The 53120-nt window shown below is 46.3% G+C and overlaps 2 protein-coding genes and 1 non-coding gene across 4 annotated transcripts; 2 read left to right on the top strand and 1 right to left on the bottom strand.

Moving 5' to 3' along the window:
- Positions 1–7133: 7133 nt before the first annotated feature.
- Positions 7134–31075, top strand: PHF24 (PHD finger protein 24). Its single transcript, XM_035723814.1, has 8 exons — positions 7134–7278; positions 19483–19864; positions 20513–20698; positions 24747–24825; positions 25151–25356; positions 25700–25860; positions 26165–26260; positions 26582–31075. Exons 2-8 carry the CDS (start codon positions 19487–19489, stop codon positions 26676–26678), a joined length of 1203 nt encoding a protein of 400 aa, XP_035579707.1. The 5' UTR covers positions 7134–7278; positions 19483–19486; the 3' UTR covers positions 26679–31075.
- Positions 31076–32880: 1805 nt separating this feature from the next.
- Positions 32881–32987, bottom strand: LOC113935234. The gene has a single exon (XR_003523974.1). It is a non-coding gene; the product is annotated as a U6 spliceosomal RNA (small nuclear RNA).
- Positions 32988–37801: 4814 nt separating this feature from the next.
- DNAJB5 (DnaJ heat shock protein family (Hsp40) member B5) lies at positions 37802–46914 on the top strand. 2 transcript variants are annotated; one of them, XM_027616936.1, is made up of 5 exons: positions 37802–37927; positions 38600–38712; positions 41266–41510; positions 44659–45260; positions 45393–46914. In XM_027616936.1, the coding sequence occupies exons 3-5, from the start codon at positions 41300–41302 to the stop codon at positions 45624–45626; spliced, it is 1047 nt and encodes a 348-aa protein (XP_027472737.1). In that variant the 5' UTR covers positions 37802–37927; positions 38600–38712; positions 41266–41299; the 3' UTR covers positions 45627–46914. The 2 variants fall into 2 exon arrangements, with proteins under 2 accessions (XP_027472737.1, XP_035579723.1); XM_035723830.1 differs by lacking the exons at positions 37802–37927; positions 38600–38712 and adding an exon at positions 38732–38913.
- Positions 46915–53120: the final 6206 nt, after the last annotated feature.

Genomic DNA, 53120 nt, shown 5'->3' with positions numbered 1-53120 from the left:
CCTGGGTGGCTCAGTCTGTGAAAAGAAACAGTTTTCTTTTTTTTAAAGATTTTATTTATTTATTTTATTTTTTCACATGATTGTCTACATGAAAAATCTCAAGGAATCTATCAAAAAAAAAAAAGCTCCTAGAACTAACATATGAGTTTATCAAGGTCACAGGATACAAACATAATAAAAACCAACTGTATGCCCCTATACTAGCAATGAATAATCAGAAGTTGAAATTATGAAAACTGCACAAAAAACATGAAATACTTAAGCATAACAAAATATGTGCAGGATCTAAAACACCAATAAAAGAAATCAGAGGAAACCTAAATAAATTAAGAGATATACCATGCTCGTGGGTTTGTAAGAGTTAATGTTGAGGATGACAATTTTCCCCAAACTAAAGATTTAACACAATTCCAATTAAAATTCCAACAGGATTTTTTGTACAAATCAACAAGCTCACTCTAAAATGTATGTGGAAAGGCAAAGGAACTAGAATATCCAAAACCATTTTGAAAAAGAATAAAGTTGGGGCACCAAGGTGGCATAGTCAGTTAAGCTGCTGCCTTCAGCTCAAGTCATGATCCCAGGGTCCTGGGACCGAGCCCTGTATCGGGCTCCTTGCTCAGTGGGGAGCCTGCTCCACCAGCTTGTGCTCTCTTTCGCTGTCTGTGTCAAATAAATAAATAAAATCTTTAAAAAAAGAATAAAGTTGAAGGACTCATACCACCCAGTTTTAAGATTTACTATAAAGTTATACTAATAAAGATGACAATGTGGTAAGGACAAAAGAATGAAGACATAGATCAATAAAACAGAATACAGTCCAGAAATAGACCCACACAAAAATGGCCTATTGAGTTTTGACATAGGTGCAAAGGTAATTCAAAGAATTACGAGCTCTCTGCTCAGCGGGCAGCCTGCTTCTCCCTCTCCCTCTGCTGCCCCACCTGCTTGTGTTCTCTCTCTCTCTCTCTCTCTCAAATAAATAAATAAATAAAATCTTTAAAGAAAATCCAGTGAAATCAATGAGATACCAAAACATACTTATAATGGCTAAAAACAAAACAAAAACCTGACAATACCAAGTACTGGAGAGGATGTAGAACAACTGGAGCATGTGTACATTGCTGATGGGAATGCAAAAAGATACACTCATTTTGGAAAACACTTTGTAGGTTCCTTATAAAGTCAAACATACAATTACCATACCACCAAGCAATCATACACCTAGGTACTTACAAAAGTGAAATGAAAACTTATCACACAAAAATCTGTACATAAATATTTCTAGTTACTTCATTCATAACCACCAAAAACTAGAAACAGCCCTAATGTCCCTCAATTGACTGGCTGAAGCCCTAAGTAAAAGAAATGGAAAGAAAAGAACAACCAAGACGCAGGAAGAGCAAGGACTGACCAACACAGGCCTGGGGTCACAGCAGCAACAGTGGGCGGGTCTTCTCTTCAGGACACCTAACTCAAGTCTAGCAATCCCCAAGCTCTTGCTGTTTGGTTCTTTTGTTTTGATTTTTGGTTTTGGTTTTGTTTTGTTTAATTATGGGGGAATTCATATAACAAATTTAACCATTTTAAGAGAACAATTCAGTGGTATACAGTCCATTCACAATATATAGAATGAGAAAAATATTTACAAATCAAATATATAACAATCTAGTATCCAAAATAGAGTTCTTACAACTCAACAACAATAACAAAAAGCAAACAAAAACTGGGCAAATAACTTGAATAGGCATTTCTCTGAAGATGACACAGAATGGCCAACAAGCACATGAAAAACATGTTCAACACCATTAGCCACTAGGGAGATCAAAACCACCCTGAGGTACCACTTATATCCACTACAATGTCTAAAACAAGAAAAGAAAAAGAACAGATGTTGGTGAGGGCATAGAAAAAGAGGAATTCTCATACAATTTGGTGGGAATGTAAAATGGTTCAGCCACTGTGGAAAGCAGTTTGCCAGTTCCTCAAAAAGTTAAACATAGAATTACCATGTACTGCTTTGTTCTGAGTTTCAAATTTGGGAGTCTATGACAGCACCAATTTACATTGGGTGTCTACTTCTGGATCAAATGGCAGCAGCCAGGGGTTGAGTTGCCTAAGTCTGAGAAGGCCACTAGGATCTTATCCTTATGCTCTAGAGCCATTCACAGCAAAGGGGAATTGTGTGCTAGGTAGTTGCCCCAAGAGATGTGTACTGTAAGCAAAAAGGGTGCACTGATTACCTTCCACTGGAGGTCACCATCAGAATATGAAAAGTACAAAAGAGGATTCAGTGGCATTCTGATTACTTTTTCCCCTCACAGTCTTCTCAATATCCCAACAGATTTTTGTCTAAGGCCTAAGAGAAAATACACTCATTCTCACGTTTATATTTTAAAATTTTGTTTGAACTGGGGTGCCTGCGTGGTGCAGTAAGTTAAGCATCCAACTCCTGGTTTCAATTCAGGTAGTGATCTCAGGGTTGCGAGATTGAGGCCCCCCATCAGGCTCCACCATCCTCAAGGAGTCTACTTGAGATTCTCTCTCCCTCTCCCTGCCCCTCCCACTTGTGCTCTCTATCTTGGATAAATAAATCTTTAAAAAAAGAGTAACATTTTGTTTGAACTACTGACAGAAGATATATCCACTTTCATTCAGTCCTTTATCTAAAAGATAACACTTCTAAATGCTTAGGTTGGTCTTTAACATGCAACTACCTGCTCAAAAACTTGTATGGGCTCCCTATTACCTACCATATTAAAACATCTTTTTAGAGGTCTTTATCAAATACCCTCTCTCTGCCTTGCTAAACTCCTTATTTATTAAACATTTGTTGAGGGGCACCTAGGTGGCTCAGTTGGTTAAGCATCTGACTTTGACTCAGGTCATGATCTCAGGATCCTGGGATCGAGCCCTGTGTCAAGTTCTGCACTCAGCGGGGAGTCTGCTTGTCCCTCTGCCCTTCTCCCTCCTCGTACTCACTCTCTCTCAAATAAATAAAATCTTAAAAAAAAATTTTTGTTGAATATAAAATGATCTCTACTTTCCAGACACTAACATGGATATACTGACCAATATTTGTCAATCTTAATGACAAGAACTTATGGGCATAATGGCATCAAATTTCTGAACTCAGACCATCCCAGAATATTTGTGGCATATGTTTGTCATAATTAAAAGACAAGGGGAAAAAAACAGTTGAAAACACAATTTCTGTCTTGCAAGAGCAGTTCTGTGTGGTACAGGCTACTCTCCAGCAACCCTTGACCCGGTCTTGTCACAGTCCTGGCTGCCCCCAGACATACATTGTTCCCTCCCACCTTGCTTTTTGTTTTTTTTTAAATATATATTTATTATTGAAGTACTGTTAATGTCTAATATTAGTTTCAGGTGTACCACATAGTGATTTGACAATTCTATACATTACTCAGTGCTTGCCACAATAAGTGTAGTCACCATCTGTCACCATACAATGTTACTACAATGTTAGTGACTATATTCCCCATGCTATACTTTTAATCTCCACCATTTATTTATTACTGGAAGTGTGTACTTCTTAATCCCTTTCACCTATTTTACTCATCCCACCTCCCCTCTGGCAACCACCAATTTTTTCTCTGTATTTACAAGTCTGTTTTTGTTTGTCTGTTTTTTGTTTTGTCTCTCATTTTGTTTTTGAGATTCCTCGTATGAGTGAAATCATAAGGTATCTGTCTTTCTCTGTCTGACTTATTTCACTTAACAATACCCTCTAGGTACATCCATGTTGTCACAAATGACAAGATTTCATTCTTTTTTATGGCTGAATAATATTCTAGTGTGTGTGTGTGTGTGTGTGTGTGTGTGTGTGTGTGTGTGTGTGTACATGCTATATCTTCTTTATCCATTCATCTACCAATGGGCACTTGGATTGCTTCCATTTCTTGGCTATTGTAAATAATGTTGCAATAAATATAGGGGTGCATATATACCTTTTTAAATTAGTGTTTTTATTTTCTTTGGGTAAATACCCAGCAATGGAATTACTGGATCATATGGTATTTCTATTTTTAGTTTTTTGAGGCACCTCCATACTGTTTTCCACAGTGGTTGCACCAATACACATTCCCACCAACAGTTTATGAGGGTTCCCTTTTCTCTACATCCTTGCCAACATTTGTTATTTCTTGTCTTTTGGACACTAGTCAGTTTGACTGGTATTAGGTGATCTCTGAAAGCATGAAACTGGACCACTTTCTTACACTATACACAAAAACAAACTCAAAATGTATTAAAGATCTAAATGTGAGACTTGAAACCATCAAAGTCCTAAAAGAAAACATAGGCAGTAATCTCTTGGACATTAGTCTTAGCAACATATTTATGGGTATGTCTTCTCAGGCAAGAGAAACAAAAGCAAAAATAAACTATTGGGACTGCACCAAAATAAAAGCTTTTGCATAGCAAAGGAAGCCATCAACAACATAAAAAGGCAACCTACTGAATGGGAGAAGATACTTGCAAATGATATATCTGAAAGGCTTAATATCCAAAACATATAAAGAACTTCTAATACACCCCCAAAATAATAATTATCTGATTTACAATGGGCAGAGGACGTGAATAGACATTTTTCCAAAGAAGACATACAGAAGGCCAACAGACTGATGAAAAGATGTTTAACATCACTAATCATCAGGGAAAGGCAAACCACCTTACTTCTTTTGCTATTCCTTTGACCTTGAAATCTTATCTTGTGCACCATCATTCTATTCTGTGCCCCTTACTAGGAGAGATAAGGTAAACCATCTTCAAAAAGTGTGCACTTGGGGCGCCTGGGTGGCTCAGTCGGTTAAGCGACTGCCTTCAGCTCAGATCATGATCCTGGAGTCCCGGGATCGAGTCCTGCATTGGGCTCCCCGCTCGGCGAGGAGCCTGCTTCTCCCTCTAACCCTCCCCCCTCTCATGTACTCTCTCTCTCATTCTCACTCTCTCAAAATAAATAAATCAATCTTTTAAAAAAAAAAAGTGTGCACTTACTAACTCTCCAAACCCGAAACAATCCTTACAGTAATAAGCTGTCTTTTCTGAATATAAGAACTTTGCATGTAATTTTTAAGACATAAGGGAATTTGAAAAATTCTCATACTGTTTATAGTACTTAAGTATCAACAATAAGTTAAATGACTATTATGTGTTTTCCTTAAACCAAGCTCCTCCCTTCATGAAGTATTCTGTCTCTCTCCTCCTTGGAATTACCATTGCATTTCATTCCTCTATTGAGCAAAACTCATTTTCTGTTTTACATTATGGTTCTCTGCAAAGCTTGCTTCCTCTGTGAGATTGCAACTCCTTGAGGGAAAGTACTGTGTCTTAATCTTATTTGCACCCCTTCTAGTTCTCAGCACAATGCCTGATATACTATAGGTGGACAATACACATTTTTTTTTTTTTGAATGAAGGAAGGAATTAACCACCACAGATTTCTACGGTGATATTATTACAGCCTTTTCTTCCATATATCCTGTCAAACAGGATGGAAATAAAACTTACTGAAAACAGTTCAGAGAACTGTATCTGTGAAACTGCTGATACAATGTAATTCTTAAGAAGGTTAGGGGCTTCCTGCTAACAGAAAGCTATCTGCTCTTTTGTGTTACTTTCACAAGCGGGGTGGGGGGGGGTGGGGGGGTGGGGGGGTGGGGGGGATAGTGGTTCCTGAGAAATAAGTACTAATTTTAAAATTCCATAGATTAGTGTTAGCATCCTTCTCTTTCTCAATGGCAGTACAGTAAAATAGGAACTTGGGGTCTGAAGTCAGAATTTAAGGATTTCAATCTCACCTCCACCACATATTAGCTACATGACCTGCGCTTCATTTTCATCACCAGCAAAATGTAGTCCCTCAAAGGAACGGTATAAAAATTCATAACTTAATATATTTAAAGTTTTTAGTACCTGGTACTTTGTTTAGAAGTAATAGCATACAACACCCAGTGCTCATCACTTCAACTGATGAATCAGTAAATTCTACCTCAGAAATGAATACACTATATGTTAATTAAACTGAATTTTTAAAAAAGTGATAGCAACATGTAGTACTATATTGATCTTATATTCCCTATTGGCAAGTTTCATGATGTTAAGGATAAAATGAGTTTCCTTTTTTTTAATCCCCTATTACCCGCCTAGTACAGTGTGTAACAAATACTAGATGCTCAAAAAATGATGTTTATTTGAGATATGTATTTGAAGGTATGTTAAAAATGTAAACGAAATTACAAACGGTTCTTGGCATTTCATTTGCGTATCTTCAGTTATTTCTTTATAATTAGTTGTTAGGTACTTTATGACTTGATCTTTTTCTTGCCCTCTTCAGAGGATGCAGTTTGGTGTAATGCATGTTATAGCCCTCAGGGCTGCTGGCCTCCTCACATGCTGGCTACTCAGAGTCTGAGGGATGAGGCTGCAGCAGCAAAGAGTGGGTCATATCAAGGTACAGCTTTGCTGCTGGAGGTGGAGGACCAATAACCTCAGAAAACAGCGCACAGGAACAGTTGGGCCAGCAGAGCACTTTGTGACGGCTCATTTGGACACTCCGCAGTGGGGTACGGCCAAGGTAAGAGCCCTAACGCGCGGGTCGTCCGCCCGGAGGCCTTGACGGGGCACTTGGGTCTGACGCGAGAGGGAAGGGCTCGGGCCGAGGCCGCTTGGATGAGTCATTCTCACCTCCCCAGGCAGGTGCGGGTGGCAGGACGCTTCGCCTCGGCGGGCGGGAGCCGAGAGCCGCCGCGGAGTCCCCTCTCGGGACGCCTCCTCCGGGCGGGCACTGACCTTGTCGCTGGCGGCCCGACTGCCGAGAGGACCCGGCAGACCCCGCAGAGCCGGGCGCTGGTCCGGGGCGCCCACTGCCTCCCGGACCCACAGGTCGTCGGAGCCGGCCGCCGCCCTCCTGCGCTCCCTCGGCGGCTCAGTCCCACGCGAGGTCGCCCGCTGAGCCCAGAGGGCCGCGCCGCGAGGCGCAGAAGGGCGGGGCGGGGCGCGCGCCCACCGGCCCGCGGAGGTCGTCTCGCGCGGGCGCACGCGCCGCAGCCGCGCGGGGCGGGGGGTGGGGAGGGTGGGTGTGCTTGGGGCGCGCGCGCCGCCGCCGCTGCCGCCTCAGCCTGCTGCTCCGCCCGCGCCGCCTGCTCCCGGCGCTCGGCCCCAGCACGCCGGCTCCCGAGCGGCCATGGGCGGCGCGGGGTTCGCGGTGTAGAGTCCGCCAGTCCCGGACCCGCGTCCCGCACCCTGACGGTCCCGGTAAGCGGGGGCGGGGGCGGCGGGGACCCGGCAGGCACCCTAAGGGACGGGTCTGCGGGCCTCGGACAACCCTTTGGGGACTCTGAGGTGTTGTGTGGGAGCCGCCCCTAAGGGAGTCCTTGAGTACGGGGATAAACCCCCAAGTGTCCCTGCCTCTGCCCCTTGGGAGAGTCCCGGAGGCGGTGCGGGGAGCCGCCCCCAAGGAGGACCCCTGTGTGAATGCAGACTCCCAGGGCTCTCTCTGCATTTGCTGCCATGGGGAGGCGCAGTGTGGAGGCACCGTCCCCGCAGAGAGACCGTCTGTATAAGTACCGGAGGGCAAGGGTGGTCTCTGGTGGTGTCTCAATGGAAGACCATTTGAGAGCATAGCGGAGCCTCGGGAGCCTGCGCGGTGGAGATGGAGCCCACAGAGGACCCCTGTATAAAGGAATACTTTAGACTGTGCCCTAGAACTGCCTGGAAGGAACCTCTGACAGGAAGGAGAGGAGCCTGCCACGGGATCTAGGCCAGGAGTAACTCCCCATATGCCCACAGGACTTTGGCCTTGACCTTTCTAGGGCTCAGTGTGCCCTAAATTGCGTCCCTCCAAGGTGGCCGAGAGGCTGGGGCCCTGCGGGACTGCTGCCTTTGTCCCTTCCAACCCCCACCCCATTCGAAATTTTATTCTTCGTGGTAGCGCAGGTTGTCTCCAAGCTGGATTTTTGTGGAGGCAGGAACTTCTATTAGAGCAAAGGGCATTAAGGGAAGGGAGGACCGGTGAGGCCTCTGAAGCAAAGATAGGAGACTTGGGGCCCGGGGCTTGACTGTCCACAAGCAAGCCTTTAAGATCAGGTGGAATAATTGATGCTGGCAGGTCCTGGAAGAGAAAGTCCTTTGAAGGAAGGAAAAAAGGATATGTAGGATTATTGAGCACCCATGTGCCAAGTACCATGCCAGGGATATTTAACATCTCATATAATCCTTAAAACAGCATTATGAAATTATCCCTTTTAAACATTAGGCACTTTAGACTCAGAGAAGTTTAGCAGTTTGTCCAAGGTCACAAAGCTTGGAATCATGAAATCTGTTTTTTGAAGTTTATTTGGGAAAAAAATTATCAAGGAGAGGCAGAAGCAAAAATGTATATTTGTTAAGTTGCGTTAAGATACTAAACATAGGGCTTTGTATACAATTAGTAAATGTGATGATTAAATAAGTGAATGAGGACAGTTTAATTGGGGATGAGACTGCTGCAGGAACTGATATCCACTGAATCCCCAGATTTCAGGGTGTGGCTTCCTTCACTGGCAACCCCACTGTAATGATGCCTCTGGGTGTCTCCAGACTTAATTGGGTCTGGAAGAGGCCTTTGGGTGTGGTCTTTGATAGGACTTGCTCTGGGAAACAAGAGGAACACTTCAGAGGATGGTCTTTTAAGACCACCCTCCCAGCTTGCAGAATCCTTGAGGGAGCAGAGGGAGAGACAGGGTCACTTTTAGGAAGCGTGATTCACAGTGTCTTTGTGGCCATCTGAATACTGCACCACAGACACTGGTCCACAGATAACACACAGGAGTTTTTCCAAAAAGTGCTTCTATATGATGAGGAGGAGGGCTGAACAGGTGCAGAACCAAAGAAGGCTTATTGGAAGTCCATTGTCTGGGGAGGGCAAAGGGTTCTTCACCTGATAGAGTGATGCACCCTTATCTCACCCGCTTGGCTGTGCTAGTGCTTTCATTCCACCTGAATGCCAAGGTGCAAATTTGGGACCAAGGAGAGATTCTGGTTTCTTGTCCAAAAATGGAGTGGTGAGGGAAGTCAGCAATGTAATTCACCAGAGAACCATTCTGAGTTTTCCCGTTCCCCTTTTATCCTTCCACATAGCCAAACCTAGTGACATCCTCCTATAATAGAAGTGGTTTCCCTGGGCTCCTGGGGTTACTTAGGAAAGATCAAGCTTGTGAGAAAACAAAACAACCTAATTTACCAATTGTTAGCTTTTCTATTTAACTCAATGCCTGCCTGAAGCATGGGTGTGGCACGTCATGCACAGCTCCCTCAGTGGAGTAAATTCTGACAAAGGTTTATATTGGTTAATCACCTCCCCATCACAGAGTTGTTTATAATCCCCTTTCAGTTCAAACCCCTTTCATCAACTTAACACACCAAAATAAATAGGGATATGGAGATATATATATGGTTTTTTTAATATATTATAGTTTTTTATATTCATATATAGTTTTTTAAGAAAATCAGAAGGAGTAAGCTGCAAATATGATCTTTGCTCCAAATCAGAATATGTCCTTGGGGTCTTTTTCTACACCGGTCTTTTCAGAGAGGGCTCTTGGTATCACACCCTCTCATGTCCCTGGAAAAATTGCTAGATGGGTTCAGGTGCTCCCCACATACTGGACCTTGAGTATCGTCTCCTTGATGTCCAGGTTTGGGTAAACATAAAGATTACAAAAATCCTAAGAATACTAACTCTCCCCTAATCACAACACAAGTCAAATCATTCCAGAATGGATGTGAAGGATGTCACATAGTTGCCTTAATCTACTCAAAAAAATGCTTTCTCCAAAGGAAAATAAAAGGGGAAAGAATTTCACTTGCATGTACACAGATATATCTGGGTTTTACTTAAGGATTTTTTAGCCTTTAATCTTCCACATCTTCTCTGATCACATTCTTACAGTTTTCTTCCTCCTACATTTGCAATATTTTTGACAGTGCTTCCTTTTCCTCAAACATGAATAGTAGGGCTTTCTCCAGCCCATTTCCCACACTCCCTTTGTTTTTTCAGTACACCTGTTCCTAAGTGGATCATATTTATACAAATAGTTTCCTTTCTCTTTAGTTACAGAATCTATTCTCTTCTCGTCCCACCTGCTTTTCTCCAGCAGTACTCTTGATTTCTGCTATCTTCATTTCTCAAATTGATTTATTCATTTCTGATGGGAATATCATCCATTCCATCCCTCAATCTTAATGACCAAGTTCTGATAGGAATTGCTTACCAGCTTTGGACCAAGAAACCAAGACCATCAATTTGTAGCTGGAGACATTATTTTTTCCATTACAACATCCCTCTCCAAACTTCCTCCCCTCCTAGCAATCCCCTCAGAGACTCATAGGTACTAAGTGCTACCTACTTGCCAGGCATTATGCTAGATAAATACAACAGTTGTTTGCCCTTGAGGAGTTCACATAGAACCAGTCGGGATTTCTCTAATCATTTACTATAGAGAAAAGTAAGGGGAAATTACAGTTTTACAGAGTATCTATAGGAGTCAGTGTAGAGTAAGTATGCCTTTTCCCAGTCATCACTGAAATACAGCTGCTGTTCTGTGCCCCCTCTGGCAGATCCACTTTTAATCCCCCTGCCATTGCCCTGCCAAAATTACTTTTGCCCATTTGCTTTGAATGAACTGGCCACACTCTTATCTTCTTATGATAATAATGACAGTACCTTATATTTGGATAACATGTTGTACTTAAAGCCCTTTTACATACATGATTTCTATTTGTGAGGAATGTTTCACCTTACTGGGGTCTTCTCACTAAAACAACAGTGTGTGGGCTGCCTGGATCACTTTCTCTATTTTTTTTTTCTTTTTGGAGTCTCTTAATCAAGTTTATGGGTCTCCCAGAGGGAAAGCCCCAGTGATTCACTACAGTCACCACCTACCAGCTCTTAGGCTATGGAGAGGAGTTTCTTGTTGGGTCCAAAGGCCAAGCAATGTGCTCACTGGTCAGCCCTGGTACTTAATCAGGGCTATCCTATTACCTGGCCTCAGAAAATTCAGTTCTCTGGTTCTTTTTTTTTTAACCTCCTGAAATCCAAATACATATTCCCTTCTAAACAAATATTTTAAGCATACTGTCTCAAACCAGTTTTTTGGGCTGATTCATAACATGAAGGCAGTTTTCCTTGTCTATTTCTATCCAGCAACCGGCTGGCTTCATACCATCTGAGCTATGATGGAGTCCCCATATAGCAGTACATGCCTTGGCATGTGCTTTTACCTCTTCCTGGAATGCTTTTTTTTTTTTTCCTTAGCCACTCGGGTAACTCCCACTCATATTTCAAAATTTAGCTCAAGCAACACCTTTTTTTAAAAATCCTACACTCATGCCCCCTACACATGCATATACACTGCATTCTCACAGGCTGAGTGAGATTCCATTTGTTCATTCTACCAACAGTTATTAAGTGCTTGATTTGTGCCTGACACATAGTAGGCTGCACTCAGCAAATATTCATAGAATCAATAAACAAAGATAATTAAGGTGTAATAAGTTTATTAAATGGGGTTGAGGAGCGCCTGGATGGCTCAGTTGTTAAGCGTCTGCCTTCAGCTCAGGTCATGATCCCAGGGTCCTGGGATCGAGCCCCGCATCAGGCTCCCTGCCCCACGGGAAGCCTGCTTCTCCCTCTCCCACTCCCCCTGCTTGTGTTCCCTCTCTCATGTGTCTCTCTCTGTCAAATAAATAAATAAAATCTTTAAATTTTTTTAAGTAAATAAAAAATAAATGGGGTTGAATCTCTGCTTCAGGGGCCCACAGCGGAGAACAGGGAGTGCCTCTCCATCTTGCTGAAAAGCTCTGCTTGCTAAGTGCAGTCACACCACCCAATCACTGATAGTGTGCTATTTCTTAACTGTTGCTCTGCTTCGGTGGGAAGCCAGCACTGTAGCTTTTCATGAAGACTCATCCTAAGCCCCCAGAGGCTAAAGATCATGCCATAATTTTGTTCTCATGTATATTAGAGCTTTGTTGACTTTCAGTAAATATTAAAAACAGGATCTCCATCATGTCTTATTCTCTTGAGCAGAGTTCAGGAAGACAGTTTAATTCAGTGTTTAGAGCTTCTGCGGCTTGGAAACCCCAAAAGAGCCCTGTGCAGTTGGGAGTGACTGTCTCCCTGGACTAACTGAAGCCAATGCTGCTGTGTTGGATAAATAGGGTGAATGGAGGAAGACACGGAGGTACTAGGTAGACCCTTTCAGGCTCTGCAGACATGACAACTAAAAGCTGTAAGCTACTTTTAGGCCACACAATGGCTGACTATGAACAGGGCTCCCAGAACAATGTTGTGAGACACTGCATTCCTAAACCAAAACTCTTTTTGATGGCTTTTGTTTAAATCTTGAGATTGATGTTGATGTCCACAGTGAGCTTAGAGTCTGTGCTATGCATTTTGCATTTCTTAGACTCTAGTTCTGCTGGTTTTCCATACCCTTGTGGCTAGTTACCTTCTATGTTAAGTACGTACTTTTCCCCGAAGCTCTCTTTTTGGCACATGCTTCCTGGAACCAGTTGTCAGCTACTTTGAAATTTTTCACCCTCATGTGCAGATGCTGCTCATGCTGAATTTCTCCAGCCCAAACCCAGGAGGGAGGAAATACATTTTCAAGCTTTCTACACCTGCCCTTAGAGCAGTATTCTTCCTGTGAGCCGGGCCACAGTGCCACAGGATGCAGCATAAATGCTGGGGACCACTGACCGCGGTAATATTATCTCTTACTGTGTTTGTACAAACTAGCTAAATTCCAAAATTTTGCAGCTCTCCCCTGTGGTCAAAGAAATCACCTGTAACTACTATATGGTTACCTGTTCTCATCCCTGCTAGCCCTGAATTACCATTCAGGGTCCACCTCTGGAGAAGTAGAGTGGATGTGATGAGATGAGCTGGTGACTCTGGTTTTTAGACCTGAGCTCTGAAGATTTAGTTTGATTAGTCCCTCTGGCCAACTTTGAGGAAAAGAAAGGGTACTGACACCATGATCTCAAACTTTTTATGTTGTCCAGTCATCTCTGTAACATTCATTCAACAAAGATTTATAGAACCCATGCTCTGTGGAAGACAGTGGGAACCATCTAACTTTTTCTCCTTCTTAATATCACTGAAAACCTGAGATTCCTTTTTCTACCTGCTCAACCCACTCTGGTTTTTTCCCTTGTCCTTCCACTCATAGGTTTTCTTTGCCTTGTTCCCACCTAGGAAAGCCTCATAACCTCCAAGCAATCACTTTTAGATGTTTGGGGGTTTGGGGGTGTTTTTTTTAAGATTTTATTTATTCATTTGAAAGAGAGGCAGCAAGAGAGGGAACACAAGCAGGAAGAAGGGGAGAGGGAGAAGCAGGCTTCCCCCTGAGCAGGGAGCCCGATGCAGTGCTCGATCCCAGGACCCCAGGATCATGACCCCAGCCAAAGGCAGACACTTAACGACTGAGCCACTCAGGCGCCCCTTAGATGTTTTTGAGCCTTTTTCAAACAGCTGCCAGTCCTATATGAAGAATCAGATGAAAGAAATAAAAGGCAGGATGCCGGGGTGGTTCAGTCGATTAAGCATCTGCCTTCAGCTCAGGTCATGATCCTGGAGTCCTGGGATCGAGTCCCACATGGGGCTCCCTGCTCAAGCAGGAGCCTGCTTCTCCCTCTGCCTGCCACTCCCCCCTGCTTGTGGGCTCACGCTCTCGCGCTCTCTCTCTCTCTCTCCCCCTGACAAATAAATGGGTAAAATCTTTATAAATAAATAAATAAATAAAAGGCATCCAGATTGGTAAAGAAGTAAAACTTTCACTATTTGCAGATGACATGTTACTATATATAGAAAACCCTAAAATTCCACCAAAAATCTATTAGAACTGATAAATGAATTCAGTAAATTTCAGAATGCAAAATTAATAAATTTCTTTAAAAGAATCAGATAAAAGCAAGTATAGTAAATGTACTTTACATTTAGCATGCCCCAAATGAGGAGACTCCTGCCTATTAGCAGGGCTGCTCCCCAGGCCTCTCACAGTTACAAATCTTTTTTTTTTTTTTAAGTACTCTGTATAACCAAAATGCAGCTTGAACTCACAACCCTGAGATCAAGAGTCATATGCTCCAACAGAGCCAGCCAGGTGGCCCTAGGTACAAATCTTTAGAGAGTTTTGGAAGAGGTTCCCTAGCTGTCTTCTCCTTCCTTATTCTTCCACTAGCTCCTACTATGGAGCAACCCTTCCTCCTCTTACTTCCACCACTCTGCCCTTATAAATATTCTCACTGTGTTCTAAGCATGTGCTCTGCAAAGAATTGGTGTATCTTGCACACACACATTCCAAGCTGCCCACATATGTCTTACTGCCTGACAGATACATTTAGACAGATTTCTCTTACCCAAAGAAAGATTTTGTTTTTGTCATCTGTTTTCATTTTCTCCAGATCATATAGCTACACAGCCCTATTCTACTTCCTTGTCCCTCTGTAATTCACCACCACCTGCTCCTGCCCTCCTGAGGTTTTTTCCAAGCCTTCCTTAAATACCACAAATTCTCTGGCAGTCACATCATTCTTGAGACAATGTCTTTTTATCTTTCTTTCATCCTTTCTAGGGAGGCAGAAAACCCAGTTCCACCCACCAGCCAAAGAAGTAATCATTAACTATCATTTGTGGGATCTTTACAACTTGATTTCCTTTTAACTCACTCTTCTTCCCAGGACTTCTTCCAGCACAGGAAAAGCCAGGTTTTTCTCACCAGGCATTTGTTTTTTACCTGTCACTAATCACTACCACTTGTTTCTCTAGAAATTAGAGCCCATTTTGTTAATTTCTCAAACACCCAGGTGCACATCATGGATATTTCAGCACACTTGCTTTTAATCAAGGTGTCTTGTATACAGGTTTGATCCTCTCCATTAAGCACTAAGGGTTTCAACCTCATTCTTTGAAGCCCACTGCTGTTGTGTCCTCACAGTTTACTCTCAAAATCAAAGCTATGTCAATTCACAATGACTTGGGGTCTTGTTTGGATTTTGATGGTTTCTTTTCAATGGTTCTGCTCTACATTTTCTGCCCTTATTAGCATAAAATGGCCTAGAAACCTGAACCATCTCAGGTAAAAGCAGTAGCAGTACTCCAGGATCCTGTGGTCAGGAATGGAAAGTGGTTTTTAATTTGTTTTTATGTTTGTTTGTTTTGCTGGTGGATGTCATCTTCAGTCTTCATTAAAATACCTTTAAAGATCAACTCCCCAAACCACTGCAGTAACATCATTAACAATTCAGATAGCTTAATAGTGATTCTTGTTATCCTTACAGAGAATAATGAGTTGTAGCTGGACTACAATGTACTGGGAGATGCCTGTGGTTAATTTACTGATACACTATTAATGACTCAGTTCACCTACAGAGTATCCTCCCTCTTTGGCCTTTGTTGAGAACTCAATATCTGAAAAAGCCAGTAAGAACCAAATGTATACCATTGATTTTCCTTCAATGAATCATTCTTGAAAAAGTGAATTTCATATGGTTATTCTAGGTCTCCAAATAAGCATTTCACAACTTTTTTTCAACCCATACTTTCTTGCTGATAAACTTAAATGTCTTATAACTACTCCCCAAAATTTATAATACAACTTCTGGGAGGGGGCTTTCCCCAACTATTTAGAGAGCTAGTACTTTTGTGTCTCCCCAGCAACCAAGAGGACACTGTCAATCTCTGCTGTTTTGTAGTCTATGTTACCAAAAATAAAAAGTGATGATTTTTAATATTTGCTTTACAGATATAAATATATATTATGCTTTTTCAATCCACTATTTGTCCTCTCCTCCTGGAATTCAGATATATATTCCCCCACCTGCTCCAGGATCCAGCCAATGAGAATCATTCATTGCTCTGATCTTTGTGTTCCTACTGGATTAAATCAGTTTTTTTCTCTATTTTTGGTATGACTATTTTACAGGTTATTTAATAATTCTCCTATTGACATTATTTCCACCTTCTTATCATTGTAAACAAATGAATAAATATTCTTTTACATTTGTGCACAGGTCAAAGAGGATCAGTCTCTCATATAGAGTAGGGTCTTCTTCAGTCAAAGGTGTATTAGTAGCTGTCCATCTCTGCTAGAATCATAGCCCCCCTTTTTTTTCATTTTAATTCCAGTATAGTTAACATACAGTGTTATATTAGTTCAGGTGTACAATATAGTGATTCAACAATTCCATACATCACCCAGTGCTCATCACAACAAGTTCACTCCTTAATCCCCATCACCTATGTCACCCATGCCCCCACCCACCTCTCCTCCGGTAACCATCAGTTTTAGGACCACAGACTCAGGACAAGCTTGAGAACTCTGTTCTTGCACCACAGCAGTCAAGGGGAAAGCTTACCTTATACTCCACAATGCTGTCCTTTAGCAGTAACCATTCTTAAATCAAAACACAAAAAATGTAGTTCTCTAATAATAAATATAAAAGTATCCTAAGGCTATATTTTTCAAATTCAGGTCCAGACCCATTGGGAAGTCATGAAATCATTTGAGAGAGTCACTATCAAGATTGTTTTAATGAAATAGAGTAGAAAATATCAGGTAGTAAAAGAGGACTGGCTCACAAAACTTTTGGTTCAGTTCTAGATCTATGGACACATGTTTGTAACTATGTATATACAAGGTCACATCATAAACAGTATTTCTTACTATGAGTCACAGTCAAAAATTTTGAAAAACATACCATGAAAGTTTTCTGAGGAAAACCCTGTAGCCTTGGAAATAATTGATCATGAAGAAAGTCTGTTGTGAAGGGCTGTGTGTCAGTTTTACATTCTCCCTCTTGGTGTGGTATGCCTGTTCCTTTTGCTCTAAGTGGGGGACTTGCTTTCCCACCTCACCATAGAGCACAGCTGTGCTCTTGAGGCATGTGGACAGGTCTGGAGACTATAGACTCAGCCTCTTCAAGAATCCTCTGGATCGTTTGGGTCGCCTGGGTGGTTCAGTCAGTTAAGTGTCTACCTTTGGCTCAGGTCTTGATCCCGGGATCCTGGGATGGAGCCATGCACTGTGGCTTCCTGCTCAGTGGGGAGTCTGCTTCTTCCTCTCCCTCTGCCTCTCTCCACCCTCCCGCTTGTGCTCACTTTTTCTCTCAAATAAATAAATAAAATCTTTTTAAAAAGAAAAAAGGAAAAGAATCGTCTGGATCCATAGTCTCAGCAAAATCTCTAACACACACACTCTCCTCTCTACCCCTAGGCCCAACCCCACCAGGCTAGGTCACATGAACTTTTTTTCCTTTTTTTAAAAATTTAAATTCAATTTAGTTAACATACAATGTATTAGTTTCAGGGGTAGAATTTAGTGATTCATCAGTTGCATATAACACCCAGTGCTCATTATATCAAGTGCCCTCCTTAATGCTCATCACCCAATTACCCCATCCCCCCCACCTCCCCTCAAGAAACCGCCAGTTTGTTTCCTATATTTAAGAGTCTCTTATGGTTTGCCTCCCTCTCTGTTTTCATCTTATTTTTCCTTCCCTTCCCCTGTGTTCTTCTGTTTTGTTTCTTAAATTCCACTTATGAGGGGTGCCTGGGTGGCTCAGTCGTTAAGCGTCTGCTTTGGCTCGGGTCAGGATCCCGGGTCCTGGGATTGAGCCCCGCATCAGGCTCCCTGCTCAGCGGGAAGCCTGCTTCTCCCTCTCCCACTCCCCCTGCTTGTGTTCCTTCTCTCACTTTGTCTCTCTCTGTCAAATAAATAAATAAATAAAATATTTAAATAAAAAAAAGTTCCACATATGAGTGAAATCATATGTCTTTCTCTAACTTATTTAGCTTAGCATAGTACCCTCTAGTTCTATCCACATCATTGCAAATGTCAAGATTTCATTCTTTTTGATGGCTGAGTAATATGCCATGGTATATATATTCTACATCTTATTTATCTTCTTTATCCATTCATCTGTTGATGGACATCTGGGCTCTTTCCATATTTTGGCTATTGTGGCCATTGCTGCTATAAATATTAGGATGCAGGAGTTGGCTGCTTAACTGACTGAGCCACCCAGGAACCCCCAAAAAAGGATTTTTTTTTAAGATTTTATTTATTTATTTGACAGAGAGAGACACAGCGAGAGAGGGAACACAAGCAGCGGGAGTGGGAGAGGGAGAAGCAGGCTCTCCGCTGAGCAGGGAGCCTGATGCGGGGCTCGATCCCAGGACCCTGGGACTGTGACCTGAGCCAAAGGCAGACACTTCATGACTGAGCCACTCAGGCGCCCCCCAAAAAGGATTTTTTAATCACAATTTATTAATTGTCCACTGAGGGGCGCCTTGGTGGCTCAGTCGGTTAAGACAGGCTCTTGATTTCAGCTCCTGTCTTTTATTTCTATGATGAGTAGTTAGTACCTTATACATAGTACTGTTCAATAAGCCTTGATTATAATGGATTGAGAGCAAGGCTAAAATGGACTCTCCATTTCACTTTACTTAGAACACGCATTCGCCAGCTGAATTCCACTAAGACCCTTCAGGTTAGGAAATAGCAAACCAGTTTTGCAATATGCGATGTCATGCCCTCACTCTCCAGTGTTGTACCCTGGTACTGCAGAGGAAGAGCAGGGATAATGTTACTTCTTAACCTGTAAAGGTTTTATTGAACAGCTCAGAAAATCAAAAGAAAAAATGTGGGAGTAACATTAGTGAAGCCTTAAAAGTCTGAGAAGCACTTCAGAACTTAAAAATGGGCAGGTTGTCTGTGAAAGACAAACAGACCCACAAAGAAGCATAGCCAATTAGAGGGGGCAAAGGAGTGTTTGTGACCTTGACCATGTGGCTAGGTTGGTAGTTTCTTATCTAATTCAGGAATCCCCTAAAAATAGGAGTGCATTCACTCTGACTGAAAAAGTGAGAATTTGATGCGGATTATCCTGGATGCACTGTGCACAGCACTTATTGGAGGAGATTTTCTTCAATCAGAAGTCTGAAATGTATTGCTGTAGTCTTGCTTTTAAGCTTTGGATCATCTCATGTGGCAGAGGAGAGACTTAGGCTCTGAAGTCTCCAACTATCTCCAGGGGCCTGGGACCCCTGGACCTAATTAACTTTGGGACAGCAAGAAATAAAAGAGATACCATTTCACATTTGTAGAATACTTTCCAGTCTACTAAGCACTTAATAAGCACATTTTCTAATGTTATCCTCATGACAGCCCTGTGAAGTGCACTGAGCAAATAGCCCTCATTTTACAAATAGGAAAACCAAAATCGCAAGGCCAGTCAGAAATAGAACCAGGGTCTTCTGACTCTTTAACAGGAGCTTCTCCATCCCACCATGCCACTGAGTTCCAGAAGAGGGAAAAACCATCTAATAATACTTGCCACTTAGATGAATGGTTGAAATTGATTGGCTTGACATGGTCAGCCATTGGCTGAATCTGGGCCTCTGCTTTTTGTTCACAGAGCCATGGGGGTGTTGATGTCCAAGCGGCAGACAGTGGAGCAGGTGCAAAAGGTGAGCCTGGCTGTGTCTGCCTTCAAGGATGGGCTACGGGACAGGCCTTCTATCCGACGCCCTGGTGAGCTTCCAGGGTCCCGCCGTGGCACAGTAGAGGGCTCTGTCCAGGAGGTACAGGAGGAGAAAGGAGCAGAGGCAAGTACCCCAGTGCTCCAAGAAGAGAGCAGTGTCAATCGTGCAGCTTGGGAGAGGCTCCGAGATGGGCGTGGAGTGGAGCCAGAGGAGTTTGACAGGACTAATCGTTTCACACCCCCTGCCTTCATCCGCCCCACCCGGAAGCTGGATGATGACAAGCCTCCTGATATCTGCTTGGAGCCCAGAGAACTTGTGAGTACCCAGTTAGGGCACAGTCCTCAAGTCTTAGACCTTCTGAGGATCAGGGAGGCCTGGGTATAGTTAAAGTGAGACTCAAAAAGAAAAAACTCTAGAAAAGTACAGTTGAGTGCAGAACAATCTTTGAATTTCTTCTACAAGAATAAAAATGTTACATCCTAGATTGGTCTTAGTGAAAGACTAGAGACAGTGGGTGATAAGGAATGACACCATGGCGGGTCTTTTGCCATCCGTCTCACTAAGGGATAGTAGTAGTCCCTGTAGGAGGCATTTGGAAATTTGTGGGCATTCAAGAAGGTCATCACTGGAGTTGCTACTGATTTTTGGTGCCAAGAAAACCAGGGGTGCTAAGTGCCCTGCAATGTCTGGGACAGTCTTTCAGAACAGATTATTTTTTTCCAAAAATGTTAGTAGCATCCCTGTTCAGAAAAATGGTCACAGAGACCTGAGCAGATGGAAGAGCTTGCTGGTTCTTGTCTTCCAGAGGGAAAGCTCTATCACCTTAACACAGGCTTCAGTTGGAATTGTTCCTCTGGGCTGCTCCAGGGATATTCAGCCCCATGTCGGTAACTCTGTGTTTCGTGGCCATAGGATCTTGCTGCCTACACTGGAAATGAATACACTATTTATTCTTTTTGCCAGGTTGTCAACGATGAGATGTGTGATGTCTGTGAAGTCTGGACAGCTGAGAGCCTCTTCCCATGCAGGATCTGCACCAGGGTTTTCCATGATGGCTGCCTGCGCCGCATGGGCTACATCCAAGGAGATAGTGCAGCGGAGGTGACCGAGACAGCCCACACAGAAACTGGCTGGAGCTGCCACTACTGTGTAAGCCTTGACTGCAGGGACTATGGGCTGCAGCACCGCAGGGAACTTGGCACTTTTCTGGAGACCCAGTCTAAGAACACTGGTTTCTAGGCAGTGACCTAAAAGAGTTTTCCAATAGTAGATACTGGGATCCTCAAACTTGGTCAGGCTTTCTCTACCTCAGTACTATGACATTTTGGACACAGTAATTTTTTTTGTGGGGGATGTGTGCAATGTAGTATGTTCAGCAGCATCCCTGGCCTCTACCCCATTAGATGTCAGTAGCACCCACCCCCAGTTGTGATGACCAAAAATGTCTCCAGATATTACCCAGTGTGTCCTAGGGGAACAAAACTCACCCCAACTGAGAAACACTGAGCTAGAGGAATCAATGGTTAGGATGAGGCCTAATTACTCAATAGTAATTGTGCTTGGAATAGTGCTTTCTCTAATAGTCTTTAGTTGTCATTTATTGTACTCATCTGAAAAATCATCCTAACCAGCTTGCTTCCAACAGGGATAGGTTCTAACATAGTAACACTTCTTAGTCCTAAGATCATCACTTGGCCTACCACCTAACTCTTAGGATGAAGAACTTCATCTCTAAAGTGATCATTATGTAAATTAAATATCAAAGGTCTGTTGATTCAGAACTTTGCAAATTATATATAAATGCCTTCCAACTTTTTTTAAGATTTTATTTATTTATTTGACAGAGAGCACAAGCAGGGGGAGCAGCAGAGGGAGAGGAAAAAGCAGACTCCCCAGGGAGCTGGATGCGGGGCTCTGTCCTGACTGAGCCAAAGGCAGACAGACACCTAACCCACTGAGCCACCCAGGCACCCTGCCTTCCAACTTTTAAAAAGACAAAAGCCAGATTCTTATCCATTTCTCAGTACATCTGAATAGAATGTAAATCTTGCTTTATTCGAGGTGCCCGGTGGCTCAGTCGTTAAGCGTCTGCCTTCGGCTCAGGTCATGAGGTCCTGGGATAGAGCCCCACATCGGGCTCCCTGCTCTGCGGGAAGCCTGCTTCTCCCTCTCCCACTCCCTCTGCTTGTGTTCCCTCTCTCGCTGTGTCTCTCTCTGTCAAATAAATAAAATCTTTAAAAAAAAAAGTCTTGCTTTATTGGTCTGTTATCCTGCAGATATCTTCTAAGGAACATCTCAGCAGACTTCCCCCTCTTCTTCCTACTGCCTGGAAGAAAGCAAAGATGTGCCACTTTCTAACAAATATCACTTTATCTATGGCTTGTCTATAAAATCAAGTATAGAACAGTTATTCCCAGCCACTTACACACCTTTTCCCCAGCTGAAGTATGTCACAGTAGACCCTGCTCTACACACCATCTTCTCTAGTCACCACCCCTCCAAACACCAGCCTTTTCACTCACAGCAACTCTGCCCTGCAGTGTGCTGCTGATGTGTGGGCCCCAGCTGAAGGTATCTCCTTCCTAACCCTTCCTGGCTTTCTGTCACAGTCCTACCATCATTACTACCACATGCCAGACTTTTTACAAAGGTTTCTTCCAAGCTCCTCCCCTTTCTTCCCTTCCCAGCCAGGCTTTTTGAAAAGATTCCATCATCTCCTAGTGGCTCCTCAACCACCTGTAATTCAGCTTCTGCATCTGTCATTCTGCTGGATGGGTTCTTTCTAAAGTCACCAATGACCTGACTGTCAAGTCTATGACCTTTTCTCAGGCATCTTCTTACTTGGCCCCTGTGAGGTATTTAGCACTCCCTTATTGCCTCCTCTTTTTGGGGGGATTTAAGTAGTTATGAGAATTATTATGTAAAATAAGGAAATTAGAGAAAATAGAAAATCAGTAAAGTCCCATCATAGTTGTATCACCACTGTTAACATTACCTTCTACGTTGTGTAACTCTCTTTTCTCGGCTTCCAGTACTCCCTACTGATTCTCCTCCTACCTTCTTCTCTGACCATTCTGAGTGCCCTTAGTTAATTTCTTCTCACAGTCCTAAATGCTGATCTTCCTTGGGGTTCTGTTGTTAACACTCTTCTTTTCTGATACACACTCTCTCCCTGGGTTATTTCATGTACTTCAGTGGCTATAGCGACCATCTAAACACAAATGATTCCCAAACCTGTGTGTCCAGACCTAAATTTCTTGTCTCTTGGATTTACATCCATCTTGATGCCTCATGGGTACTTCACATCACCATGACCCAAAATGAACTCTTTTCCCTGAAACCTGTTCTCTCTAAATTTCTTACATCTGTGAACAGTAATACCACCCCTCCAGTTACCAATACCAGCTCATTCCTCTCCTTCATCCCTCACATCCAGTAAGTTAGCAGGTCCTACTGATCTACCTATTAATACCTCTCAAATCTCTTCTCTTTTCCATTCTCACGTCTTAGGTCAGCCATTCATCTTTTCTTACCCACACTATAGCAACAGCTAACTAACTGTTCTCCATGTTTCTAGACTTTGCCTCTCTGATTCATTTTCCACACAGCAAAGATCTGACTGTGGCACTACATATGCCCTTAAAAACCACTCAGTCAGCCACCTCGGTGGCTCAATCGGTTAAGCGTCCAACTCTTGACCTCAGCTCAGGTCATGATCTCAGGGGTCATGAGTTCAAGCCGCACATTGGGCTCCACACTGGGTGTGGACCCTACTTAAACATTTGGTGACTCCCCTTTGCCCTCAGAATAAAAGCCCATTTGAAGGGCTCACTAATGGGCATTTGAGGCACTTCACAGTCAGGCTTCTGCCTACTTCTCCCTTATCTTTTGTCATTCCTCTCTACTCTCCCTCCACACACATACACACACACCCTACACTCCAGCCCCACTGAACATTTCACAGTGTTACACCCCACTGTGCCCAGCATATACCAAGTGCTCAATAAGTGTTATTGAAAGAATTGAGTTCTTTATGAAATCTATAAACGAATACTCATGAAATGTCTGTTCCTCTTCTTTGCTGGTATTTTAAGAGAGGAAAATAACCTACTAGAAAGAATCTTTGACAGCTTAAAGACTATAAGACTGTAAATTAGTATTAATAAAATAACATATTACTGCTGTTTTGGAATTAAAATTTCTGTGGCACCACAAAAAACTCATTTGGTTTTAGGAACTTCATCATGATGGCATCTCTTTCAAAACCATTCTGGATTATTTAAAATAATACAGCCTACTAGGAGCAGAGTTAGAATTAAACTTATTTTTTAACTGAAATACTCTTTGAGCACAATCTAACATAGAAGCCAAATACATAAAATGAATAAAGATGGAGCTGCTGTGGTTGACGGAGCTGGGGATTCACAACCATGCCCACTCATCAGTCCCCTTTTCCCTTGCAGCAGCTTCCCAAGGCACTTCCGAGGATTCCTTAGGGTATCTCAAAGAATAATTTTTTTTTAAGATTTTATTTATTTATTTGACAGAGAGATAGCGAGAGCAGGAACACAAGCAGGGGGAGTGGGAGAGGGAGAAGCAGGCTTCCCACGGAGCAGGGAGCCTGATGTGGGGCTTCATCCCAGGACCCTGGGATCATGACCTGAGCCGCAGGCAGCCGCTTAATGACTGAGCCACCCAGGTGCCCCTCAGAGAATAATTTTAAAACTACTGTTTAGTAAAAAGGTCTCAGGTCTAGAATCAGGATACCTGGCTTCTGGAGAAGATTCTGCTCCAGAGTTGAGTAACTCTGAGCAAATCCTTTCCCCTTTCTGGGGCTTCAGTCTCTTTGATTATGATTAGAGGCTGGGATTAGATGATCCCAGAATTGCCTTCAAGTTGAAATACAATTTCCATGCTTCTTGATCTTGGCCTTTCTCTCTTACTGGTCTATATGGCCACTGACTCAGATCTTTCTTTTTTTTAAAGATTTTATTTATTTATTTGACAGAGAGAGACACAGCGAGAGAGGGAATACAAGCAGTGGGAGTGGGAGAGGGAGAAGCAGGCTTCCCGCGGAGTAGGGAGCCCGATGTGGGGCTTGATCCCAGGACCTGGGATCATGACCTGAGCCGAAGGCAGAAGTCCAACGACTGAGCCACCCAGGCGCCCCTCAGATCTTTCTTTTTTTTTTTTTCAGGATAATCTCAACTTGCTGCTAACTGAGGAGGAAATGTACAGCCTCACAGAGACCTTTCAGCAGTGTAAAGTCATTCCTGGTAAGGCTGGACAGTGCTGCCAGATGGAGAGCGGCTGGCACATTTTTCCTCCATACTTTTTAGGACAAACCATAAAAGGAGTATGCTGGAATTTGGAGAGTAGGGGTAAATAGGTCCCTGTTCCCGAGCTGTTGGCCACCAGGGGCACCCACACACCCGCCCATCTTCCCCACCCACCACAGCCTGAGTTATCCTGGCTATGGGAGACAAAGACTCCACGAAAGCTATGGATGTAGGGGTTCTGGAGGGTATTCTAAAAGCAAATGGAGGTGCCCCAGAGGCTGAGGAAAGGGTGGGCTTGGCTAGTATGGGGTGCCTCCCACAGATTGCTCCCTGACACTGGAGGACTTCCTGCGCTACCGCCACCAAGCAGCAAAGCGGGGGGACAGTGACAGGGCTCTAAGCGAGGAGCAAGAGGAGCAGGCAGCCCGCCAGTTTGCAGCCCTGGACCCTGAACATCGAGGACACATAGAGTGGCATGACTTCTTGTCCCATGAGTCCCTCCTACTTCTGCAGCAATTGCGTCCCCAGGTGAGGGCCAGCCGGGGTGAATGTCTATGGGCTACTGGGTGGCAGAGACCTAGGAAGCATGCTGGGCAGGTTGGAGGAGCACTAAGTACTGTCTTAGCAGGGACCATAGAAGGAAAGGGCTCACATTCCACCCAGTGACAGGTGATCCAGTGCCTAAGCTGGGCAAACTGCCCAAGGAAGATTGATTTGCACTGGACCCAACTGCAAATGTCAATGCTACCAGAAAGGCTCTGGGCAGCTTCAAAGGGAGGCTGCAGAGATGGTAATGGAGGTAGGATTCTCTATGGCTTGACATTTTACAAAATATTTTCACCTCCAAGATCTTAACTTGTCTCTTCCCCAGAACTCTCTGTTAAGGCTTCTGACAGTGAAAGAGCGGGAGCGAGCCCGGGCCACCTTCCTAGCCCGGGGCAGCGGGAGCACTATCAGTGAGGCAGAGTGCCGTGGAGCCCAGCACTCTTGGTTCTGCAAACACCTTGCAGAGGCTCCTTCCTGCAGTGTCAGGTCTGTTCTCTACCAATCCCTGCCCCCACTCACATGCCCTCCTCCTTTTTCCATGCCAAATGGCCCTTGGTATGAAAGGTACCTCTCGGTTTCTTCTGTCAACAGACAGGAGAGGAGCTTCCTGTGCATTAGACAAAGGACACTGCCTCTTATTGTTCAAGGCATAGGGCATCCTCTACTCCAAACTGTCAGCCATGTCAGAAAAGTGTGGACGTGCATATCTGAGCCATGGGTTCCCCAGAGTTTGGGAGGGGCTGGACCTTTCATTTTCCCACTCCTAACCACATATCCTTGTGTCCAACAGCATCAGCCATGTGGGTCCCATAGCAGACAGCAGCCCAGCCAGCAGCAGCAGCAAGAGTCAAGACAAGGCTCTGCTGCCCACAGAGCAGGAGTCCAGGTGAGTAGGATCCCCTCACTGGGCTGTCTGCACTCCTGACTCTTCAACACACACAAGTGGGCATTGCCCACTGCTACCCCAAAACAGCAAGTGCATATCCCAGAAACCAGGCTCCAAAAATGTCCATTTGACCCAAGATCTATAGGGTCAGCCGGCTGGACTGTCCACGTGGAAGCACAGCCAGCCATACCTATGTCAGCCAAAAGCCAGGGCTTACCTGAGCTTTGCCCGGCTTAAGCCGTACTGCCACTGGGATCAGTTCTCATGAGCATGCAGGCTCTACAGCCAACCTCACAAACCTGTTCTTTGCTCCCACTCCAGATTTGTGGACTGGCCTACCTTTCTGCGGGAGAATGTTGTCTACATCTTGGCTGCTCGCCCCAACAGTGCAGCAATTCATCTGAAACCCCCAGGATAGCATGGAGCAGAGAAGCTCAGTTCAGAGACAGTGGTCTCCCTCCTCTCCTTTTTCTCTTTCCCTCTTTCCCCACCATCCTCTGGTACTGAGACTTGTGGGGATGGAGTACTGCCAGCATCTCAATTTGACACTAAGCTTTATGGAACTGAAATCACTGCGCCCCTCACAACAGAGGCAATATATGCATTGCTGCAGGGAAAAGCCCTGGGAGCTGTGGCAGTATCCACTCTTGGACCCATCCCCCCAGCCCTCACATCCTAGACTAGACCTGCCACTGCACACATATGTGTGCACACACACACACATACACATATGCCTAGCTGTCCATGCCCACAGAGACCTGGTTCTTCTTGGTTGAGAAAGGACCAAAGTTCCTTTGTGAAGCTCCTGGTGTAGATGAGAGGGGTCTCTATTCACTCCTTCTATTGGCCAGTTCTGATTTCCAATAGACAAGTCTCTGGCCAAGTGATTCTTAATAATAGGGCATCAGACTCACATGCTGTCCTAGAGATGCTGATAGGCTCCCTCTTCCTCAGTTGCAAATCCCTTCTGTGGTGAGCCACTGTTCTGGTAGGTATGTGCTATGTCCCTCAGGTATGTTGGGGTGGGAAAGTTACTGAAAACCACCACTGCACTTCAGCCTCTGTTTATTTAAATTCTAATTTCTAGTGACAGAGAAGGCAACTAGTCTATGGAGTGAGTCTTAATTAGAAGAAGGGAAGGCAGCCCCTCCCAGGAACCCAGGATTCTAGGAACATCCTAGAATGTTCCAGGTCTTTCAAGTCCAAAAGTCTTTAGGAGAACAGTCAAAAACCAAGATGAGCCATCCTGGCCCCTGTTTTACAGATGGGAACACATGGCCCAGAGCCCAAAGGGCCTGAATGGAATAAGTATGATCGCAGGAGTCACAGCCCTCTGTATTAGATGCTTTACCCAAGTCAACTACCACAGAGACCTGAAGCCTGATCTCCAATGAGGACAAGGTTTGGATGGAAAATGAGAGGAGAAGTCCTATGATTTTCCATCTTTCCACCTCAGCCCAAACGTAGACCTAGAAGAGCGTGCCATTGTATGGAGAACAAGAGCCAGCCTCTTTCACAGCCCAAGAAAGAGCAGCAAGGACTCCTTTCAACCACCCTGACAAGCTGGAGCCAAGAAGAGGATTTGCATCTCAGCTCTCTTTCTTTCTCTCTCTCTCTCTTTCTTTCTTTCTTTTTTTTTTGCATCTCACCTCTTCAGCAGAGAAAGCCCCAGCAAAGCTTCACAGAAGGTTCATCCTTCTCCCCCTCACTGAGATATGGCCTGAGTTGCTGCTTCTCCCTGCTGCTCACTACATGTCTTTCCCCACCAAGCCTGGTCTCTAAGTCCCAGCTGTCCCCCCTAAGTTCTCATTAAGTTCTCAAGTCACTGCGTGTTGTGGGTCAGCCCTGGCCCTGGAATCTAGGTTCTGTTTCCAATCTGAATACTAGAGAGGGGGGTTGGTTCAGTCATGTTAAAGCTAATATAGCTCCATTGCTCAAGGCACTTGTACTGAATTGGGTGCTAACAGAAGAAGTAGCATACAGCTCAGTGTTGAGATGCTCAGAGGAAAGTGGGGAGCTGCAACCAGGGTTGTGGTAACAACACCTTTTGTAGAAACTGCCTGACCTAGAACAGGTTGTGAAGTTTCGGGGTTGGATTTTTCAGGTCTAAAATGAAGCAGACAGAAGATGAATCTGGCTGGGTTCACGTGTATGGCCCTGAACATTTCAAAACAAAAACAGCTTTTTGTAAATACTGCTTAGCCATATTCCCAAGACTGATCAGTAAGAGGGGCTGTTGTTCAGTTTAGCAAACTGAACACAAAAGTGAAAGCACATGACTCTTGGGTCCAAGGACTGCCTCTGAAGCAGCCAGACCTGGGGTTTTACACGGAAAAAGATTAAAGCACATTCAGCACAGGGGCTCTTGCTTACTCTCCTGGTCAATCACCTTGTATGCCAATGGCCTCGGGCTGCTGGATCTCACAGATAGGGCATTTTGAGTAGAGACAAGCTCTGGGCTTTGTCTGAACAGCTTTTTTCTCCTGCCTCGTCATCAGTAATAGGGACTGGAAATCTATCTTGTTCCCTGATTCTTCACAGACAAGGTGATGCCTACCTCTCTGGAGCTGCAGCTTCTAGCTTTCTGTGGATGAGTGGTAAAAGACCATGGGCCAGATGCATCTCAGGGCCTGGCAAAGCAGTATTTCTTTCATGGTAGGATCAGGCCCATTTGGGACTATTCCTCTTCCTATTCCAAGACAGCAAGTTTCCTTGGTAAGGGCATGCTACAGAGGGCCCAGAGGACCCCAGTGTAGAGTTCCCAGTCCACAAGAATCCTAAGATGCAGAAAAGCTTGGAGGAGCAACTGGCCTCTTCTCCATTAGGCATCTAGTTTTTTACCAATGAAAAGATTCCCTTGCTCCCCCAGACCAGAGTTGTAAAAGCCCCACCCCAGCCCCCGTCTGGGATCTCCCTCTGCAGTGTTCTAATCCATGGAGTCCCTCTGCAGTACATACGAAAATGTTCAAACTTTTATAAACCAAGTGAAGCCCATTCCCTTTACTTTTCATCAAGCCTTTCCATCACTGTGACTATCTGAAATTCTGCCAAGTACAAAAAGCAGTGTCTGACTCTAAGGGTTTGAGAAAATGTTCTAGTCATTTCTTCTTGGCTACCCAGAATTGAAATCAATCTTATTATAAACACCACCCACTCCACCCACTATCAACAGAGATTAGGGTTTCTCCTCCGAAGACTCCTTGCCCTAAGCCTATTTTTCACCCAACACCCCTCTTCCCTATGCTCAGATTTAAAGACAGGGGCATCTGGATGTCATCCAGACACAGCGGAGCTGCAGGGACAGAAAGTAAGCTGAGGCAGTTAGCTGTGGCTACATAACCTCTCCAGGGCTGCTCTGTGGCTTCCTCTCCTGAGACCAGGCTTCCTCAACAGAGGTAGGCTCTGCTTTTGAGCAGTGGCCCCTTTGGATCCCAGAGATGGAGCAGTTCCCTTGCTCCCAGGTACTGACCCACTCTCAAGTGCTTTTCTTCCTTTGAGAACAGCCAAAGCCATGAGCACATTGCCTCTTCCCACCTTCAGCCTAAGTGATTGGGGCTAAAGGGCAGACATGCCTTTTTAGCCCTGGTGCTCCCTATGGGATGTCACCCTGGCCTTATTTGAGTGGCCAGATCTGGGAGTTCCCCTATTCCTATCACTAACATTGGAGGTACAGAATCAAACTGCCTGGGAAGAGGGCAGCTCTCTGGGGTGTGAGCCCAGGATTGTGCCTATGCCTCTTGGTCTGAAGCACAACCTCAACCATTGCAGGTCTCATGGCTTCAGTAAGAGTGGTGCAAGGAAGCCCTAAGAAGGAAGCTCAGCAGAAGCTGTATGGCAGGGCCTCAGGCTAGCCATGACCACCCCAGAGCCAAGAATAACCTCCAGGCAGGACTGGTAGCAGGCTCTAGTGATCCTATAAGCATGACCCCTTCGAACTAGCAGAGTAAAGGCAGGTATATACTTGGCACTAAAAGAACAACTGGATGTCAGAACAATATCCTGGTAGCACCAGTACCATAACCCCTTTTCACTCCTCAATTTACAGTGGAATAAAATTGCTACTTTCCCAGTGCCACTTAGTTTGAATTTGCCCAGATCTCTCTCCAGGCCCCTGGCTGCAGCTCAGACAACAGAGAACTGGATGGAGAATGGAAAATATTAATGCATCATACCTGTTCCCTATAGCTCAGTCCTGGAGTGTGGTAGGACTGGGTATTTCCCCTGCTGTTACTTTCCTGCTGCCACTGCTTTTGGCAACCTTAAAAGGAAAGAAAATAAACAGGTAACAGAATTTCCACTAGACCCAACTAGCATTAAGGAAAACCTTCCCTCTGAGCCACATGACCTGATGACCCAGATTGTGGACAGCATGTCACATCTGGTCTGGGCTAGTGACTAAGAAGTCCAATCACATTCCAATTTGTATAGCATGGGTTGGCATAACCATAGATGAGAATGTCAAGGTATAAGCAGCAAGGCCTTTCCATATCCATGTGAAATAAGAGCCTTCAAACGTATGCTCCTTTAAGAGATGACTGATGATCTGTCTCCCAGCCAAACATAAGCTTGTGAGGGCAGTTCTGAGAACACTCAAGTAAGTGGAAGGTCCAATGCCCTCTGGTCCCTCATGCCCTTCCTATGTTCTTTTCTGCGGAAGGTAACTTGACAGTAAGCTGAGGGGAACATCCCCAAGCCCTGTCTTCGCACCAGTACAGCTGCATGCTCCTCTCCATGGCTCAGCCTTCACTCTTGAAGGAGCTGATGCTCCCAGAGGCTGGGCACAGTGGAAATCATAATAAAGAGATTGCGATGCTACTTTGGCTTCCTTCTTCCTGTTATTTGGGGCACCTGCTGAGTTTCTGTGTGGTTTCCTATCATTAGCCAATTCCTGAATCTAAGGAGCTGCTTGGCCTCCAGGAAGAATGCAATACACTGGCTGTTTCTAGAGCTTTCCTGGTGCTGACCTTCCCAAGAATCAAGTGATGGGTGGGAGGAGGCAGGGGTTCCACCATGGACACAGAGGGGGAAATGAAAGCACTGAAGAGAGAAGCCAGAATTTTCTAAGAAACTGAGGAAGAGGTAAGGCCTCCAAGCTATCTGCGATGTATTCCACCACCACCACAACCAGGGGCCAGTTTTAACACATTTCTCCTCCCAATCCCTGCTGGGTGACAAAGTAGGGAAGCTAGCTGGCTATGTTTTCTCCTGGTCTTCTGGGTCTTTCTTGGTAGAGAATTTCCTCCCCATTTTTGCAATGTTTTAATGTGATATGATAGAGTTGGGTAAACTAAGGTCAAGAGAAGCTTTTCAGAGGACTGTGAAATCCCCCTTTCATTACCTTTACCTGATAAGAACAGAGCCAGTACCTATAGGTAGGAAAGTATCTCTAGAGTGTGGATCAGTGGTGTATAGACTTACCTCTAAACCATAGGGGCCCCAAATACAAATCATTGCTAATATTTTTGAGCAGTTACTATGCACTGGGCAGTTCTAAGTGCTTTACATAAAATCGTCTTCAAAAAACAACCCCGAGGTTTGTATTATAGATGAGAAAAGTGAGGAATAGAGGCTGAGAGTTTCTCAAGGTTACACAGTCACATAGGAAGCAGGGGAACCAGGTAGTCTGGCTTCAGTGCCCATGTTCTTAACTACTTTATTGTGCTGCCTGTCAGGGTACACCTCAAGGAAACAGCTGCTGTGTAGTCTAGCATATCCCCTTTCCACCCTGGGAACAGAAACATAAGCAGCCAGTCCTGTAGCCATGTCACAGGATTTCTTACAACCTGCACAACTCACCCCATTCACTCACATGGCTCCCGTACCTCTCCTCCCCAGAATTTTCAAATGGAGGTCCATCAGGCTCAGGACAGCTTGAGATCTTAAGGGTCCCTTCTGTCTCCAATTTCAATGAAGACCAGCATTAGGAGAGAAAAAGAGACATAAAAGCTGGGCCTCTGTGGACTCTAGTGAAAAGCAAGGTTTCCCCACCCTCAGTCTGGCAATCCTGATGAATTTTCGGTCCTCTGAGGATTGTTCCTCCTCCTGCCACTTGTTCCCAGGGCTGGCTAGAGCCTCGGTTCCACACAAACTTCCACTCACCCTGCCCTGCTCTGGCTCAAGTGTACTCCTCTTATCTCTAGAGGAAGTCATTGCTCAAAGGGGAAAGACTAGCTGCTAAATTTGCTAAACCTGGAATAGAGTTCTCTCTCCCACCCCACCCAAAGGGTTGCTTGGAGTTTGACCTTGCTGAACTTGTTTCCTCATCTGTAAAAGTCTGGGAAAACAATTCCTGTCCTATCTCCTGGGCTGACAGTCAAGTGAGGACAGAATTAGTTTGGTAAGAGGAAAGAGTTTCATACACTATAAGGCATTAAGTGAGCAGCAAGGATTTCTGGCCCTATCTACAAGCTGTGCATGTATCATCTTCCACCCACCCACAATCACAGGCATAGCCGGGGGTACCGCTAATGGTCTCTGTCCACAGTGCTGAAGTCACAGCTGAGACAGTGGGATATCTTCAGTCCCTCTTTTTTTTTTTTTTTTTTCTTTTTTGGTAATATACTAATTTATTCATATATACATTCACTTTACATTATTACATTTTGACATTCATCAAAACCAAAAATACAGTACGCTTCATGAATTTGCATGTCATCCTTGTGCAGGGGCCATGCTAATCTTCTCTGTATGGTTCCAATTTTAGCATATGTGTTGCTGAAGCAAGCACTTCAATCCCTCCTGTCCCACCTTTAAGTAAACATAAATGCAGAGATTTCCAAGCCCAAGGATTGTTCTAAAACGCAGAAGGTATTGCAAAAAATGTTTGTTTCATTTATTTCAAGTATCTTTGTTTTTAAAATAAATACAATACTCCTTTCAAAATCGTAACATTTGGGCAATTGTACATTTGTAACATTGTACAAATGCGCAAGATGTGATCCAGCAGCTCAGGAAGAGGGGGTTATGGTCTTCACTTGATATGGAGGAACAGTATGAGGTAGCTACCAAAAAACTGATGTCAGGTGAGGCTATGTAGGAAGAAGGTCAGAGTCAGATGAGAGAGGCAGGCTGGCTCATTTGTACACTGCACCAGCACTCCTAGAAAAAGCTAATCAGAGTCAGGCACCATGAATTGAAACCCAGCCAGTGTAGCATGGTCTTAGGGGCTAGAATGGAACAAGGCAGAGGAGGAACCCATGAAGGCCTGAGAGACGTCTCATCCTGGAGAGGAGCAGACTTGAGGGATGTAGATGGCTGATGCCTGACAGATGGGACTGATGAGGTCAATGTGACCTCAAAGACAGAGCTAAGACCAAAGGTGGAGGAGAGGCAGATTTTTGCTCAATAGGACCAAAAGGTAACTGGATACCAGGGAAGGTAGTGAAGCTGTATAAGTACATGACAGAAATGTTGAGTTGGGGGTAGGATGCCTTACCAGGTATACAGTCCTCTTGAGATTTGTGATGTCTGTAAATGGTTAAGCACCTTCTGGTGTATGCCCAGCCCTGAGCCCAGCTGAGCTAGAGGCAGAGTCAAGATTGTACAGACCCACGTGACCACAAAACATTAGAATAACTGGGTTGGGAAAGTTAATTTCTTTAGTTCAACCTCACAGACCGACTGTTGTGCCTCCAGCTCTGGGTCGTGACCTGAGAGAAAAGAGCCAAGATCTCAATACACCTGACTTCCCCTTCCCAGATGGGCTCCGGAAGGCCTGCCTCTAGAACCTGATGTTGCACGCCCTCTGCTGGTCATTTCTAGCACTATCCTCTCACTCCCAAGGCAAGAAATAACCCCTTTGAACACTACTACTGGTCAGTGTAGGTTTAGATCGGGTGAGTCCCAAGGAGTTAGATCGCTGGTCAGTGTCCAATCAGTGAACAGGATCAGAACTGAATCTGCAGTTGAATTCAAGTAAGATTAGGGCTCATCCATGTCTAGAAAGGACTTAGGCTAAGGTTGAGTTTGGGGAACTGTCTGGTCTAGGACTAAGGCCAAGGTCAGTGTCTCAGGTGAGGTCAAAGTTGGCACTCAGTGTGGAACTGAATTCTGGGTCCAAGTGTCAGCATGAAATATATATCCAGGTGAGATGCTAAGAGTCTGACCTCAGGAAGGAGTCAGTCTGCATCCAGGGGTCAATGTAGCATTCCTATCCAAGGTGAAATCATCAGGTAATAAGCACCAGCCACAGGAGAACTCAAGCAGAGACATTGCTAGGGGAGAAGTATAAGGGTTGGAGGACAGAATGAAGTAGTCACTAATTTCTAAGAGCCTCCCAACTTTAAAGATGGTAAAGGGCAAGCTAGAGCCACAGTCGCCTCAGAAGGTGGATCCCTATATTCCAGTTCCAACTTCCTGTGAAAGCCCCCCCACAAGAGTATTGCCACATACAAGTCATAGGTACAGTTTGGGGACAGGAGAGGTCCAAGGACCTGTCCTGTCACTGCAGAGAGCTGGCATCTGTGGGGGTAGTCTTCCTCCCCCCCCTCCTGTTCTCTTGTTTCTACTGGCAACAGGGCTTAGCAGCCTCCCACACCTAGATCTTAGCAACCATGGGAGCCCCTGGCAACTGCTGCCATGGTGACAAGACAGGGAACTAAGAATGGGCTGGGGTGGAGCACTTCCTCTGGAGCCTTCAGGATATGTGCAAGATAGGGGGCTCCCCCTCCCATACACAGTCTGAGAGGGAACATGTGCTCCTGTGTAAACGCCTCCTCACTGGCACCCGCCCCTGCCCCTGCCCCCGGGTTCCGGTTCCCTCAGGGTGAGAAAATGAGGGACACCTAGGGTTATGACGTCTCCATAGGAAGGGAGGGGAATGCAGGTGCTGAGAACTGATATGATCACGGATTCATGCATGCCCTGGCAGTCAACATGTCAATATCCATGACGCTGTTCATCATGTAGACACAGACCTACATAGTCATTTAATCACACATGTATATCAACACAAAATCACATACACAACAAATAAAACAGAATCAGGCATATTACCACACAAAAATATCACACAGATATACTCTCACTTACAAATCACACTACAGATACAACAGTACAAATAACTCCCAATCAGACTTGAACATCAAACAGATGCACTCACACATCCAGGTATCTGTGAACATACAGAGTAACGGTTAACTTTGCTGAGCAATAACTACATACCAAGCTCAGAACTACATGCATAGCATGTGTTACCTTAATTAACCCTCAGAACAACCCTAGGAGGTACTGCTCTTTTCTATACCCTTGAGACAAAGATAGAAATGAGGCACAGATGTGGCAAGTGACCTCACAAGGTCAACAGAGCCTACATTCTTACACCTATGCCACACTGTGCACCCTGCTTCCTAATGCACACCTGATACCCGGGCAATAGTACACGGTGGAAATAGAGAACCCAGCAGACAGTGGAATCCATGCCACCAGCACCTGAAGGCATGGCCCTGCACCCCCGAAGTTCTAAGCCCAGAGTATAGCATTAGCAGGGACCAGGTAAAGGGCCAATGACTAAACTCTCTGCCCCCGTGCTAGCACAGGCAAGGCTGGAGGAGGCAAAATAGATAGAACTGGAATAGGAAGTAGAACCACCCACAGCCGGGGCCCCCATGAGTCTGGAGGTGGCAGAGTGAGATCCCCCAGATCAAAGTAGCCAGCACCTGTCCTGAGCCTCGTCATCCTACCTTGCTCATCTCCATGTCACACTACTATTCCATTCCTCCATCATCCCATCTCCCCTCCCTTCTAGTCTTTGCTCCCCACTTCTCCTTCCATTCTCACCCCCATCCTGACCTCCCACCCCTCTCCTTCTCCTCTCCCCTCCCCTCCTCTTCCCATCCCCCTCACCCCATCTTCCCTCCTTCCTCTCATTTCCCTCATCCCACCTTTTCTCCATCCTCTTCTTACCCCACGTCCTTTCCTTACTTCACAGCTCACACCCCTTTACGCCTGGGATCACCACGGTGAGCACTAGAAAGAAGGCAGAGAATGGAGAATATGCAGACCTGACCTCAGGACCCCCTAGATTTCTCTCCTGCTCTGCTCTGCTCTGCCCTGCAGCCCAGGTACTGATATTCTCCAAGCCTCAGTGTCCAGCTCTATTCAGATTGCATGAACTCATGGGTATCCAAACTGTTTCTGGGAAATGGCAAAGAAAGAGAGGTGAGAGCTTCTGCCCTGGCCCTTCCTTTGTCCTCAAACCCCCCAAGAATTCCTTTCGCCTCCTCACCCCCAGATAACCCCCTCCCCACCCCCGCTGCCTGTAGCACAGATGGGCCTGGGAGACAGTGACGTGGGCGCCAGGCACCGTGTCTGTTCAAGCGTCGGCTTCCGCTGGCTACCGCCTCCGCAGCCCTGCCTGCTCTGAACAGCGGGGACACTAGGGCTGAGATTTAATGGGGGAGAGAGGGGGTTGGGACTGAGATGTGTTAAGGAAATCATGTGGAGCGGAGATGAAGGGTTAAAAGGGGAAGTTAGGATAGGAGAGATCATACGAGTAGATAACGGATTAAGGATAGGATAAAACAGAAGATTATGGGGGCGGGGGTGGGGGTGGGAGTGGGAGTGGGAGTGGGGGTGGGGGGGAGGCAGGAGATCATACCCAGCCAAGAAGAGGGGAAAGAAAAGAAGTGGGCTAACATTTGGGAATTCAAGGGGGAAGTAGGATGAAAGATTACAGAGAGAACGTTAATGAGAATTGTGAGGTTGCTGAGGAGGGGCTGCTCACAAGGGAGCTGGGATGAGGGGATTATACAGAGGATGAAAAGGGGACTCACAAAGGAATTAATGAGGAGGCACTAAACCTGGGGAGAACTACCAGGTTACAAAGGAGAAAGCAGAAGGGTGCTTAAATTCCACATGTCTATCGGGGTCTGTTTTGCTAGGTCATCTCAGGTCAATTCCGGGTCAAGATAAGGTAAAGCTGAATCAGGTCTAAGCTGAATCAGGTCTGGGCTGGAAGTCCACAGCTCCGATGGAAGACAGGTAAGAAGGGGTGACCTTTTGACCCTGGTCGAGGGACTACAGCTCTCAAACCACACTATTCTCTCCCCCTACCCTCCTAAACGAAGAAAGGAAAGAATGCCCAGAGTCACCGCCAACTGGTAGGCAGTTTTCCTTTAAGGCTGCCTTTGACGTTAAACAGGTTCCAGAAGGTTCTCCCGGGATTCGAGCGGTGGCCAGTACGTCCCACCTTCTCAAACCCGAGATTGGACTAATATAGTTGCCCCCCAGTCTCGAGTCTGAGCCCCACAGACCAACCAATAAAATCAAAGGGCGCGTAGAGTCGCCGCCCTCTGTCCCTTTCACCAATGACACAACGAGCTAGCGAAGAGGTGTGGTTGACTGATCCCAGAGTGCACCAATCAGACCGACACCAATCACTGCCCGGAATGTGTGCGCGTGTGGCCGGGTGACAGGGGCGGAGAATGGGCGGCTATCACCAAGGCACTCGTTGAAGACTGTCCAATTACAGCGGAGGGTGAGCTGAGTGACGGGCAGGCCGCGCAATGGGCGGTGCGGAGGCGGAGCCGTGGGGGCGGGTTCCCCGGCCCGCTGTCTGCGGCCGGCGGGCAGGCGACTCCTGTCCCGAGTGGAGGCGGCGGAGCCGGAGCCAGGGGAGGGGGCAGCGGCTGTCTGACGGACCGCGGTGGCGCCCGCAGCTCCTCACTGGTGAGGGCACCGAGACAGGACTCAGGGGTCCCGGGAGCGGGGGGCGTCGCGGAGCCAGGGGTCCTGGTGTAGGGGGTGGGTGAGATGGGGGGGCGCTGGCACACTGAAGGCCCATCGTTTCTTCTGCCGTGGTGGTGCGGGGACTGGGGTCTGCAAGGTGCTTGATGTCTGCGACCCTCTAACAGGGGGCAGCCAGCGTCTGAGCTGGGGGGGAGGGTCGGGCCGGGTCGGATTGGGTTCCGCGGGCGGAGGCGTTTCTGAGCCAGCCCAGCCTGTCAGCGTCGGTGACATCACCGACCACCCTCCCCCGCCCGAGCCCCCTCGCCTCCCTTCCCCTCCTCTCCTCGCCGCGCCTTTTGTCCCGGGCGAGCTCGGCTCTGCCCCGCCCCTCCCCGCCCATCTGCGAGGGAGGAGACTCCGGGTCAGTGACTTCATTGAGTAGGTTCTTGGGGATTGGGGTCGGATCCTCCCCGGAGAGAGAGGAACTCACTGCCTCTCAGGCCCTCACAATCACACCTGCCACAAGTACACAGGCTGCCACTCGCAAGCACACGCTTGCCACTGCCAGCCTTACTGTCACACTGCCATACAGCCATTCATACAGACATTGCTGCACCTGAGAGCAGGTGGCCGCTGGACCCTCTTCCTTCACTCTCCACACCTGGGGATCAGGTCTAGCTCCTGCTGCACCGGACAGGCCTTGCTGGGCAAGTGCCTCTGAGAACCTGAGGAGGTGGCTTCCTGAGCTGCAGCTTTCCAAGCAGGCTCCAGCGGAGCGATCAGAGGTGAGGGGCTGGGCTGGGCATGTTTAAGCGCACAGTGCTCTCCTGCCCATCCCCAGCAGCACCCCCACTACAGGCCCGAGGAGCTTTCCGGAGCTTCCCACACTTCTGGGGAGAAGACTTCTTAGCCAGCTTGATGTTTAAAATTCAGCTGGAGCCCTTAAAACTTCGAGCGTGGACGCTGAATGGGTTTGTAAAGTTCCGGTAAGTCCCTCTGGAGAAAGGCACTCATATCCCTACCACGTCAGATTCTCCACATCACATCCCCCTTCATTGCCTACCATATCATCCTTATCTCAGCCCCATTACATGTAAGAACCCTCCTTCTACCTCACCCTCACATTTGAATGAACTGCACCCCTTGTCATTCATCTCCTATACCAAACCCTTCAGGCATCCATCCATTTTCCAGACATCTTCTCCAGTATTTCAACTCTCTACATCTCTCCCTTTCAACCCATTGGTAACCCATTTTCCACCTCAGTCGTTTCCATTTGTCGTTCCTTGTCTCCTTCCACCAGTACTTCATTTTCTGTATCAACCATCCCCCCTCCCTATACAGGCCTTCTTGCTATTTCTCATTTTTCATTCCTGCCTCTACATGAACATCCTCTTCATTCTTCTCCATCCAAGGTAGTGCCATGCCATGGGACTCCTTTGTCATTCCAACACGTGGCTTGTGGGTATGGGGAGGGAGGGAGAGAGGGAGGAAAGGAGAAAAAAGGCAGTTCCTGAAAGAGCTTGCCCTGTGTCTGTGGAGACAAGAGAAGTGTAGGTCTAGAACGGTTATCAGGTGAGTGCCAGGAAGGAAGCTGGCCTGATGAGGAGGTAATACAGGGACAGCAAGAGGAGGGTGGGAGCATTGGCAAGCTGTTCCACTTGCCCTCTGCCTAGAAGCTGCTATGGTTCTCTGGGGGCACCCTCTTGGTGTATTAGGGTTCCTTTCCAGTCCTGGGGTGGCGGGGAGAAGGTGTGGGCTGAGGCAGAGATGGCAGACCACCCCCAGTTCCCTCTCAGACGGCTTTTACTGTTGCTTCCGAAAATGGCTGCCCACCCCCAGATGCTCTTCTCTCACTCTTCCAACCCCAGCTTCCCCCACCAGGCGTGACATGCTGGTAGGGGGAGAAGGGGGGAGTACCCGCCTTTATGGAGCCTTCTCTTCATCAGAGTGAGGTGACTCCCAGAACCATGAGTCAACTCAGCCACCTGCAACAGGCCCTGTGGTGGCAGGAGCTAGGGCCATTGTCCCTGCCTTCCTGGGGCCTTAAGGCCTCCCCTTACCCATTACAGCCCTCACTCCTGCCAGGAAACCCTGTATACCTCACTGAAGCAGTCAGAGGCAGAAAAGCAGGCCTCAGCTGTGGCTGCCAGCACAGGACACTGCTAGAAAGACTCTGATTCTCTGGGCTTTGGTAGGGGTTGGCCAAGCCTCTGAAGGGCTAGAGAATGGCTTCTGGCCATCTCCCCAAAGAGACCACCTACAGGAAAGTCCCCTTCCCTTCCTACCTACCATGTAGGCAGTGGTGAAGGGAGATTAGGGTGGAAGAATGAGAGCCCTATGTTTCTCCCTCACAAAACAAATACCCCTGTATCCAGCTTAGAAGGAACTATCAGAGGAGTGTGGGCCTGGCTCTGGGCCAGATCCTGAACCACTGGGCAGGTGAGAAGGAGGGACTGGTAGGGAAGGTATTAAGGAAATGGTGATTAGTGCCTAATTATTCTAACAACTAAGGTTAAGAAAGGGATGCCCAGGATGCTTTTGTTCACTAACACTAGTGCTTAGGTGGCACAGATGTGTCTTCATACACATTTTGTGTGTAGACACTGGGAAATGAGTAAAGGGAACTATTGCCCTGGTTGGAGGAAGGACAGTGTCATTCCCCTGCTAATAAGGGAGTTAGAAACAGCAGTTTCCAAAGGCTGTGAGTCATCCTCTGATCTGAATCACACGTGAGGCTTAGCATCATCTGGAGAGCAGGGACAAGGAGCCTGGGGTCTTCATGAGCGGAGAGGACTCCAGGCACCTACACCCTGACTCAGCCTGGCTGGCCAGGACAGCTGGCTAAAGACCCGGGCCTGTCCCTAGTCCTGGGCCACTGCCCCAGTTGCCCTTAGCCCGGGCACCATGCCTGAGGCATGGCGTAAAAGACCACGACGCTCAGGTGACCTCACCCAGTACACTGATCTTTGCCAGCTTCTGTGTGTGGGCCTGTCAGTCCATGGTGCCACCTCATGCAGCAGGGCCTCTCAGGGGTCCTCAGTCTGGCCCAGGGACCTGGGCCTTAGCCTAGCCCCTAGTAGGCCACAGCCCCCAGCTTCCTGCTGGGAAAATCCAGGAGCTGACGAAAGAATCACAGAATCCTAGAATGTCAGAGCTGGAAGAGATCATCTAGTCCAAACCTTTCATTTCACTGATGGGGAGACAGAGGCCTACAGAACAGGCATGACCTGCTGAAAGTCACACAGTGAGTCACTTAGGGATCGCAAGATCATCAGGAGCAGGGCTGGGTCAGGAGGGAAGAGGGGCTTCAAGGACTGGCCCTGGGTTTCTTTCAGAAACAAGGAGACAAGTGCCGGTCCAGTGGCTGTGATGGGAAAGGATTATTACAAGATTCTTGGGATCCCATCGGGAGCCAACGAAGATGAGATCAAGAAAGCCTATCGGAAGATGGCCTTGAAGTACCACCCAGACAAGAACAAAGAACCCAATGCTGAGGAGAAGTTTAAGGAGATTGCAGAGGCCTATGATGTGCTGAGTGACCCTAAGAAACGGGGCCTGTATGACCAGTATGGGGAGGAAGGTAAGAGGGTAGGGCTCCAGCCTGATCCTGGACCCCGTCCTTGTCTGGGGTGCTGGGTAAGCCGGTTCTCATAGCAGGCAACTGGAAGCTGAGGAGGGGGTGAGGGAGGCAAGTGTTCTCAGCACTGACACCCAGAGGAGAGAAGAGACCACCCACTACCCAGCCTTGGCTTACCATAGCTTTCCCCGCTTCTCTCTGCCTCTCTCTCTCCTCAAATTCAGGCCTTAGAGACATCTGAAGTCAGGAGCAGAGGCCTTCCCCCTCCCTCTTTTCCCTCCCAGCCTTATTAGTCCAGCCTGAAGTCCCTGCTGCTCCATTGGCTGATAGGGAAGGTTGGGGAAAAGGAGTGTGTGTGGCTTGGTGGTCTGAGGACAGAGCATTTACATTCATCAGCATAAAAGTCTGGCCCTTAAGCAGCCTGGGAATTAACCACTGGAACTCTGATATGGAGAGATGATCTTGCCCACTTCAAGCCAGCAGAATGGAGGGGGAGCTCTGCCTCCCTGAGGAAGTGGCAGGGATCCAAGGATGGCAGGGGAACTGCTGCTGGCAGTTTGCCCCCCTTCCTGAAGTAGCTGGTGGCCCGCACGGGGTGGCAGGAAAGGCCCAAATAAAGCCTCTGAGAGGGCGGCCCCTCCCAGTACATCCCACAGGCATGATGTAGCTGCTAATTCTGGGCCTGCCCCTCAGGGCCGCCTGCCACCCGCCAGCCACAGGCACCTGTCAGGCTATATTAAGAGACGTTGCCACAGCTGAGGACTCTCCTTCCTAAGAGGAACTGTCCTTCCTGCCCAACAGCATCTACCTTTCTTCCACATTCTCCTCCTCACTCTCCTGACTCCAGCCTCAAAACTAGATGGGCTAATGATATGTACTGTACCTGCTACAGAGTAGATAGTAGATAAGTGCTCAAAAGAATGTTCTTTTCCTCTCCTCCTTGCTTTGTGTCTCTGTGCACCCCAGTCCTCCCAACCACCTCTTCTCATTCTCCGTGCCACTAGTTCCTTCAGTTTTTCCCTGCTCACCTACTAGACTTGCCAGCTCCCAGATTCACAGACATCTGCTGGAATCCCCAGTGTTCTCTCAGCTAAGACATTTTTCTCCCTGGGATGGAGGGGTGGGAAGAGGGAAGCAGTGCACACACCATGCCACCGTGTGACCTGTCTAGGAATTGCACTCTTTTCTCCATTTGGCCTCACCTTTGTTAGCTGGAGAGCTACCCAGAAACTTCACCCCTCCTGCATGACCAAGCCTAAGTGAAGGACAAAGCTCAGCCTCTAGGCCCAGACACTGGGTTCTACTGTTGATCTACATCCCAGGAGGTCTCCAAAGAATGCAGCACAGCCTTAAGGAGAAACCCGGGGCCCCGGGAAGGAGAAGCAGCCTTGAAAATGTGGGTTATATTTCTGTCTGCCCTGCCTCCTCCCCAACAGCCAGCCAGCAGAAGTGTGCACAGACTCTCTGCACAACCCTGGCTGGGGACAAGTTGTTCCCAGCTTGAAAAAAGGGTGGCAGTGGTACAACAGGGATCCCTACAGAGAAGCTTTCCCTCCTGTTGTTACCAGTCCAGCCTCCCTCTCTCACTGAGCTCTGCCAAGCTTCTTGAACTCACCTAATAATCAGACCTTCAATAAAAGGAAAGAACAGACCCCAAGTCTCAGGGGAGGGATGAAGAGGCAGCTGCCACAAGTCTGTGAACTGCCTGCCACTCGGCCTCTCTAATGCAACCCAAATCTGTCCTTGTGGTCCCACGAAATAAGAAGCTAATTTAATTTAGGCTTAGACTTCCACAACCAACGGAAGTTCGAGATAAAAAGCCTCAAAGCAAAGAATCCCTTTTCCCCTAGCCTGCACCCCACCCATGAGTCTACACATTCTAGATCATTTCTCAGTGTTAACGCCCTCCCTCACTCCTCACCCCATCACCACCACTACCATCCCCCCATGGAGGCTGCCTCCAGCAATCTGAGTTCCTTAGACAGGACCTGACTGGTGAGAGAGCAGCTAGGGCCACGACCGCAATGTGCCAGCGCATTCATGCATTTTGGTTGCTCTGACATCAGGTATGGGGTGTGGGGCTTGGTGTTGTACAAGTCCAAGAAGCTCTATTCCTATTTGTATTCTATGTCTGTCCAGTGCATGAATGGCACCCCTGGAGTTGTACAATACCATGAGCTCTGAGTGTGGAAACAAAGCATTTGAACACTTTCTAGAGAAAAAGCTCCTCGGGGTACCTGGGTGGCTCAGTCGGTTAAGTATCTGATTTCAGCTCCAGTCATGATCTCAGGGGTCTTGGGATCAAGCCTGCTCGTCCAGCCCCCTCATCCAGCCCCTGCGTGTCCAGCCCCCGTGTCCAGTTCCCCCACCCTACCATAGGGCTCCCTGGTCAGCAGGGAATCTGCTTGTCCCTCTCCCTCTGCCCATTGCCCCCCCCACTCATGGGCGCACGTGCTCTCTCGCGCACACACACTCTCTCATATAAATAAATAAAATCTTTGAAAAAAAAACAAAAATAAAAATAAAATTAAATAAAAAGAAAGAAACAGCTCCTCATCTCCAAGCCAATGAGCTTTCCTGCTTTTTTGGGCCCTCCTGATTTCCCATTTGGATAGGAGTCAGGAAAAAGGGGAACTACACTAGCAGCACAATGAGAGTGGGCTTCCTCCTGGACTGTATCCCCACCTTATTTGGGACAGGTCACTTACTAGCTTCCTGTATAGTTAAATCTATCCAGTTGCCTCTTGCTCTGTGTGTCTTGGGAGATAAAGATTTAGGAGTCAGGTATGACTGTAATGTGATCCCAGGCCAGCCACTTAAGGCTTTGTGAGACATCTTTGGGTCATGGGGACATGGAAGAGACTACAGGACTGGAAGTCCCATCCTCCAAGTCTTCTAGCCTTGGCTTTTCTACCTCTTGGGTAACTCAGCCTCTTTGAACCTCATGATGCGCTTTATTATTAAACATATAATTAAGAATAGAAATTAATCTTGTCAGAGACTTTTCTTACTCTATTTTGCCAGCCCTCTCTATGGGAGTTAAAGGTGGCTTCTTTCTCTAGGCCCATGAACTAGGAGCTAGAGGGCAGGGGGTGGAGATTGGGATGGGGCCAGGACCAGCCACACTATCCCTAACTTCTCCTCCCTCCAGGCCTGAAGACCGGCGGTGGTTCATCGGGTGGCTCCAGTGGCTCCTTTCACTACACCTTTCATGGGGATCCCCATGCCACCTTTGCCTCCTTCTTTGGTGGCTCCAACCCCTTCGATATCTTCTTTGCCAGCAGTCGGTCCACTAGACCCTTCAGTGGCTTTGACCCAGATGACATGGATGTGGATGAAGATGAGGATCCATTTGGCGCCTTTGGCCGCTTTGGCTTCAATGGGCTGAGTAGGGGTCCAAGGCGAGCCCCAGAACCATTGTACCCTCGGCGTAAGGTACAGGACCCACCTGTGGTGCATGAGCTGCGGGTGTCCCTCGAGGAGATCTACCACGGCTCCACCAAGCGCATGAAGATCACAAGGCGGCGCCTCAATCCTGATGGGCGAACTGTGCGCACCGAGGACAAGATCCTGCACATTGTCATCAAGCGTGGCTGGAAGGAAGGCACCAAGATCACCTTTCCCAAAGAGGGTGATGCCACACCTGACAACATCCCTGCTGATATCGTCTTTGTGCTCAAAGACAAGCCCCATGCACACTTCCGTCGAGATGGCACCAACGTGCTCTACAGTGCCCTGATTAGCCTCAAGGAGGTAGGGCCTGGGTCAGGTTGTTGTGTGTGTTGGGGAGGGGAGGGAAAATGGGCACATTCTTTCCTCACTTCAGTCTTTTCCTCCCTTCCCACTCTACCCCACCTTTTCCTCACTCTGCCTCATTTTCCCCAGGCGCTGTGTGGCTGCACTGTGAACATTCCCACTATCGATGGCCGGGTGATCCCATTACCGTGCAATGATGTCATCAAGCCAGGCACCGTGAAGAGACTCCGTGGGGAGGGCCTTCCCTTCCCCAAAGTGCCCACCCAGCGAGGAGACCTCATTGTCGAGTTCAAAGTTCGCTTCCCAGACAGATTAACACCACAGACACGACAGATACTTAAGCAGCACCTACCCTGTTCCTAGGCTCTGCCCTAGCCAGCCCAGAGTCTACCACAGCAATACCCCCTACACTCACTCCACCCAATGTGCACCCAGCTTGATGTCCACCGGACACTGGCAACTTTTTCTAAAATGAAAAAAAAAAAAAAAAAGCCACTGGATTTTCAGGAAAATGTTCCTGTCCCTGACCCCTTTCAGAGCTGGGCTGCCTTGGGGAAGTGGGTGGGAGGTGGGGAGAGCTAGCCCAGGGGTCAATTTTCATGTCACTAGCTTTGAATCCAGTTCCCATGACAGTGGCTGGAGAGTGACCTGAGTGCTACTTGAAGATACCGAGATTCCCTGTCTATGCCTGTAAATAGCATGTCCTCTTTCCCCTCTCAGCTTTGGGAATACCTCTCCTCTCCCTTCTCTTCAGCTTCCTCCTACTGGGGGACAAAGAAGATAGAAAGGACACTGCTTCCCCACCCCCGCCTCACCCCTAGGTCCACCATGTCTAAAGTTAATGCACACACATTCATGCACACAAAGCACTCACCTAGAGCTATTTGTGCCTCTGCGGAGTTGAGATAGGAAGGGAAGGTCCGTAACCCATGAACCGGGCCACTGAGCACGAGACACTTTTCATTTGGGGCAGGAAGGTGAACAGGGCCCTTGGCAGCCTCCCTGAGAGCTCCCCTACCCAGATCCCACAGAGCTGAAAGTTCTGTCCTCCCTGCTGCTCTCAGGAGCGTGCAAGGGTGGAGGGAGGGGAAGAGGGCCTGCTAGTATTAAGGCTAAGAGGTAGGGGGCAGGGTCCATCTCCCAGCCTTCAGCAGGAAGGGAAAGGGCTTTGGGGTCAGGTGGCAGCTATTCCCCACCAAGAGATTCAGGGTCACAGGTTTCTCCCCACACCTCTGAACTCAGGGCCTAGCCACCCCCAAACTTCCAAATCCCATTTTGTGATATGTGAAGCTACTTATTTCTTACCCTTCATGGAGGCTGCGTGGGAGAATTTCCAGCCCTTTGATGCCTGTGTGACCCCACCCCACTCCCACAGTTGTATCAAGGTCAAATAGTGAAGAAGCTAGGGGAAGACGGCTTTAGCCAGGTCCTGGGGTGGGGTCTTTAGGTTTTCTCACTTTGACAAGCCCCTGAATGTTTTTATAGTAGTTTTTTTGTATTTTTTTGTAATGACAGTATTATGAAAAAAAAAATAAAGTATTTTAAAAATAAGGCGTCTGAGCAGGAGCAATGAACCTGGGATGGGGGCAGGTGTGAGGTACCACTCAACTTCCTCCCAGGGCCCTGGTCACCTCTGAGAAATCCAGGCAGTCCTTCAATATAAGGTGACATGGACTCCTTCCTTCCTCTAAGCCTAGGCTCCTGGGATTTCTAAAACATATACCCCAAACACAGCAGAGACAGAAGATACTCAACTATTAGAAGAAACAAATCTATTCAGAAAGAATAAATATACTTGGTTATGAGAACTAGAGACTATCCTCTTTGAAGGAAGTGCTAGCATGAGAACTAATAGATTTTCTCTACATGGACTGGAATTTTCCTTTGAGAAAAATGTTCCTCCTAGGAGGGGATGAAGGAGGACTTTCTGGCTAACTAGAAGAGATACATCCCCAAAGTCAGAGCCTGGGGGAGTGGAAAGAACGGCTAGAGGTACCTGGCTGGCATCTTGGGCCCATGCTGGCAGGGCGTGGCTGGGGATGCAGGCTTCCTGGAAGGCATGAACGCTGTTGCTGATCCTTAAATCTTACAATTTTCTGGGGATTTCTGTCCTTGTCTCTGAACTACTTATCCCTGTTGAGACAACTCTGATCCTCAGGGCCTGCATGTGGCCTGCACGATACACTTGTCACTTTCCTTGGATCTGGGTAAGGGGGAGCCATGTAGTCACAGGAATGCCCATCTGCAGGCTATGCCTGGGCCTGGACTTCCTCCTGATACTGACTTTCTTCCATGCCTGAGCCCCAGATTCTTCTTCAAGATCAAGCCCACAAGAACCATGCTCTCCTAAGCTTCAGTGTCCATGGTCCCATCACCTGGGCCTAGGCTCCATACAGAGGCTAACACCAGCTAAGCTTTAACAGGGAACTTCTGCCCTTGCCTTTTCTCCTGGGACAATGCCAGTGAAAACGCTTCTCATCTTTTTACCTAAGGTACTTTTGGGAGGAGACTGTTCCTTCCGCTGCAGAAACCAAGGGGCCTTGCTCACAAAGGTGTCTGCAAATTTCCTGCTCTGGGCAGGGAGATCCCCAATCCTGCATCTGCTACTCCATGCTTTCTTGTTTTGGGTCCCCTAGGTTGTCCCTATTCACCTGGGGCTAAATTATTGTCCTGGCTCTTTCCTGAGGCCTGAAGCTTTGGTCTGCTGAGCCAGACTACTTCCTCTGGCTGCAGTGGGTACATATAAGACCCGGGAAACTGTTGTATCTCCCCTGAGGCTGTCTGGGGATGAGCCTATGAGTCCTTAGAAGCCAGGCTATCTGAGGCCAGGGGCGCTCCCATGAGAAAGCCCTGAAGCTGGCTCAGCAGCTCTACCTGCAATTTGAGCCTTTCCCATCTTAGAGGTTGCATGGGGGATTTGTGGTCATTTAACACCTGTGTAACCCTCTATGCACACACACACGCACACGCACACGCACACACACACACACACACACACACACACCCCTACATAAAAGTCAAAATAGTAAAAGAGCTAAGGGGAAGACTATTTCAGCCAGGTCCTGGGCAGTGGGGTCTTAACTCACTTTGAGAAGCCCCTGAATCCTTTTATAGTAGTGTCTGCATGTGTGTGTGTGTATAATTTTGTAATGACAGTACTATGACCTCATTTGCTCATTTGTAATGACAGTAACATGTTCTTTAAGGCTTGGCCATCCTGAATCTTGGGCAACCATCACTCTTGGTGGTAGGGGCCATTCCTTGGTCACTGGAGCACCTTGACCACTCAGATAGCCATTTAGCTTCTGGGCATCTCCCAGCTCACTGACACTCAGAACATCTTCCAATTGTGATTTAGCAGATGGAGTCTTCTTGGACTTCACTATCTCCCTAGACTATTTGACCCTTAAAGGAATCCCTAAATTAATCTCCAATATCCCTTTCCTAAAGTGGAAACTCCAAGAAGATGCTCCCCTCTGTGGCCATACCCTCCAAACACTCCTCCTCTGTTCTCTGCCTCTGGGGTACTGCTCCTCCATGGCTAGAGTATGGGTACACAACTCCACTCTTATCCCTTGGGTCATGTCCTGCCATCACTTGGAAGTGACTCTGGACTGCCTCTCTTGTCCCCCATGCACTTGCATTCTTTCAAGATTCGTCCAGGATGATGGGCAAAGGTTTGTCTGCTCTTCTTCTTGGACTGAGGGTCCTATGTGAACCATGACCAGCATCTCAGGGCCCTCTGGCTTCCTTGCTCACAGCTGAGGGAGCAGGAAAAGAACTATCCAGGGTAGGGACTGAATTTTTTGTGATCAGCCTGTCCTCTAATCTACATAATGGTTTCTTTCAAAGAGCTAAGCAAACTTGGCTTAGCCATTCCTAAAACATGAGTGGCTGAGAGAGAAAAGTGGACCAGGGAAGAAACCATGATTAGGTCTCTATTAACGTAACAGTTTTATGGATTCAAGGACCTGGTGAGGTAAGTTCTACCTCTGCCATACCCAAAACTATATAACCTGGGCTTCCTAGTGCTTAGCTAATGCCTACTTAGATCAAGGAATGGAAGATACCTTCCAAGAGGTATTCAGGCAGTGTTCCTGATTCACTGAGGGTACCAAATTTCCAGTTTCCAAGCAGCTATAAGACATCCCAGGAGGGGGCAAATGTATAATTGGCAGCAAGCCATGAACAATACACACCTATAGGGATCCCACTGTGATAGACTTGCCCCAGCTTCCTGTCCAAGTAAACCAATGGATTTTCCAGTTGCTTCCAATTTAGGTTCTCTTTTGAACACATCAATAAGTCATTTTCTGACCAATTCTCTGAGTGACTCAACAAGTCACTTTTTATCTCCTCTACAGAATCAGCCCCTGAAGCCTTCACTAGGAAGCTTTCTGAATTCCTTGATAGGTAACAATTCCGTGATAGGTCTTTTCTCAGACTATGCCTCAGACTCCTCCCTTGGTCATTCCCTAACTGGAACTTTGCAGGCCCCTCACATAGAAACTTCCTGGGTGTCACAATCCAGTCTTCCTTAGATCCTTGCTGCTTTGGCTTCTAAACACAGAAGGCTGTGAAAGTCTATGATTATTCTTTAGCTGAGATTTGTCTGTTGGTTGCCACGAGGCTGCATCAATACCAGAGACTCTTGGATCACGCAAGCTAAGACCCACTAGTGTCACATGGACTCTTTCAAAGATGGTGCACTCTAATTGGTTCCAAATATTATTGCTTATAGGAAATTCTCTAGGAAGAATGGAAACTGGCACATAGGCCTGGGAGGCCAGGCTATACTGAAAAAGATTAAAACTCACAAATTTTCAAACCACTTCTGTAACAGGTATTAAATTTCATTTGAGGTAAGAGATTGTACCACATGCTGGGTTCTAGGAAAGGATACCCCAGAGATCCTAATCTGGGCTGGAAAAGAAGGTTGTAGGAGTGGGAGCAAGGGTTGAAGTTTGGCCTAAGGTAGGGGCTGCTAATGAAGCAGGGTTCAGGGCTGGGGGAGCACTGGGGAACCTTTAGCCTGAATTTAAGCTGAGGGGTGGAGGAGCCGGCATTAGAAATTATACTGCAGGTGTGCCTGCATAGCTCAGTCGGTTGAGCATCTGGTTCTTGGTTTTGGCTCAAGTCATAATCTCAGGGTCATGGGATCAGGCCCCACATTGGGCAACACATTCAGCATGTAGCCAGGTTATCCCTCTCCCTCTGCTCCTCTCCTGCTCTCTTTCTCTCTCTCAAATAAATAAATAAAATCTTAAAAAAAGAAAGAAGGAGGGATGCCTGGGTGGCTTAGTCAGTTAAGTGTCTGCCTTTGGCTCGGGTCATGATCCCAGGGTCCTGGGATCAAGCCCCACATCGGGCTCCCTGCTCAGCAGGGAGCTTGCTTCTCCCTCTGCCTGCTGCTGCCCCTGTTTGTGCTCTCTCTCTGACAAATAAATAAATAAAATCTTAAAAAAAATAAAGAAGAAAGAAAGGAAAGAAAGAAAGGGAGAAAGAAAGAAAGGGAGAAAGAAAGAAAGAAAGAGAAAGAAAGAAATTATACTGCATAAAACAAAGGAGACTCTAGTGAGGAGCAACCACCAGAAATCAGGACAGTAGCCACAAGGGACCCACTGTACAGAGGCAGCCCTAAAAGAGCTGCCTCCATCAATGTTGCAATGGTCTCCCCAGATTTGAAAATGTGGGAGCTGCTAAAGACTGCAGTTGCTCTTGTTTATCTTCAGTGTTCCACAATGTTTGGGAGCCTATTGTGTCCTGCATGTCAGCAAGTGACTCAAAAATAGTCTTAGAAGAGTATAAACACATATCCTCTCAGCAAAAACTAGGAGACTCATTGGTTCCAATGATTTAATGAAACCTCTATCCAATCATTAACTGACCACTAAGCTAACAAAGCAGAGACTTGAGTGGCCACACACAACAAAGAATATAGACTTGACAGAATTAGTTTAGAAGAGTCACTATGCAAACAACAGCAACAAGAAACTCTGGAGAGAATCTGATTCCTAGACTTGCAACATTGCATTATTTAAAATGTCCCAATTTTCAACAAAAACTACAAAACATGCAAAGAAACAAAAAAAGTTTGGCTCATACACATACACGGGTGAAAAACAGCAATCAATAAATAATGACCCCAAGGAAGCCCAGACATTGAACTTACTAGACAAAGACTTTAAGTCACTTGTTTAAAATAAGTTCAAAGTAGGGGCACCTCGGTGGCTCAGTTGGTTGAGCGACTGCCTTCAGCTCAGGTCATGATCCTGGAGTCCCAGGATTGAGTCCCACATCGGGCTCCCTGCTCAGCAGGGAGTCTGCTTCTCCCTCTGCCCCTCCCCCCTCTCATGTGCTCTCTCTCTCTCAAATAAATAAATAACATCTTAAAAAAAATAAGGGCGCCTGGGTGGCTCAGTCGTTAAGCGTCTGCCTTCGGTTCAGGTCATGATCCCAGGGTCCTGGGATTGAGCCCCGCATCGGGTTCCCTGCTCAGCGGGAAGCCTGCTTCTCCCTCTCCCACTCCCCCTGCTTGTGTTCCCTCTCTTGCTGTGTCTCTCTCTGTCAAATAAATAAATAAAATCTTAAAATAAATAAATAAATAAATAAATAAATAAATAAATAAAATAAGTTCAAAGTAAAGAAAACTATGTCTAAAAAAACTAGTAGAAAGTATGAAAACAATGACTTGCCCAATAGATATTATCAATAAGGAGATAGAAATTACTTTAAAAAATATAACCAAATAGAAATTCTGGAGTTGAAAAGCACAATAACTGAAATGAAAATTTCAAAGAAGTTCAAGAGCAGATCTGAGAAGGTAGAAGAAAAATCAATGAATTTAAAGATAAGTTAATTGAGATTATGCAACATGAGGAGCAGAAAAAACTAATGAAGAAAAATGAACAGAGCCTAGGAGACTTGTGGGACACCATCAAGAATAACAATATACAAATAATAGGAATTCCAGAAAGAAGGGAGAGAGAAAAAGGGGCAGAAATGATATCTGGAGAAACAATGGCCCAAAACTACCCATACTGACTGAAAGACTAGTCTATACATCCAAGAAGCTCAACAAATTCCAAACAGGACAAACATAAAGAGATCCACACTTACACACATCATCAAACTGTCAAAAGACAAAACAAAAAGGGAATCTTGAGAGAGGCAAGAGAAAAGTGAGTCATCATGTACAAGGGATCCTCAATAAGATTTAACAGCTGATTTCTCATCAGAAGCCATGAAGGCCAGAAGAAATTGAATGACACTCAAGTTTTGAAAGAAAAATTCTATACTCACCAAAACTATCCAACAAAAATGAAGGAGAAAACAAGACCAGATAAACAAAAACTGAGAATCCATTGCTAGCAAATCTTCCCTACAAAAAACAGTAATGGGAGTCCTTCAGGCTAAACTAAAATAAACTAGACAGTAACTCAAATCCACACAAAGAAATAAAGAGCACTGGTAAAAGTAACTGCAAAGGAAAATATAAAAGATAGTATAAATACATATTTATAACTTTTCTTCTTCTGATTTAAAGATGCCTGCATAAAGCAATACTAATAAATCTGTGTTGATGAATGTATAATTCACCACAATGTATAAAGATGTAATTTGTATGCCTGTGAGAGCAAAAAGGAGGGAAAAGAAAATGAAACCAAATAGGAGCAAAGTTTATAGGAACAAACTGTATAGGAGCAAAGTAGATTATCATAAATTAAGATTTATTAAGATAAAGATAAGATAAAATAAGATGAAGATAAGATTAGGATAAATTAAATAATATAAATTATGATAATTATAATGCCCAGGGCAACCACTAAGAAAACAATTCAAGGGGCACCTGGATGG

This window comes from Zalophus californianus, chromosome 13 (assembly GCF_009762305.2).
Source record: "Zalophus californianus isolate mZalCal1 chromosome 13, mZalCal1.pri.v2, whole genome shotgun sequence".
In the NCBI taxonomy this organism is placed as follows: Eukaryota; Metazoa; Chordata; class Mammalia; order Carnivora; family Otariidae; genus Zalophus; species Zalophus californianus.
The sequence above is the reverse complement of the archived record's forward strand: the minus strand, read 5'-3'. Positions and strand labels throughout refer to the sequence as shown.

Coding starts and splice junctions, on each gene's coding strand:
- PHF24 (XM_035723814.1), top strand. CDS start 19,487: ATGGGGGTGTTGATGTCCAAGCGGCAGACAGTGGAGCAGGTGCAAAAG. Junction 20,699..24,746: donor GCTGGAGCTGCCACTACTGT/GTAAGCCTTGAC, acceptor TTTTTTTTTCAG/GATAATCTCAACTTGCTGCT. Junction 25,861..26,164: donor GCTCCTTCCTGCAGTGTCAG/GTCTGTTCTCTA, acceptor TGTGTCCAACAG/CATCAGCCATGTGGGTCCCA.
- DNAJB5 (XM_035723830.1), top strand. CDS start 38,732: ATGTTTAAGCGCACAGTGCTCTCCTGCCCATCCCCAGCAGCACCCCCA. Junction 41,511..44,658: donor TGACCAGTATGGGGAGGAAG/GTAAGAGGGTAG, acceptor TCCTCCCTCCAG/GCCTGAAGACCGGCGGTGGT. Junction 45,261..45,392: donor CCCTGATTAGCCTCAAGGAG/GTAGGGCCTGGG, acceptor CATTTTCCCCAG/GCGCTGTGTGGCTGCACTGT.